The 53,297-nt window shown below is 41.1% G+C and overlaps 3 protein-coding genes across 3 annotated transcripts; 2 read left to right on the forward strand and 1 right to left on the reverse strand.

Moving 5' to 3' along the window:
• Window positions 1-3,355: 3,355 nt before the first annotated feature.
• On the forward strand, window positions 3,356-23,773 carry fam124a (family with sequence similarity 124 member A). The gene is made up of 4 exons (XM_066706385.1): window positions 3,356-3,514; window positions 8,083-8,114; window positions 14,518-15,257; window positions 20,298-23,773. Exons 1-4 carry the CDS (start codon window positions 3,441-3,443, stop codon window positions 21,096-21,098), a joined length of 1,647 nt encoding a protein of 548 aa, XP_066562482.1. The 5' UTR covers window positions 3,356-3,440; the 3' UTR covers window positions 21,099-23,773.
• A 5,408-nt stretch (window positions 23,774-29,181) lies between these two features.
• Window positions 29,182-35,422, forward strand: serpine3 (serpin peptidase inhibitor, clade E (nexin, plasminogen activator inhibitor type 1), member 3). Its single transcript, XM_066707566.1, has 9 exons — window positions 29,182-29,399; window positions 30,451-30,757; window positions 31,763-31,996; window positions 32,456-32,653; window positions 33,384-33,582; window positions 33,748-33,848; window positions 33,939-34,025; window positions 34,676-34,759; window positions 35,221-35,422. Exons 1-9 carry the CDS (start codon window positions 29,283-29,285, stop codon window positions 35,271-35,273), a joined length of 1,380 nt encoding a protein of 459 aa, XP_066563663.1. The 5' UTR covers window positions 29,182-29,282; the 3' UTR covers window positions 35,274-35,422.
• Window positions 35,423-36,037: 615 nt separating this feature from the next.
• Window positions 36,038-50,536, reverse strand: ints6 (integrator complex subunit 6). Its single transcript, XM_066706386.1, has 18 exons — window positions 50,102-50,536; window positions 49,884-49,961; window positions 49,109-49,258; window positions 44,673-44,762; window positions 43,553-43,736; window positions 42,693-42,818; window positions 42,420-42,571; window positions 41,983-42,135; window positions 41,661-41,793; window positions 41,004-41,098; window positions 40,681-40,791; window positions 40,015-40,230; window positions 39,433-39,559; window positions 38,835-38,977; window positions 38,439-38,712; window positions 37,590-37,937; window positions 37,288-37,381; window positions 36,038-37,135 (listed from the first exon to the last, which is right to left on the reverse strand). Exons 1-18 carry the CDS (start codon window positions 50,210-50,212, stop codon window positions 37,030-37,032), a joined length of 2,691 nt encoding a protein of 896 aa, XP_066562483.1. The 5' UTR covers window positions 50,213-50,536; the 3' UTR covers window positions 36,038-37,029.
• Between the last annotated feature and the right edge of the window lie 2,761 nt (window positions 50,537-53,297).

Raw genomic sequence — 53,297 nt, forward strand, 5'->3', positions numbered from 1 at the left:
ACCACTTGATCTGCAGGGAAGAGCTAATTACACTGAGCAGCTATGTCTCAGAGACAAGCCCATAAACACTGACTAATCAGGTAATTCAGAAGGGGCACCACTTGCAAAATAACAAATGCAATGAGGAATAACTGTTAAAATTAAGTCTTAGTCAGTCACCTACTTCAAAGCAGAAAAGTGACGTTGTGAGACAGTTTTGTGCAACTCTTGTTTGCTTATATAACGTTCTTATATCTAAAAAAAAAATGATGTAAATGCTTCCAACCACCAATGGGACACTGAGATCAGAATAAGTTTTGACGATGCAGTGGCACACCGTAATGCTATCAGTGCTGATCTACAGAGAGACTCTCTGTACTCCTCACTTCCAAAAACAAAAAAAAACTTGTTTCTGTGACCCACAGGGGGAGTGTCTTGCCCTGCAGAGGGCAGTGAATAAACAAAGGTCACATTCCAGTACAAATTGCTATCCTAGTGTCAGTTCGTATTTACAGAGATCAGCTTCACTCTTGCTCCCACTGAGTTGGTAGATGTAGTGTGAACCTCATGTCCATTTTTATTAACATTGACCAAGAGAAGGACTAAGAAGATAACAAAAAGGTATACTATACAAAGAGTATATGATGCTAGTGCAAAAATGGGAGTGTGGCACAAGGTGGCACCATAATAAAAGCACAATGCCAGACCTATACAGGTATATCCTGGAAGCAGAGCTGCAGGATGCTTTCCTGGAGGCTTTGTCATTTTATCTAAAAGATTTAAGGAATGACTGACTAGGGATCTGAAACTCTTACATTAAAAACATCCACAATTGGCACCTGATACCAGGACTGCTATTAAGTAGACTAGCACCTAAAACACACTGGATTATAAAGGTAATTGGTCTTTGCATTGAGGGATGTGTTGGAATGAGGGTAAAGACACCTTCCCCATGATTAATCCTTATAACAGCCAGAACTCCAACCTCAGCAAACAAAATCTGAAGTTATTCCCAATCTGCTATTCAATCTGTAGTACTCAGGATCAATTTAAATTTAACCATATGCCCAATGCCACCTATATCAGTATCCATAATAATACCCTATCATAACCTATGTCCATGCTCAAATTCTGTCCAATCCATTGACCACAAACCCTTAAGACTGTACTTTGCTTTCCTTTGCTCAGAACCAATGAATAAATCAATCAAAAGGAAATGGAGCCTATAAAAGCATTGCAAAATGTGCTCAAGCAATTGACTTCTGTTAAAAGTACCCATTAGGACCAGAAGATGGCAGCAGAATCAAATGTAGAACAGTGCTTTTATAATTGTAGTGCACGTACTTAGTGGCAGAAACTCCCATTACCAGGGTGAACAATTAATCTGGCCAGGAAAATCAATATATCATTGTACGGTGGATCTGGAATGGGAAGTGCTGTTAGAGATACCCATGCCTAACAAGCATATTGTATTGGCAGGGTGGAATGGCCAGAGTTTGCGAGCAGTAATGCAGTGTACGGTTTAGTTAATTTAACACACACAATTCCATGTTTATTAAGTGTTCATTCAACTAATTAATACATTTACAGATCTGTACTGCAGCGTGGATGCTAAGACAGCACTGAAGTACAATAACTGAAACCCAATGCAGTCATTTACTTGTATAGAATGAGTGCACAGACAATTGTAAAGAAGTATGGATGTTGAGGAAATTGTAAATAACGAAATTAAAGTAACAAGGATTCAATTAGAGTTCCGATTCCCTGCTGCATTCTGGGAATGGGTTTTGAAGATGTACTGAGGAGGGATTAAGACTATATAGAATAAAGATGGGATTAAAGAGGATAAATTATACAAAACCGATTACTTCAGGAGACAAACCTGATTTAGACAGAGTTAATACTAACACATTAGTTTTCTTATTCTTTATAGAAAAAAGTGTTGTGATATTCATATTTAGGCATTTGAATAAGTCATAAAAGAAAATTATAATTCTGTATACAATATAGGGTCAAATTAACGTTTCCATGCAATAAGGTGAATTACAGTTGCACAAAACTTGTCTCATATAAATCTGTGATTTTCATTGTGTGTGGACTAATGTGTGTTTCTGATACAAAATGTCAAATTAAAAAGATGTCATTTGTAGCATTTAAATGGACACTATATATTATACAAATTGATCAATTAAACTGAATTAATAGATTATGTAGAGTCCTGATTGTGTTAATTCATCACACATGTATGACATTATATTTAAATCTGTTTGTATGCGAATTCTCTTATGCTGATGAAGAACTTGTATACATCAAAATGTTGTACTCTGAATTTGCTTAAATACATATTTGTTTGGAACCTATATGTAAGTGTTTGGGTATTATTTTCTATCTATGAATTGATGTAATTGTTGTAATTCTTATTCTGGAAGCATGCAGATGTATTACTATCCTGACCCTCATTTAAAAAACAAAAACAGCGCAAGTCTGGTTGGGATGAGAACTTTGTGCACCTAGCCTGGTTGTCTGACTCTCTTTTTGACATTGGGCTATTGTTAAGCCCTTCTAATTAACTCTCACAACTCCACTGGTTTGGGTTAATTCTCCTTCTTTTGAAATGATCACCCCTTAGGTCACCCTTGTACCCGTGTCTAGGCGGACCCCTAAGTCTGCTTTTGATGTTCATCGGAGCATTATTATCAAGTGACCTTTTATAATGTTGTAAGTATCTTGAAATCCCCCACAGCTTTAGGAGGTGAAAACCACCACTGAGGTCTTATTAAGCAAATCATCAGTTTCAACAGAAGAAAATGAGAACTGCCCAGAGCAAAAGCCAACCGACTGACACAGGAGTAGTCTGAGAGCAGCGCTGAGAAATCTACCTGAATAGGCACACAAAACACAAAAACAAAAGGCACAGGGATTATACAACTATTTCAGGCCGGTGGAACTTCAAGGCAGTGTTTTGTGTAGCTATTTCTGTATCCTCATTGCCTACCCAGCCACATGTAGTGTATGTATATATATATATATATATATATAAAAAATGCATGTAATGAACAAATACTGTGTCACTATAGATGTTGTACAGAATGTCTTAATTGCATTCATTTGCATGCTGAAATCATGTTTCAAGTGAAAAGTAAGAAGGATGCTTTGGTTAGTTCTAATGTTTGTAGAAGTACTATCAAACATATACATTCCTTTCAAATTAGTTATCTTCGTCACCTCATGTGAGCCCATCGGTGCGCACTTTACGCAGCAGAGGCCGCGCGTATTCAAGGTCAGCGCTGCCGGCGGAGACGATGCGCCCGTCAGAGGCGTCGCCTCTCCTGGATGACGCAGCGCAACAAAGTAGCGGAGACGCCTGTTGAGCGAGCGGGGCTGCCAGCAGGGCGCTGCACAGGCTCACACCGTCCTCCAATCCGGGACAAAGCAGACACGGGAAATAATGCCAACTAAATATGTCGTTATCCTCTGAAATGGAAAAGAACTCCACTGAAGATGATGGTGTGGATTCAGGGGCAGAGACCGGAGGGTGAGTTTGCTGCTGCTACTGTAGCCGAGCTGCAGGACACATTGCACTGACCGCGATTCTTACTATACTATCTCCGCTACATTCCCCCCCACATCCTCCTTCTCCTCTTTAACTCTGTAACCAGATATGGTCAAGATCATTTCTCAGTGTTTGTTTTTAATTCTGCCAAATACGGGTCATTTATTTTGAGCCATTGCACGTTGCTGTACTGTCCAAAATTCCTTCTGTCTTTTCTTTTTCTTTCTTTTTCGTGTGTAAGAAAAGCTATTCAAGTTCTTCAGATGAGGGATAATATCACCCACCTGCTGAGTGCTGTCAAAAAGTGACACCTGGCCAATTACACAGTGACAGCTGTAGCTAGGGATGTAAAAGACATTAATATTGTCATCTGTAACACATATACATAGACGACGTACCTTATTTTTCCAAGATAGTTCATAATAATAATCAAAACAGTGATACAAATGCACTCTATTGATTTTCTCTGATTTTGTGTGTTTATTTATTTATTTTTCCCAACAGTGAATACTAAGCAAAGATGCTTGGGTGTATTCCTGGTTTGCCTTTAGGTATGTTGATTGGATGTATACTGGTGTGTGTGTGTGTGTGTGGTGCAGCTGTTTCTGTGTGTTGGTGTTAGAGAGAGTACAGACAGAGACTCTAGCAGTCGGATAATGATGTGCTGTGATTGTGTGTCGGGTGTGATTAGTTGTCAGTGTCCCCTGAAGAAAAAGAGCACCCTTGGAGAAACAAAAATGTACATACATACATAACAGGTACATTGGGATGAAAGTCAGTTTTGTAAATTAGTTTTTTTAGACTTCTTTTGAGGTTGGGATTTTCTCTCTCTCTCAATTATTATATCTCCAGTAACCATTTTAACACTTGTTGAGATATTGAAAACACTACACATCAATTGCCAGTTAACACACAGCTGCAACCAGAAACGGTTATTATTGGCCCTTGCATTGTCTAAATAATTCCCAGGTTATTGGCTTTCTGTGTCAGATTTCCAGACCTCTTTTCCTTTGAACTCGTAAGAATGCCTTTTCTAATTTTACACTATCATATTTTGCTCTTTTATTGTGATTGAAGATAAGGTGTAAAAGCTGTGAAAGCTGACATATAAAGTTGGAAAGAGCATGCCTCTGACTGGGTCCCACTGCGATCGCTCCAGATGGCATGTGACGGCACATCCTTTTTCTAACAACAAAACACAGATCTGTCTTTTTGTTATCCATGATGTGACTGTGATTATGCAGATTTGGTGCCTAATCCATTGAGAGAATGGCTCTTAGCTCACTGCCAGAGTGAGTCTTGTGTTGTTGGTTTACTATATAGTTCACATGGCCTTATTTCCGCTCGTGATTATTTCTTTACATATATTTGTGTAAAAACAGACTGAGAGATGGTGGGGCAGTTTAGAATTTGATTTTGATAAAAAGTATTTGTTCATAAAATGGTGAGAGGTAAGAAGCAGTACTATAAAAGAGTGCTAGCACTGCAAAGATCAGTCAGGTTTTTAATTATGTGGTGGCCATGACTAATCTTATTTATTGTGGTCCCTTTGTAGGAAAGCACCTTGCGTTGTACCTAGTATGTATTGAAACCAACAAATTTGTGTTTTTCCAGATGTTAACTATTAAAAGTAGAAAAAAAAAACAACCACTCAGCTATTTCCCTCCTCCACCTCCCAGGGCCCCTTGGATGACCTCCCCCTGGCTGCTTGAGTGTTTTGGTGTGTGTGGGTATATGGTTTGGCATGGGCTGCTTTAGAACTGGGAAGGACAGTCTATGATCGCTATGATCCTGAAACCTTTGGGCAGTGGAATACAAAACTGGAATGATTGGCAGCCACAAGACTTTGCCATCATTGCAGTGTTACAACAAGAGAGGCATTTAGAGTAAATTGGTAGATTAGGACAAACACTGTTTTGATAATCCAATTACCCTTTGGGGGAATGGGTGTGTTGGGGAATTAGAATGTTTTGTAATACAGGATAATGGGATGTTAGCCAGCTTATTCACAGAAGCACTCTCAATCCACTTGGGCAACAGGTTTCTGAACATAATTAAGCAAATGAAATGTTTACTTTAATCTGCTTGCACAACTACTCAATGGAGGAAAAGGAGGCATACTGATAAAACAATCAAAACCAATTTAAAAGTTTTGTATTTTGCAGGAGCTGTTGCTTAAAGAAGTATAACAGAAAAAGAGAGAAACAATAAGGAGAGGCCTTTAAGATTGAAAATATTTAAGATGCGTGGATTTCCTCTCTTCAAGAGTGCACTAACATTACTACCTTACAAACGGGCTTGGTCAGCAAACCGAATTAAACGCATGTCTATAATATGATGAAACAAAGTGTTCGTACATTTTGAAAAGCTTGATATATGCTATACCATGACCACTATTTAAGACAAAACTGTAAAATCATACTTTCAGTGTCTCTGAGTGTAATAATAGTGAAACTTCAACCGTCCATTATAGAGAAGGATTTTCGCAAGTAAGGAATGAACTCCGCTTGTACGCTGTGAGAAATGGTAACAGGGATGGCCCATCGCTTCCACAATTGGAGTACAAGGTTTCTTTATGTGGAGGTTTGACTGTGGGGATTACGGACAAAGGAGGGAACACATGAGTTGCTAATCCTTTTGTCCTAAATCTTGCTCCCCATCCTTCTTATTATCATCTGAGACATTGCAGGACACGTCAAGATTCACCACTCTCCCAGAGGTTTGCCCTCCAACAGAATTAAAAAGTGGCGAATTATTTAAGCATTATTTTCTGTTAACTACTGCCTTGAAAGTCTTGTTAGTTTGTTAAAAGAAATTAACGGAACGTAGTCGTGTATATCCTCATAGTTTACATTTGATTACCTTCGGCAAACAACAAATACAAGGGATGATTTTCATAATGTCTGGGCAACCTCCTAAATGGGCTTCGGCTACTAAGAAAACAGTGGGGGAACAGCGTGGAGAATTAGCAAGGCCAACTCTGCTTCTGTTCTGGTCATCAGTACATTAGTCAAGGTTCCTCTTCTGAGCACAGAGTGGAAAGTGCCGTGTAAATAGGAAAGGACAGGAGAAGGTGCACCTCCAACACCAAACATGGGCCTCTGTCCTCGTGTGAGAAAGTGAGTACCACCAACAAAGAGTTGCGTCAGAGACACTAGCAGGACGACAGCCTCCAGAAGTCTGTTCAGAGTTACCACTTTCTGTCAGCCCGGGGGGAAGAGGCCTCAAGCATTTCAGACCTTAGCCAACAACTCACTCACCAGTGCAGAGAGAGCAGGAAACCGCTCGTAATGCACGGTGCTGCTTCCAATTCACCATGACAGTGGAAACAAATTTCCGTGTTCAGGCGGGAAACAGAGACTGCCCCAGATGGTCCTGTATTCTGTTGATTGTTTTGCAGTCTGGAGTCAAACAGCCACCACAGGTCCTGACCTGACCTTAACGCTGCCTCTGTGGTCTTGGATCATACCCTGCTCTACCTGCGGGAAGCTTTCTAAAACTAACAGTGGAACATGGAGATACTTTGGGGCTAAATTAGGCATCAGGAGAGGCAGAGAAGACAGGAACTGTAATTTTGTGTTTTTCTAGAGGTAAGCTGTGATTGGCCAGTGTCATATGCTTCCTGCTACGCATTATAGTAATCTTGGAAAATGGCATAATCATATTCAATTTGATCCAGCAGGATGATAAATCATACACCAAGTGATTGAAAATCTGCATTGTGCATTTTCAAAACAAAACAAACCGAAAAATAATCAACTGTTTCACCGTCTGCCTGTCCCTCGGGGCTCAGTACTGAAGTGAGTGCGTCCTAGCGTGCCCAGTTTCAGGCAGGCTCAGAGACGGCAGTGTCAATCATGCTGTTAAATGATAGGACAGACTCAGTCTCTCTCAACTGAAGGGAAGCTGCTGCTCAGTCGCAGCTTAATGACCGTAAGACAATCATTTCCATGCGAGAAGTCACACCGAGTTGATGGCTCAGGTGGAACCTTAAGTAAAGTGACCGGATTAAAGCGAGGGATGGAGCTATCATGTGCTGAGCTATCAACCCCGTCTTCTGTGCCTTGGCCAGGAACACCTCACTGAGCTTAACTGAACATGACTGATGTCACCAATGTCTGTTACCAGGCTTAAGTGTCTGTATGCGTCTTCACTGCCAGGCTAACACGAGCTCAGCTGCAAAAACCCATTTGGCAATAGTGAATGTCTTCTCCAACAGGTGGGCCTCGAGGAGAAGCTTTCAGAGGCAGTCAGTGAGGGCTGCTTCTTCAGTGAAAGCTTTGCCTAAGCAAGGGGGTTGACATTTATATTGCTTTGATCACTAGCGTTCTTCAACTTTGAGAAACAAACAACATCAATCAGTAAACATTGCACAATGAAGGATAATTGTCTAAATGTCTAGTTTTCTATGGTGTGTACTGTCCCAATGTATACAACGTCTGCTGTCCATATATTTTTTTTTATACTGCTTTGAAATTTGAGGACATATCACTAATTTAATTTACAATATACTCAGAGGCTAAATGCTGAACTTTTCTTCTTCATTGCAGGTCTGACTACAGTCCCATGTCTTCTGCTAGCAGTAAGTATCATTTGATAGCCTCTTTATTTATATTAATTACTTAAATAACTGCAAACTATCTATATTTGAATCTTTAAGGAATAAATATGACCCACTGTGCAGCAAGCTGAAAGGGTCTACCCTCATATATTTGTTTCCAGTAACAGCCTATTTGATTTTTCTGTGTATACAAGAGTGCCACACATACTGTAAAACTACACAGATCTCAATCTTTAGTCATTTTAACAATCAGAGCCTTGGTTTATCTCTACTTTAAAATGCCCACTGTGTTTCCCACATGTGTGTAGTGACCTTCCTGCCGCTGCTGCCAGGTCCAGTGTGGATCACAATGCAGGGATTATGTCCAATATTAGACCATTAATCTCTGCTCTAGGAAATGGCATTAGCCTACGTGAAACACAGGAAGTTGGAGCAACTGACAAAAGGCCAGGACTGATTTTCATGTTTTTCCTGTTAAATCCTGCTTGTCTCCGCACCGCATTGTCTTCTGGCACTGCTACACAGACGACAGTGGGGCCTTCTAGCAGACTGATAGGCCTGCTTTTTCCATCTTGTAAAATGAGCCTGTGGTAAAACTTTGCAAAAAATCTAACAAACTTTGTTTATGGAACAAAAAAACAGGCTGTAAAATCTGGCCTCTTATATTTGTTCAAATCCATTAAGTTCAGTGTCATTAAATTTGATCTGTTACCAAGGCTGAAAACAGTGCAGCTGTATTTGGTGGTTCATTGAGTTTGGCTTTGTTTTGTGTCTATACATTACACATCTAGTTTGTGTTTTTATAATACTTTGTTCCAATTCTGAGGTTTAAAAACCTGGAAACTTCGAAGCATAATGTAGGTCTAAATAGTTTCTGGTGTCTGAAAGATCACACCTCTTTACTGGCATATACTATATTACTATTCTCACTACTTCTTCCCTGTGGCCAGGCTGTCAACTCTCCCAAACGGAAGAGCACTCACAAAATTCTATATTTAACACGCGACTAAAGCAATTTTTAACCCGATTTCTAGTGGAAACCCACCATAAATTACTGGGTTGGTAGTATGTAATTCGATGGGGGGGCAGTAGGGGTGTTGGTGTTTGCTTTAATCTGGAAACGCATTATTCTTTGACTGGTCTGTTGGTTATTACGAGACCTGTTTAATCAAAGAACTCTCTTGTCATCCTGCAGAGCTTCTCCTGCAAAACATTTTAAGCATTTTAAGCATTTACCATGTTTTCCCACTTGTTTAAGTACTAATTTTACAACTGAGCAAGCACTGGGCCGTGCATCTCCCGACCAGTTCTTTGTTTTGTGGCAGTTCTTCATGACTTGGACAGCTGTGCTTTTCTTTAGCATGAATGCCCAAGCACTCATCATCCTGAAGTCACTGACCTTCGCCCAGAGGGGCAGCTGAGCTGTCAATTTATATGGATGTCTGAGCTCTGCAGGTCTATTTGCAGCACTAGGGTTAATCGAAGTAAACACAGACAGTCCCATGCTCTCCACAGTGCTCAGCTTAGCTGGAATCCCAGGGCCTGCTTTCACAGCGAGCGACTGGAAATGTGCTGACAGTCAGATGTATGGTCCATCCTGTCTGCAGAGACACCATTAATCACAGATACGTGTTTATCTGCGAGGGACCAGAAAACAGACAGATCCTGCCTTCTATTCACAAGTTGATCGTGATCCTCCTTTCCCTTCAACAAAGAAAGTATCACGCTTTTTAAGTGATGGGAAACCGCAAACAGTAAACAGACAAAACCTTTTCAAATTTCTGAAATACAACAAATATCACTTATCGGTTAGTGTTACATCATCAATGTTACAATTGCTTTGTAAGTTAATGGGCACCAACAGTGGCCAGTGCTGCATTGCTAAAATATGCTAATCAGCTACACTTAAAGAGATTTATGAGAAAACCCCAGCAGTGGATTTATTGTTCCTATGGTAAATTACATCTATGGTTTAGAATAAACAGTTTGGATGTGGAGAAGTGTGGGTAATTTGATAGCTGTGTCACAAGTGAAAATAGTTTTGTGGAATGTCCCTCTCATTGAGCTGCAACCCCCCACCTCCACCCCAAATAAATTTAAGGTGCATTGTGAAGGAGAGATGTATTTTTTCCTTCTATCACCCTGTGTTGTGAAGAGATAAATAACTTTAGTGTAGTAGCAATGATCAGAGAACCTTCTGCAATAAAGTTAAATTGCAGTGACTGTCTTAAGAGACCATTTGTGTCTAAAATATTTAACCTTGTTTTGATTTGTAATCTGTCTGCTGTGTATTAGACCTGTATATTACGTTTTGTTCCTTGTTTCGGAGACTGACCTAGTTTCATGTACATATGCTTTTGCACTTATTGCCGGATATGTTTGAAAGCCATAGAAAGTGCTGCCAGTTTTTCTTTGTGTGTTTTCCTTCTTCAAGGTCCTGGGGGGGTTACAAAAGATATTTAATGAACTGTTGCACATCAGCCTTTTTAGTCAGAGCTGTGACACTGCAATGCATAGGCCAAAAATATATATATCGCAGTATCCAGGACACTATAATTGTTCAACAGGCAACTGCATGTAACAAAGAACAAGATGTACAGGACTGCACTGTGCAATATATTTCCTCTGCCCCCCAACTTCCATTGTCAATGAAAAATCAAACCCTAATAGCTGTGGTGTCTCATTGTGCTATTACTATCCTGACAGTGCTTGGCTTTATAAAGAACAGATGTGTGTGTTTATTCTGATTATTGAAAGTGTGTAATAGATTACAGACATTTTTAAGAGCTGACTCTAGTTTATATTGAAGAACAAGATTTATTTCTGTATGTGTAGGATTTGCAACATGAGGTTATTACTCAGAGTGCTTAACTTTCGGAGTGCCTTAATGCTCACGCATCAAGACCCACAGAACACCAAAGCAAATTGATGCTTTATCTGCACCTGCTGCCCCATTGTACCTGCTTGTTTTCACTGTGGCAGACACAGATAAGCACTTTGTACAAGTGTTTATATATATAAGGATTCATCAAGCCATCTATAAAATTACATTTTATAAACTGATGGTAGCAGACAGACCTTGGATCATTACAGAAGAATTAATGTGAGCACTACTACAGCCAGTTGACAACAATTCAGCATATTCTTAATGGTATCTGGAGACAAAACCTTATTCTATAGCTGTTACAATAAATCATCTAGTATTGAGAGAAATGTTGAAGAGTTTTAGCATTCATAGCACTCGCATAAACCAAGACTTGTGTCAACAGTTTTTATATGAAATATTGACTATATTGACTCTGAATGAACCTTAGACTTTAATAGATACATTTTCATTGCCGCTTTACAGCATTGTGAAATAGACCTACAGCTGTGATGATGCTAGTTTTCTCTTCCCTTCGTGTTTTAATTTACACAGATTTTGGTGTGATTAACATTATTGAAAGTGAAAATGCATGGCATCATATCAAAACCTCCTCTTTGAGATCCTAATCGATAAACGCCTGTAATCGGCTCCAGTCTCTCAGCTGTTTCTGATTTGATAGTTTTGACAGAAATGTTCTTGCCATGTTATCTTCTTTAATTCGTTCGCACCACAGTACATCAGTACTCTCTCCAGCAAGCTTTTCATGATTCTTAATTAAAAAAGAGAAAGGAAAATTCTTTGCAGATGCACACCTCTATTTGTATTTGTGTGGTTATATTCCGAATAAGATGAGATGAAAAATTTAATCTGCCAGAAACATGTGTGTGAAAGCTGTCTGCTACACTTGGTATAGCAGCTTCAGAGAACCCACTGACACATTGAAACAGTCCTGGCTCGAAGGCATGGCAGGCAGGGATTAGCATTGTAGTGTAGTTTCTGTCTATATAATGTGTCATTGCATCATCTGGCAACAGCAATAGATATGTAATAGATAGAGGAACCCTGCCACAGAATTCCACCTAAACATTGAGAAAGATCATGCAACCCACTAAAACAACAGTGTGCATGTTTGGTAATGCATCATGATTTTATTTTTATTTATTATTTAGATGCCAGCTGTCTTAGCGATGACATCAGGGAACAATGAAAATTATTTCTAATTGTCAACACATGGGAATACAACTTATCCGAGGGGTTCTCTTTCATTGTCTTGGAAACTTTGATTCCATACGATACAATAGGAATCGCTATGAAAAATCACAGTCTGTTCAAGAGCCGAGGTTCCCTTCTTAAATTTCTCCTTCCAGTTGTTTCTCATCACCACTACAGACATGTATAATAAAGACTTGCCTGGCATACAACGTCCGTAATTAAGCTAATCGTAAACAACTGGATGCTGAAACATGAACCATATTACATTTTCTGACATTGTTTCTTCACATTGCATGATGCCAGCATGCTCCTTGCCTGCAATATAAGACAGATATTTTTACCTTGTGCTAAAAAAGCCTATCAGTATATTTAACGCACAGATCAAGAGGACACTGGGAACTCTTAGATCAGGATTAGAAGCTTACTGCCACTCTGCGGAAGGCCTCTGTGCTGGTTATCTGCTGTTTCCTGGTCCCTCCAGGCCAGCCCTTTCCTTTCTAGATTAGCAACGGTGTTAGTATACAATTCTGTACTTCAGCGCAGTTATCCACCCCCCCGGTTGCTGCTCTCTGACAGATGTTTCTGTCAGCAGGCATTGCGTTCACCATCTTGATGACTCTCTGTTGTTCAGAGTCTAAGGAGCCTCGACTGCTGAGGAAACCCATCTCCACCCGTCGTGTTTATGTGTCCATTAATTTACAATCGCTTATCTACCTCAATGAAGCCAGAAAACTCTTCCACTGCCCCCTTCACTCATCCTGTTTATTTATGTACGCATTTATTTCAAGGACACACAATACGTGTGTATATATATATACACACACACATACATATATACCTTTTATCTGATGAAGATGATAAAATAAACTGTGACTACCTTCAGAAAAATTGTCTGATTTTAAGCATTTTGCAGCAGTTGTTGTCATCTTTCAAGCCTGCCTATGAAATGTCCAGTGCCCCTAATGTTTTATGTGTATCAGATTACCTATGGGAAGTGGGTGGAAGCTTTGTTCACAGAGCCCTATGGTGTGGGACGGGGTGTGGAGGGTACAGTAAGCTCCAGTAACTCTGCACAAAGACTGGGGAGAGCCGTGCCAGGCCGGGGTCTGTGTCTGAGAGCTCAGCAGCCTCAGCCTCTGATTTCTCCCCACATAACAAAAGAGGATTTTCTCTGCTGTGCTTGTAACCTTAGATCCTAATAACGGGTTAGTGCAGTGCTCTGGTGGTCCTTGTAGTGACTTGTTATTGCGTGGCTCCCCCATGGTAATCGTCAGAATGGCACTGGAATACTAATGCTTTCTGATGTTCGAGCGCACGCATCGAGCTCTCTGAATCATAGTGCAGTAAAGGGACACTTTTTTTTTTCTCAATTGAAGAAATATGCAGCAAATTGTTGGGGAGATACTATTATAGTAGAGTTGAACTAATGAGCCAATAAAGGAATGTATGACCTAATTTGGCAGCACTCCTGCCCCCTCCTGCTACATATTCGATTCAGAACCAAGGATATACATTTGCAACCTGTCACCCACATATTTGATGAAGACGTTAATTAAATATTATGCATCACCTTAGTTAAAATATCTTGAAATGGCATGTTGGGAGCTAATTAGACATAATTACTATGATTGTTAATTTATTAGAAGACGCCATTATCCAGGGTGACTTACAGTTTACACAAGACAAACATAATAAAATACACAATTCAATCTGGTTGGCCTTACGGAATTCCTGTTCTGTTTTCTGTTTGTTTGTTTTTACATTAAGAGGTTTAATCCATTAAGCAGATTTAATGAATCTGTCATTGTCATGTTTCCTTCAGTTGTCCACAGTTTATGGTCATGGAAACATGCCGTCTCTTAATGCCAGCACAGCACAGGTAGCTACAACAAAGGAGAGTATAGTAACTAATGGGGCAGAATAATTAGGGCTATGATGGCAGGCTTCAGCACTGGATGTCTGCTGAAGGGGTGATACCCAGATCACGATTGGCCTTGGCTCATCATTGGGATTACATGAGGAGTTTGTTGAATAGACTTTGGCAGATGAGCCCAGGCAGATTGTCATTTTGCTTATTGGGCCAATAGTGCAGTGTCATTAGCAGTCAGACATTGATCCATACTTTGCCAGCTCAGGAACAGGGCGGCAGCCAGGCCACTGCTAGTGCAATCCTGTTTTTCTGATTTTGATCAGTCCACCGGTCTCCTTGGTGAAATATTCCAAACACAATAAGGAATATAAAACATTGCAGATTCATTACAATTTAAAATGTAATTATCAGATCAAACGCACATTTGTAATGAATCCCATTATAGTGAATTTGAATTTGTCCTTTCTGTCCTGGAGGTGTGCTGTCAGTGGGTGACCTACACGATCCCTTCCTGGTCAGCGTGCATATCATCACGGACCCGGGGAATGCCAAGACCCTGCAGAAGGCGGTGGATGGCGTGCTCGCCTGGATCCACCCAGAGCTGCAGCTGTTCCGGGTATCAGAGCGGGGGGCCTGGAGGAGAACCAAGAGGCCCAGGTCAGGAGGGCTGAACCAACCCGCGATGGCCGTCATCCTCTTCCTGCAGGAGGAGTACGGCGAGCAGCAGGTCCTGCAGCTGCACCAGGCCCTGCAGCGCCCACCCTGGCAGTACCACCACACCGAGAGGGTGAACGGACGCCTGCTGCCTTACATGCCCGGCAGCCAGGACTTTTTCACTCTGACGCCCGGCACACCACTCTGGGCTGTGCGGCAGGTGCACTACGGCAAGGAGATTGTGCGCTTTACCGTATACTGCACCCATGACAACTACGCCGACATGGTGAAGATGTACCAGCTGGTGCTGAAGAGGGAGCTGGCCCAGAGGAAGGGCGACTTCTGTTTCTTTGTGGTCTACTCCAACCCCGACACCGAGATCCAGCTCTCCCTCAAGAGGCTCCCCAAGGGCCAGAACCCCACCCCAACAGATTCTGCCATTATGGAGTTCCGGATCAAAGACATTGGGCAGCTGGTGCCCCTGCTGCCACATCCCTGTACCCCCATCAGCGAGGTGCGCTGGCAGACTGAGGACTACGATGGCAACAAGATACTCTTGCAGGTCAGTGGGGAACAGTCCTGCAGCTGAAAAATGTCTCTACTGTCGCACTTATCACACCTTGACTGTGTTTTGCATTCTCATACAGTTCATTAGGTAAAAATATAATCAGCGTGTTTTTATGACAAACGAATTTAGCTTCGTTTTTGTTGTAGTTAGTTGTGATCGATCTCTCTCTCTCTTGATATAGATATAGATATTGCCAAATCTGCATGAAGTACCAAATGCTAGTGCATCGTATTCAAATTCAGCCTATTTCTTCAGTTAAAATTTCTAATCCTTGTTCTGAGGACTTAAAAACACATGTTGGGAGTATGCTGTAGGTATGTTTGAGTGAAACACATAAGAGATAAGCCAATGCAGTATGTAGTGTCAAATATTTCAGCACACTTTGGGGAACATGCAGGCCATGGAAAGCAAATAAAACGTTTGGACCTTAGTCTGGAAAATAAAAAAAGTCTGCAGAAAAGCTAAATCCGAGCATAAAACAAATCAATCTCTCAGTGAAATGACATTTCGAACGAAAAATATTTTCTTCACATAGAGCCCCTACAGGTGGCATTTGCATCCTTGTGCAACTGTAAAGATTACAGTGGTTGCTGCCAAGGTCCACACTTTCAAGGCTCTTGGGTGAAATTAGCACACAATACCTGGAAACTGCTAATGTCCACTCCATCGCTTGCCATAAATTGTAATCATTAAAACAAATATTTTCCATACTGAGGCACTGAGGATGTATTAATGCAAAAAGACCTCCCTAGGTTTCAGGGGTAGCGGACAGCCATGGCGTGGGTCTCTCCTGGCAGATCTGCATTCCTTTTCGTCAGCCCTAAATGTACTGTGATGAATAAAAACTCCCTAATCTCCCCGAGCACAGAGAGCCATTGTAAGAGTACCTGCAATAAGGGCTCCCAGACGGAGCTCTCGGGCAATGTCACAACATGACTAACAGGCTATCAGTTACAGCAGGGATTTATATCAGCGCAGAATTAGATAACAGCTTTGGAAATAAACTTGGATTAGTCTTGGAGGGCAACTGGTCCATTATGCAGATTGAAAACTGACTCCCTTTTTCTGTCTTTTTAAAAAGACACCAATGCGGTTGAATTCACTTTTGTTCTGTCTTTAAACTCTCTGATGTTCAAATTTCTGATTACCCGTGTACTAACTTAGTCAGGATCATTGCTTTTAGATGTGAAATCTGACTTGACGTACACTGGGAAGATTAGTGAAGCAAGCACCGCTTAAGCAGCATGCTCTCTGTTATTAATTCGAAGATGTGTGTAAAACTCCTATTCACTTTAAATCATAAACCTACATTTGGGTCATAGTGTATTATGAAAAATAATGGCATAAGAAACCAGAAAAAGAAAGAAAGAAAAAGTATCTTATACAGTGTAGTCTATTCTGTGTTATTATTATAACCAGATATCAGTCGTTGTAATAAAATGAAGTATAGGCACACAACTCCTACTGGTGTGGAAGATTAATTAAATCTAAGCCATTGTTCTGATTGTATTAGTTTAAAGTAAACAGACAAGATAAAGCTAGTGTTTCAGACTCTCTTAAAATGAGGGTTACACAAAGCACTTTCTGAGGAGAATAAACTCGGCTGGCACTGCTTTTCCTCATAAAAAGATTCAGAGGGAGGCAGCAGACAGGACTGGGATATCAAGGCTGCCACTCCTTCTCCGCAGTTTCTAACTGTAAAACAACGGTTTCTTCACTGCTTATAAAAAACAAGTTTTTCAGTCACGCTACATCCCTTTAACCGAGTCCTGCAATTCATAGTTAACAGTTGGTGTGCGCTTATGGCTCATTCCTGCACAGGCCTGGCTAAGCCCTGATAAGACCGGTTTTAGATCATTGTTATGGCAGGAGGCTCATTATCAAGGACCACCTGCTGGTAGGCTGCATATACCTGGATATCCACAGAAAGTAGAAATATCTTCATTACACACACAATGAGATGGAAGGAATCATACCTACTGCACCATTTGTTTCGTCTTTGGTCTATCTTGAATAAACAAACAGCCTGTGTCCTCCTTTGATTGGGCGTCAACTGAAATCACCAATTTCTGGGAAGAACTAGAAATTAACTTATATATAAAAAAACAGTGAATCCAAAATATGGTGGAAATAAAATGGGTGTGCAGTTATTAATAGACTTGTGACCATGTAGATGAACCAGATTCACACAGAGCTTTTTAAAATAATTTCTTATTGAAATATTTATATCTCCTGTATTAGAAAGATATTACACATATTGCTATTCACCTGAACAGAGAGATATCTCATCTCAACCATGCATAAATAGTCCTGAGTAAAACCACATAAATAAAACTACAAAAAAAGAGTGAGCAATTCAGAGTCAAAGCAGGGAAGCCGGCTTAGTATCCAGGGAACTAATAGTTAAAACTCACAACTTAATGTTTAGGCACGTTCTTGATAAGGCCGTGATATTTGAACTGGAACTTTTTCCTACTTGCCTTTGCAGTTTACACTTACCGTTACTTTTTGAATCGCCTTCCCTGTACAGAGTCTGTTTATTTTTAAATGTCACATTTGTAACCAATTTGAACGTGGTGTTGGGTATCTGCTCCACTGATAATTCATTTGTTGAAAGAGAGGTCCGGTTCCACATTGCTTAATGGTGCATGAAGGACTAACGACCAGAACACTGGGCCATTGTCAGCCCAGAGACATTGGATTGCTGCACTGTCAGAGGCGTTTTGTTTCTGGAACAAACATTCGAGATGCCAGGCAGTGCCTAGCAAAGTGAAACAAGGTAGGATAAAGGCATAAGCACATTCAGAGCGCAGCTACCACCTGTGAAGCCCTGATCAGGACCACTTCCATGGAAGTAAAATGCTCGTTCTAAATTAGATCAATTAAAATAAAATCTAAAATATTCAAGGATTGTGTGGTTTAGTGTGTTGTTCTATTCCTCCAAGATCATATTGTCACTTACTGAGTAAGTGAACAGATTGTAATTTAATAAAATCTTGTGTAAAACACATCACATCCTGTACAGAAAGATAAAAAACGAGATCCCAGCTGTGTCAAATAAACCGGAAGAATTCCACCTTGTTTATAACTAGGCCTGAGCATGGCATATGTGGGACATATACCTAATGCACAAATGTGCTTGTGCAGATCTTTCTTTTCCTGTACTCTGCTGTTCATGCACTGTACCATTGGCAAGCGCTTAAAGGCCAATCCTGCATAAAGCTAACTAAGCTTTCTAAGTCTATTCTGAGACCTTCATACCTTCAGCAGTATTCTGCCATTTTATACTATTAATTAACAAAAAAAAACATAGTATTTTATTTGTTTTTTTTGTACTCTTCAGGGAATAAAATGTTAGTTTCATACTTTCATACGGATTGAATGTGTGCTTTTCCCACAGCTATGACAGACGAGCACTGAGTGTAAATCATTGTCATTTTGCCTCACAATCAGGGCTCGTGAGTTGGGGGAACAGCAGAGCGAGCTGCTGTGGAGACTGATGTTAGCGTGGGGTCTGCTTCCTCTCTCACAACCACAGCGGCTCCCAGAATCACAGGTCACGCTTTGAAAGTGATAGGCAGAGCAGAGACGTAGGCGAGTAATGTGAAAAATGTGCTGACGATTCAAGAGTCCACTAAAGAATTAAATGTTCAATACACCATTGTGAGTGTCTTTTCTTAGAAATTCAAATATTCACCCACCAGTACAAAGTGTACATAGTTAAACACACACACACACACACACATACATATATATAGCACTTTTAACTGTAACCTGTTGCTTCTTGTCAACTGCCTTTTGAGAACCTATTCCCTGTCTCCAAGATACACTAAATAAAATCTAGAAGGCTTTGTTGGAAATAATTTCCAGGACCAGTATCGAACCAGAAAGCTGAGATAGGCTTAACTGAAGACAGAAGAGATGCAATAAGTAAAATAATCCTTGTCTTTCATTATTCCACTGGTGTACCCTGGTTACGTGATTGCACTTAAGGTTGCATTCCAGTGAAAATTACAAACAGGCCCATTCAATCGTTCCTCTTGCCAAAAACAAAAGTCATCTGAATAAAACATTACTTTGAAGGAAGACCGTTGTAAAAAGGTCCTTTGTTTATGAATGGCTGCACTTCTGTTAGTTAGCTCAGGATCAGCTATTTTCTGAAGTATACCCTATAAATATACTCTCTGGTGAAGCTAATATTATCTTTTAATTTTGATGCACAACTTTTTTATTTATTTATTGAAATCAAGTGCTTTTAGGCCAAGGCCAAATCAGAACTTTTATCAAAGTAAAAATTGCAAATGACAAACCTACACACACACCATCATGATTTGATTTATAAGCTGTAGAATAGAGCCTCTGACAACAAATTACAGCGCAATAGAGTAGAGGTTCGCACTTTGCCATTCGGGAGAAGGTGAACATTTTTATTTTGGTCTAGCCTAGTCTGTTTACACGGATGTGGTTATTTTGCAGTATTGCTGTGGTAGGGAGTACTGCATGTACCTGCGGATATGTAGTAGGAAATTAGACAAATTGTCTTAATGAAATGCCACGTTTACTTGCCATGCATCTCACGTCCTTTACCAATCAAGTAGTAAACACAAGCACATGTACAGAACTGGAACTGTGAGGGCTTAATTTAAATACAACTAAATATCTGTGATAGTGCATATTGAAATGTATGTTATGTTAATTTGTCATTGTTTTTGCCAAGTGCATTCATATAAAAATTACATTTAAAGTAATGTCACATTATTAATGCACAATCAACATCAAGTAATCCGTGTTCTGCACACTGCACAATTTGTTACTACAACTGTTTAAATAATCTGAAAAAGACTGGAGTCTGTCTCTCTGGTTTCAAATATTGCTTAGGATTTTGGATTCATCAATTATAAAGATGACAATGCACAAAAAGCGCTTTAAATTGGATTCTGTAATTATTTATTTTTTTTCAGCATCAGTTGGCATTTTGCAAGAAAGCCTGTGCTGACCAAGCATTAACCTCTCTGTGCTTGTTTGTGTGTGCAGGTGCACGGCTCCTCCAGACACTCTCGGCGGAGGCACACAGTTGCCCAGTTTGCCCCAGTGCCTGCAGATACTGACCCCGCACCCACCCCCACCCCCCAAGTCCCCTGCATGCACCTGGGACGAGGCCCAGTCTCCTACAGAAACAAACGCTACAACAGATCAACCTCACGGCCCCGGGCCCAGAACCGCCTCTCCCAAAACGACCTGCCGAGTGTCTGCGGGGGGGAGGAGGCGGCGAGCAGGGGCCGTAAGCCGGAGTTGGCGGGGTCCTGGTGGGCCGGCCATCGGACTCGCTCCCTCTTCTGCCTCCCCACAGCCAGCAGCAGCCGCTCTGCCTCCCCCGCGTCCTCGCCACGCTCCTCCCTGGTCCTCGGCTCCCGGCTCAACGTGGACGCACTGGTGGGGGCCGAGGAGACGGACGTGGACACGGGAAACAAGCTCAGCAGCGTGGATATGTCAGTGGTGTCCGCTTACGTGCGGCCCTCCTCCTGCTCCAGCAACAAGAGCATACCCCAACCACCACCACGGCCCAGACCCCTCTCTGCACATAGCAACCCTGTCCCATCTTTCTCCGGGCTGTCCTGTCGCACCCCGCCACCAGCCCTCGTCCACAGCTACCTCCGCTGCCATTCGACTTCCCCCCTACCCTCCATTCTCCGCCCCCCCAGGCCTCACAGCGCCTGCTACCCCCTGTGCAGACTCTCACCCTCGGCTGCGGACAGCGGCCATGGCACCGAGACTGAGAATGGCTCCCCCAGAGAGGGGGCGGCTGACGACGATGAGCAAGAGTTCTACATCTAGACACCCCAACCAAGAGAGCACCACCTTTCGGTACTGAGGCAAAATGAGAATGATGCAGAACTTCACAGCACCCAGGCGGCGCTGGATAAAAGTGCACCGTGCATTTTCCCCACTGCTCTCTCTATCTTAAAACATGCTGACAGAGAATGGGTGTGGAAATCGAAGTCGTTTCCCAGCAATCTCTCCAAGAGAAACAAGAAAAGGAAAGATACACTGGGCTGTTCAAAGCAAGTGTCATTCAAAGTATGCAAGAAACTCATTCAGTATTCTATGAATCAGAATGTTATGTACAATTACCGTTTTTATAGCACTGTTCTAATTCTAAAAACAAAGTTCGTGAAATTTTAAAAAGTAGTAGGCTAATATCTAAAATTCCAAAGGCTATATAAGTTATAAGTAAGAGTAAGTGCAAGATTTTAATAACATGAAGGAATATATATATTTATATATATATTGAGGGGCAAGTGTGCTGAGAGCCAAAGAGGTACTGAAGACTTCATGCAAACAGGTTGACTTGGAAAGCATTCTGCATTAATGAGCGGCAGGGAAAGCCCCAGTTTTGTTCCTGGGGGCTTCCTGTATCTGCCTTTTACTTCCCATACTGAGGGGAGAATGGGGGCTTCAGGGAATAATCATCCCTTCCATTCTGAAATCCTTCAGTACATGGCTCTGGAAGTGTTGTGTCCACTTATCTGTTTATGCTCACAAGGTGAATGAAATGGAATGGGATGAATCCGACGGCATCAATACACTGAGTTCTGCTCGTCTGCATCAATAAACACAATCAGATGGCATGCAAGAAAAGTGCGGAAACAAAGGAGAATTTCTAGTTGTTCTACCCTACAATGTGTAATTTAAAGATCAATAGATAATGTGGTATTGTTTAATTTATACCATTTATTATCTAGAAATAACTTTTTGTACTGGAATATACAGACAAACTACAACATGATATGAAGGCAGCTGAGTTTTTTGTTCTTTATACAACACTGCCCTCCCCCACTTCTGTGAAACTGAGTACTTCATCGTTTGCCTAAAGGAGATCAATTCAAACAATTCCTTTTACAACTATAGCGTGTTAGCGCCCCCTTGTGGAAAATAACAGGAGAGTCAAACCAGATGTTCTTTGTGCATTAACACTGTATATAACTGGACCTTTTAGATATTTAATTTGTTAAAATGTTTTACAATTGAATTTACTTTTAACACTATAGATAAGTGTATTTATTTATATTTATTTTGTTTACAGGAATTTGGATATATTCAATTAATTAAAAAATACAAGAAATATCCTAAACACATTACATGTAAATTGTATAGATTCTGAAGGTTTTTAACAAATTACCCCCCCAGGGTACAGTGACATTATGAAAAGCTATTATACAAACACTGTATAATATTCAATATTCAATTCAAGGTAACTTTGGTATATTAAGGTATGAAAAGGAAGAAACGAAACAAGAAACACATTTAATGACAAAAAGAAGAAATAAAGAGATAGATGTGTGTGAATACATATCTATAACTGACATTGTTGCTCAGTATACAGAATAAATGATTAGCAAAATAAATATATTCAATGCTTTTTTAATTTGCCGATTTAGACTTTAAATTCTAATTTTTATATTGAATTATCGCTCAACTTCCTAATGTAAAGATTATATTTTTATAGCAACGCTTCTAATTTTTATATCTGTACGGAGTGTAAATACTTTTGCTTACTTTCATTGTCTTTTTTTTTTTTAAACATTGTGTGTGGTCATGTAGATTCTACTGAAAAAAAAAAAACTAGAAAACGTCATCATGTTTCAGGTCCTGTTGGCTTTGTATTGGCATTATGTTCTGTATGAAATAATGAAAGGCCAGAGGTATGTGCACATGTTGTTTGCTCACAGCATAAGCGGTGTCAAAATGAGATCAATAAATGTAGACGTCCACTGAATCATGAAAGTAATGAAGCATTGTGTTTTCCATACATAGAAAAATACTAGAGCTGTCACTTGGCAATATTTAAAAAAAAAACAGGCCTTCATTTTCAGTCCTGGTCATCTGAAATGCAATAATATGGAACACAGTTTTATTGAAGAACTCTATAGATAAAAAAAATATATTCATCTGATAAGGAGGGAGGCGATCTTTGGCTTATCATGTCAAAATCATTCTCCGCATTGAGGCGGATATACAATACTGGGTTTTCACAGCACTGCAGAACAAAGCAAGCTTTAGCAGCGAAAACAAGTCAATGTAGCCTAAGTAACAAAGGGTGTCTTTTACACAGATAAAACAAATCAAAAATGCCTTTGTCTCTCAAGGTCGGGAGTCTAGCATCCTTTCAGACACTGCAGTCTCTCCCATGCAGACTTCTTAAACTCTCATCCTTCTTGTTGTAGTTTACTCAGATATCTGCCATGGGAAACTGCCTCCTACAATATGTGTATACAACAGAAAAGCTAAAGTACAGTGGTAGAAAGGGCCTTGTATAGCTGCGGTGTGCTCAAATCTGACCGCTTACTTTCGGTTTACTTATGGAACTCAGCACCTATGAACAAACTATTGTTTTATCAACTGTTTCATGAACTGTAATGAATGTCTCCTTGGTTGACTGTACTGTATGCAAAAATATAAACTGTAAATGTGGTAAATGTGTGCTAATTAAATTAACTTTAATTATTAAACCAAGTGTCTTCCATTAAAAAACAACAAAAACAAACAGTTGGTGCAGCTTTAACAGAGCCTGAAGACATCTAGTCATCATCCCTCACACTAAACCATGTGCTGAGTCCAGCTCACAGAAGCAAGATTGTAGTGAAAGAGGAGAACCCAGACTTAGAGAGGGAAACACACACACACATACAGTCAGAGAGAGGGAAACAAACATGGCTGACTGCTGTGCAGGGAACAATACAGAGAATCATTTCAAAATAGATTTTCACATTTTCATTACTACAGGAGCCCTGCAATTATTCGTGAAGCTGAAAGAGTATCAGAGTCTGAGCGCCTGGAGAAAGGCTCTAATAATCCACAATGTAGCAACAGTGGGCAACAAAGACACACCACTTCAAGTTATTAAAACATGAATTATTCCACTCCACTAGGGGGGATTTTATCCTGAAAACATAATTTCAATGTACTAAAATAGGTTTTTCTTGAAGGGTTTGCATATGTTGCTGTTCTTCAATATGTGGATACTTTGGCTGTGCTACACTTTATGTAAATTAGCACACAACCGCATTTTAACCGCATGTATATCATTTTTATGATACTGTACTGTACTGTTTGCATTAACCCACAATGACATTTTAAATCTTAGTATATATTGGGGAAGATTAGTTAATTTAGGATTTACAGTAGTCACACCAACAATTAGCTAATGTATTTCTCTGAATCTCTGTATGAAATAACTGAGACATTTATGATGAGGAACAAGACAATGGGGCCCCATTCTGTACTGTAGTTTGATTAACAAATTCGTTGTCATGTCTCCAGTGACCACAAGTGATCCATGATCAAAATCTCAAAAATGGTGTAAGCAGGTGCAATGGTAGGGTGTTACACAGAGTTTTGTCAAGGAGTGACCCCAAGAAAGTATGAGCCATTTACTGAGAGATGTTCTCAGTAAAAACAGTGAATAAATGATTAATTAATTCACTAAACTCAATTGTACACATATGCACACTGTACACAGGCCCAGGCTTGCCACATGAGAGACCCCTTTATTTGAGTCAAGTCAGAGAGTTAAATTCCCACCCCAAAATCTTTACGCCTGACCTATAATCCCGGAGCAAAGACAGTGGGTCTCCCTGTGACTGTGGCGTATATCTTATTTCATGCGGGCTGTCGCCGATTGATGCAACGGTTCACGTCTCACACAAACAGCACAAGCGCTGGCCTCTAATCCAGATTGGTTTACCTCCACGTACCTGGCAGCACGCTAATGTGCAACCAGCAAATATCACAACCATTCTCCGTTAATTAGGATCAGAGTAATCCATGCTGACTGCCTTTTTTTCTGTGTAAATAGGGCACGAGAGGTTAGCAAGGATAAATAACTTAAATGCTTCATTGCATAATTTTTTTAAATGCCAGGGTGTATTGAACTTGCAGTATATTTTCAGTGTGTTGTTCTTAGTTTGGTAAGGTATCTTATAGACAACTTGGCTGATAGCAAATGTTGACTTCAGTGCTGGCACCAAAAATACATGGATATCTCTATCAAAAGTCAATTTATAAGGGCGCCCACAGAACAATCACAATAATACAGACTAACAAACAGCCCCCTCACAGCATTCTTGTGCAGTTGAACAGCTACATTCACAGAGGATAAAGAGATAATAATATTTAGGTTTCCCACACTTTATACAAAATACAGATGCATTCTAAGCAAAATAAAATGACATTAAATTCAATTAAAGTACAGTGGACACCAAATGAGCTCCATGGACCAGCAAATACTGGTTTTCAATGATCCATTCTGTTGTTTATGCGACAAATGCTTTCTGTATTGCTGTTAACAGTGATCTTGGCAACCTTGTCTGAGGAACTCTACTATACTACTGAGCAGGTAGGGCACAGAGAGTGGCAGGGGAGCCCAGGCAGACTCACTGGCATTCCCAGAGGGCAAGGGGAGCTGTACAAGCAGCTGTGGGAACCAGGTTAAAAGGGAGGGGCAGGGCTAGAGCTGGGGTAAATCCTTCAGCCTGGGGAGTAAATCCTCCGGAGACAAACGGGCGGCTCATTCTGCAGGATAGGGGACAGGCACTGTAGGGTGATAAGCTTACAGAGCCACTGAGATACCCTCTACTGTGCCAGGAGGCCAGGACCAATGCAGGACAGGTCAACTCTTACTATTGAGAAGCATGGCACACTTTCACACAATGGAAGAATGAAAAAACAAACAAAAACTTAAAGGAATCAGTTGGAAAGATTAATACAAATCTCACACACAAATCCTAACTCAAACACTGACAGCAACCTTACCCTAACTTGCAGCCAAACCTTAAGAAAAAAATCAGTTTCAAGGAAAATACATACAGATATAGACTATAGCTGACACAGCACTGTATTCACTGGGTTACTCATAACATGCGAACAACAAAACAACTAAAAACCCCATCCTGGAAAACATCCAAAAACACTGACGTTCAAAAAGGCATCACTGTGTTGTCAGACTACAGCTCTATTCACGCTACAGACTAAGTCCGGACTGTGATTTCTAACAGTGTTTCCCAATCAGTGTGCCTCGATAAATAAATACTTAAACAAATATTTTGAATTACATCAATAAGTTACCAACTTACCTTAAACCAAAAAATCTTAACTTCATCCAGAAATAGACATTAACAAAGACTAATTAATAGAGATATGGCAAAAGAAGTCTCACACCTACATCATTTTGAGAATCTTTACACTAAACAATACTGCACAGTAGTACAGAAATAAGAGAAATGTCAATATAATCCATTGAACAGCTGCCTGAACCCCAACCACAGCCAACACCATCATTTCAAGCTATAGGCCAATACAAATCTGCACCCATTCCAGTTTAGTCAGAGGGAAAGCAACCCTAACCTTAATGAAAGCCTAAGTTTTATGGGAACTCTAACCCCTACCCTAGCCAAAATGTAATTTTAGCACTTACCGACAATTTATTATAAAATGTTCTGTAACCAGAAAGCAATTCCTAACATCACTGTATCAATATTTTAAGTTCAGCTGGGTAAGCTTTTCCCATTTCCCAGAAGTCGTTGGTGTATTGCTCAAAGATTTATGTGAAGTCTGTCTTAGGCTTGAAATGGTTGGGAAACAAATACAGTACAATACAAATGTTCTGAATGAAGCATTGGACCTACAGTGGAGCTCATGAGTGAGAAAACAGATATTTGTTCTTACCTTGTATCAAAGGGCCCAGTTTAAAGTCTACAAAAAAGGATGAAGAAAGATTAATAATGTTTTTTTATATATATATTAATTAATATTTTCTGTTTATTTAAACACCGTGTTCAACATAAACAGTTATGAAACTTGTAGCAGTGATGTATCCAATTGTCTTTCAGTAAGGCTATGCGAGCATTATGGTTTTAAAGTACTGACTTCATCTTATAAAACATGACAGGCTTTTCAACTGTCAAACAGATATAATTATTAATATTATGATGCTATAAAATATGCTGATTGCTCTAGAGAATTGGACTATAGTATAAGGCTGACTCTAAAGCAGGGGTTCCCAAAGTGTGGCCCGGGGGCCAAATGCTGCCCTTGAGGATGCTTGGTGCGGCCCCCCAAAAGCCAACCTTCAACCACCCCTTTTCTGAACCTTTACTATATTTTTACACTTTCTGAACATTTTCTGTTACAGATTGCACATGTAATTTGGGGGAAAATTAATAAAACAATTCAAGTTCATAAATGTTCCCTAACAGAAAAGTATAGGAAATAAAAAGCTATGATTTTGGACATTTTGTTTTCATCGGTGGTTAAATTTCTACTGTGGCCCCCCGGTCCCATGCAACCTCCGGGAATTGGCCCTCCATCACCAGACATTGGGAACCCACGGTTCTAAACCAATGATGTGTTATGAGAAGTCGCAAACTTAGTCGGCGCTATTATATGCATTTTTATTAGTGTGTGTGTGTGTGTTTTAAGAAACTAATCATTATTTCCCATGCCATACTTTGCAGTAATCTGATTGGCTGGAGTCAGCTATTTGGCTGTATTGTCTAATTGGGTTTATTTTCCGTCCCCTGGTGCGTTAATTGGTCGCACATACTTTACCAGAGTTTCGCCGAGGAATTTGGACTCTAAGGACTTGACTAGATGCAATTGTATGCTAAGTGAACAACAACAATAGTTTGAGTTGCTGTCTGGATAAAAGAGTGCTTTCATATCCAGCGCCTTTTTAACGAGATGAAGTGACTGGAATTAGGAAACTATTTCCTCTCCGGAAAACAGCATGTTCAAGAAAAAAAAAAAGAAAAAAAAACAGGATGTGAAAGAAACACGTCAAGAATTTTAATTGAGAATGTCACGAATAAATAGAACTACACACATCTATAAATGGGCTTCTCTCCTGCATGCAACGTGGACATCGCTTATATAATTGTGTCAACCACAAATACCAAAGGTCAACAACAGTAGCCTACAAAATCAAGGGTATGAAGTGTGCCAGCAAGAAATGAGTCCAAAAATAACTGCTAAACCGACCCCTTGCTGTGGACAAAGGAGCACCGCGGACAGGACTGAGGAGTGTCCACTGACCGCACATCACAGTCCATCAGCCTTACTTCTGATTCAAAATATAATGTCCTTGCGTGAAAAAGTCAAAAATCACTCAAAGGCAAAGTTATGGTGCAATGTGCAACTGCTCAGGAACAGTTGATGGTGTAGACAAAGGTACAGATAATCCACTTCATTCAATTGCACAAGCCTGTCATGCATCAATATGGGTCAATAGATTTGTATGTAACAGCTGTGTCGTACAGTTTTCTTGATCATTTGTAAGCACTGTGTTGTCCGGGTATCGAATCTATTGCAATACAGCAGCATCAAAGAAAATGACCGAATCTTAAAAAGTAATGCATTTTGAAAAACAAGTTTAAAAAGAGTTCAAAGTAAAAAAAAAAAAGTAAAAAATAAATAAATGCATATCTCACAGTTGAAGGACGTCCTGCAAATACGAGAGCATCAAACGTGCTTCACAATAACGCGTCACAAGAATAAGAAACACTAGGTGTAGTATTGTGTCATCTTGTTGTATTTTCATAAATACTGGTTTTAAACAATTATATATAAATATGGATATGAGATATCGTTTAAATGTGTTTATTCCATTTGTGTGCATACAATATACACGTATTAAAGGAATAAATACTGCAGGTCACATTCATTAATTGCATTTTCATATGGGCTAAGAGTTTAGGACATCTGTGGCTTTGAATTTGGCAGATCCAGCCCACAGAGCTCCTGGTGTGCAGTGTGAGTGAGCACGGCTGGATGCCTGCGCTGGCCATGTGTGTGTGTGTGTGTGTGTGTGTGTGGGTTGTCCACCCCGGTGCTGGATTTGCTGGTCAGTGACATGCCTCTCCGCCTGGCTCTATATAGCCCCTGCCTGCAGGAACTGTGCCGGAGTGGTACGGACATCGCCGACAGAGACTGCAAACACTGACCGTCCCCTTTAAACACAGTCTTATGACTTCACACAACTCAATCACCTACACAGGAGTGACACACAGGCACACACAGCTCGCCGTGCAGGGACAGGAGCAGACAGTGGGAGCACCACCGCGCACAACAGGATTGATACCGGTGAGTCACTTGGATATTGGATATTGTACAACTTTATTATACTGCTCTTCCCTTAAAACGTGCTTTTAAACCAACTGGTGTGGAAGCCTTATCTTAGATGCAGAAGATTACATATACATATTTTCAGACATTTAAATAAAAGTAAAGTTTTAAGTCCTTATGAAAAGTGTTTAAACGCTATTTCACTTTTTTTTTTAAGAGGTGTATGTCTTGCACTAAATGATCAGTTTTATCTGTGCTGCATATAAAGTAGAATAGTAACTGTGATATATAAAATTAACACACACACACACATATATATATATATATATATATATATATATATATATATATGCATTCTTCGGAAACGGACATGGTACAGCTACGACTACCTACTTTTTAAAATTACTAATTAACAACAAAGCACTTAATTGGAAAGTAATAATTAATTAGACCTTATTTTTCTGTAGTTTTATGTTTATTGATATTAGCTTAATCTTCATCATTATTATTATGGGAAAAAAGTTTTTCTCATAAGAGCTTGAAGGAGGAAAACAAAATTGAAATTGAAAAATGGGGGAAAGAGCAAAAACCAAGAATCGGATGTAAAAGATATATGCGTTTAATCGAACTCAAATGTGTTCTCCGCGCCCCTGCTGGCCGGAGCGCGAACTGCAGGCGGCGGCGCTGGAATTCAATTCGCCCGGAGCAGCACCGAGTGGCCCCGGCGTGCGTGGCACAGGCAGAGCGGTGCCATGGGTTTGCGTCTCAGTCCACTGTAATGCGCCGCATACACGGGGAGACAGCAAGCACTCACACACTGACTTACAGCGGGATTATTTTGTTGTTGGTTTATACATGCACATTTGCAGGACATACACACCAGAAAACATGTGTTTTTAGTTCCATCACGCAAAAAACGAATGTGGAAAAAAAAAATTCTATTAAAACATGTTCCCACTTATCATAAATAAACATCTGTCAGAAATAATTGTGTTCGTACTCTGACTGTAAAATGTCCCTTCTGAGCTGCGACTGGAATTACCCTTGGTGTCCTGACTCTTGTCCCCAGGGCCGCTGCTCAGTGACAGATCGACCAGGACTGAGTTTGCTGTCAGTCATGTGTAGGGTGATGTTCACCTCGCTCATCCTTTGCCTCTGGCTGGTCAAGAAGGGACAATGTAATCTTCAGGACACCTTGGAGGAGCTTCACGCCGAGTTTGCTGTCAGCTTCTACCAAAACTTAGCAGAAACTGATAACAACTCCAACCTCATAGTGTCACCAGCCAGCGTCTCTGTGTCTTTGGGATTGTTACAGTTTGGAGCCAAAGGAAATACCTTCGCCCAGCTGGAAAATGCCTTGAGATACAATGTAAATGGTAAGCTTTGATGATGCTGGACTCTTTGTACCCAAAGGCAGTCATTACTGTATCAGTTTTTTGTAATGACTTTGCCTATTTCAAACAAGAAGTTGCAAAGTTTATTTAATCATTCACAGTGACCAGTTTGTTTTTATCCTTTGGTGGCCTCCCCTACATTTCCATTTCCACTTTGAACTGTTATTGAGCTTTTTCCTTGACTTATTTGACTCCAGTAGGGGAGGTCACTCAATTAAGTTAATTGAAATTATGAGGTCAATTATTTATAATTATTAGTTATTATATCAGAACACTGAACTGGCACATATTTTGCGGAATTGTTTGCCAGTGTTGTGCATACAGAGACACAGGCAGGAGTGTGTGAGGAATATGCTGCTTGTATCCTGCCTGCTCTCACCCCAGAGATCCTCATTCAGTATTCTTTCATCTCATATGTTAACGACTTTGCTGGGTTTTTAATTAAAGATATGATTGGAACAAAACAATGGATTGGTGTTGGATGTCAGCGCCGGATTTCATACACTGGGTGCTCTACGGTGTCTGGAGTCTTAATGCCCTTTTAATGTAATCTCATTATGTTATGGGTAATGCTGAGTTACTCTGTGGTCAAAGGGTCAAGGTAACACTACACTGGAGGGGGAAAAAAAAAAAAAAAAAAAAAAAAAAAACACTTACTGTGAATGGGTGGTTTGTGTAGATAAAGTCTGGATATTTTTCCTTTTTGAAATTTGCTATACTGGGCTAAGGCCCAATTGAAATCAAACCTTTGGGCCATGCACCAATTGCACATTAAAACACCTGTGGCAACTTTTGTTTCTTGCTTTCTTGCATCTAAAGGAAACCTCCCTTCATATATATTAATGTATAATTTTTTTAATTAATCCTGAATTTCTTGCAATGTCATGATTGATGTGCATGACCTAGTGCTTTATATTGTGGCTGGTACTAAGAAGGTTTGATGCTGCTTTTGCATGATAAAGGATCTCCCTTTTGTCACTGTCCTAGATCTCAAGGTGCAAGACTTTCTGCTCAGGATGCAGAGAGATGCAGCCAACTCCAACCACCATGCCCGGCTCCAGCTGGCCAGTGCGCTGTTTGTGCAGAGTGGACTCCAGTTATCTCCAGCCTTCGCTCAGCATGCTGCCGCTTGGGCCAACAGCACCGTGCAGCAGGCCAACTTCAACCAACCCAACCAGACCCGTGCCCAGATCAACCACTGGGTCAGCACCCACAGTGCAGGTTAGCATCCCTGCCCCCCACCCCCTGGGGCCTCCAATCATTTCCCACCCCAGACAGAAGACATTTGGATTAAGGATTGATTTTACATCAGGTTGTGTTCTTTTCTCTGTACTTTTCTTTGTAATACATTTAGGGAGAATCTATTATTGGCATAATTTCACACTTCCTACATTGGAGAGAGGTGTTGGCTTTAACAAAGTAAAACCATGCTATGATTGTCATTCATGAGTACAATCACTCACAATAATAAAGCCCCATTCAGTACAATACATTTGTCAGCTTAATAAGGTTCTACAGAGTTCCGACCTCTATCAACATAATTCCAGTTTAAAACCAGGAAGCAGAGTAATCTTTTGACAATAGTGGGAAAACACACCTGAGTTTTGAACATCTCTTGAGGGCCAGGGGAGTCGCGTTTCCTGTCCTGATGGTCTGCCGTTTGTGTGTGTCCATCTGCAGGGGAAATCCGTGACCTGCTGTTATGTGACCTGAGTGGGTGGGGTGCTCGGCAGATGGCTCTGGTCAGTACCATGGCCTTCAGGGGTACCTGGAGGAAACAGTTCCTGTTCACCGAGACGCAGAGCCTCCCCTTCACCACTGCAGATGGCTCCACGGTGAAAGTGCCCATGATGTACCAGGCGGCTGAAGTCAACTTCGGTAAGACATTCATCTCAGCAGGGCGACACAGTTTACACTAGAAACATTTCAAAACCTTTCAAAGTGTAGTAATATAATCAATACATAATGCAATACAATCTAGAATGATGAGCTAACAACTAGATATGTGCTGAAGGGAGGGGTAGGCATAGGAGTCTTGGCGAACAAGACAAACATCAAGCTGACAGTGTAGCCCACACATAGTTATAAGACAACCTCTGTAGCACCGGGCATAGCAATTATCAGTAGGACCACCCCGCAGAGAGATGCGGAGAGAAAGGCTCAAACCTTCACACTGATTTTGTTTGGCAACAGTGAGCTTAGGATTTGATTTTTCAGACCTAGGTTGCTTTTAGAATTTGCACAGCCTGTGATTTGAGTCCACTTTGGACCATATGCAGGGCACAGATCAATTGTCATTTCTCCTGACCTATTTTTTGTGCATTTTTAGTCTAAGTAATTGTGAATTGCACTGCAAAGAACAAGATTGCAAAATCATAAATAGCTTATAGAAAAGGACAGTGATTTGTAATTATATTGTATTGTGAAAGCAGTTCTTGAAAAGACCAATTCAAATTACACTGATGGTTGGGAAAGGTTGTCTGCAGAGGAATACAATGATTACAGGGTTTTGTGTTTTTGTTATAGAAGTATTTTAACATCATCTGGACTTGTTCTGTATCAGGCAAGAATCATTGTCACATGTTATCTTGCGGTGTGTGGCCTGCAGGTCAGTTCCAGACTCCACTGGAGCACAGGTACAGTGTGGTGGAGCTCTCTTACCTGGGGAACGCAGTCAGCCTGTTTGTGGTCCTGCCCACCGAGAGGAAAACCTCCCTCTCCCTGATCGAGAGGTACATCAGTGCCCGTGCCATCACGTTGTGGGCAACCAGCCTCAGGAACACCAAGATGGACATCTTCCTGCCCAGGTGAGAGCTCAGCTCGGACATCACATCAAAGTTCAGAACTCAAAATCTGGATATATGACAGATTTGCATGCAACCAAGTACAGTTTTAACTGACATTCATACAACTTGTTCTAGGAACTGCATGAAAATGATACATATGTAATAATATAATTTTGTTTTGTACAGATTTAAAATCCAGAATAAATTCAACCTGAAGACGATCTTACCTCTGCTTGGCGTTTCTGACATATTTGATCCAATGGCAGCTGATTTTGGAGGGATTTCAGGTATAATTAAGACAGCAGTGTGATCACTCAGCGTTTAGCACACAACGAGCAGCTCAGCCCATTTCTGATAATGCGTTCTCCATCTTGCAGAAAAAGAAAGCCTGTATGTTTCCGAAGCCATTCATGAAGCAAAAATTGAAGTGACTGAAGAAGGAACCAAAGCAGGTGCAGCCACAGGTGCGTCTCTGCAAGTTCTCCTATTTTAGATGAGAGTGTGATGCTTATGTGCTATGGTGCATGAAATGTATTGCGCTTTACAGTTTAGGGTGTGAAGTGATAGTGGAAAAGAAGTGAAGTGGATTGGCATTCTGGTAGATGGTCATCTGACATCTTGAAGTCTGCATGCTGCAGGGGAGTTGAAAACTGCAAGGTGGTTTTGTGCAATACTCAAGTGTGAGATATTTTGCTTAAAGTCACTTAATTCGTGTAGCAACTTATCAACACCTGGAATGGTCTTGTCCAAACAGTTAGAATGTTAAAGACACAGAAAATTCCTAGAACTGCACTGAGCAAAACACAGAAGATATCATTAGAAGCCAGACTTTCTAAATGAGTCTTCTACATCTGTTACTTACAAATCGTATCTAAAACCGTGGCATTTACAGTTGGTCATACTTCATCAAACCACAGTATTGCTGTAGCTGTGGTATGTGCATTGCCACACTCCTCCAGTCTACAATCAGTTTCCCAGACCATTCCAGTTAACCCCATAGCAGTTACTGAATAACAACTTAGCTGACCAAGATTCCTGTCCTCCTCTGAGCTGTGTGTGAACAAGTTATCCCTTTCCCTGTGGCTAACAAGTCTCTGTTGGGTCTTGGTTGCAGCCATGGTACTACTGAAGAGATCCAGAGCCCCCGTGTTCAAAGCAGACAGGCCCTTCTTCTTCTTCATACGACAAGCAAGCACAGGTATGCAGCTGCCTATAACATACAAGGCAAATCTATATATACGGCACGCTACAAAAACTGTACAGTTAAATGATTAAGAACAAGAACCACCACCATTTATGAAGTTAGTTGGAACACATAGAATATTCAGGAGAGAAAGATTTTTATATTAATATCAGGGGCACTGAATTCAAGTCCTCATGGTGTTAAACCTGCTACCGATCAAGAGCACTCACCCCAATGCTTTATGTAGTACTGTTGCCATCTCTGCAATCTCCATACCAAATGGGAAAATACTGTTGTAAAAATAAAACCTTGACTTAACAGGATGCACTTACATTGAATCCTTAACTTGATAAATTAACATTGATATAGAAACATTATCAATAATACAAATAATAACAAGATGCATCTTAGGTATTGTAATACAAGTGTAATACAACTAAACCTTGACAAGGGTTGTTTGTGCCCTTTCTATGCAGGAACCATACTGTTCACGGGCAGAGTCCTGAACCCCCTGCAGTTGGCAGCCTGAGCCCAGCACCCTGTCCAGCTCCTTGGCTGGCATAGCGTGCTCTATGCCGATATTTATTGGGGACGTTCTGGAGGATACAAGAGTCTGTACAGCAAGAGGGACAACATTTTGTAAATTTTGTAAATACAATTTGCATACATCTTTTTTCATTCACGGTGTCCTGAGTTCTTTGTTATTAGTCAGAGTACTTATCTTTGTTGGCTCCAAAAAAAAAAAAAAGTATTAAACAGAAATTGCATCACTAGTTTTAATAACAGCCCTACTGCACAAAAGTTGGGAACTCGCACAGTGTACCGAGCATGCTGGCCGTGCTGCCGACTCTCCCTGGGGGATTACATTATCCTGTAATGGCCTATCGGACCAAATGCTCCTCTTGCATATGGGTTAATAAAAAAAGGAATGTACAGAATTATAATTATGTGTTCCACCTAGGAATTAAATTTAAAAAAAAAAATAATAATAATAATAATAATAATAATAATCTAAATCGGTGATAAATAAAGACCAAGCAACATGTTTTAATAATATAAACCACTTAATTGCCTAATTGCCAACTTTTCCCGAGATCCTACAATGACAGTTAGCCTGCTTTCAATATGTCATTGTGATTGAACTGAAGATTTAAGCCTACTTTCTAGATCCAATTATATCTTCACCACACACACACCCTATACAGTGACCCATCCCACATGCTAGGTAATGTCATTTCAAAATCCAATCGGTCACATAATTTCCCAGTCTTCCATTTTTATTTACAAGTCATCCACAGTGTAAAATAGAAACTTTATTAATGGAAATAATTACAAAAGGCTTGTTTGTTGTTTTCTTTAAATAGGTTTCAAAATTTAGTTATTTACATTTGTACATTATAGTCAAAATACTTGGTTTAGTTTTTTTTTTTTTTTGTTTGTTTTTTTACATTTTCATGTTCTCCATAAATTACAAAGTACAACAAGGTGGCAATGACTAGCCCCCACAACTGGGGGAAAAGGGAGTGGGGTCCAGGGGGTTTTCAAATATTTGGCAATGTAGGTAAAACCTGAAGGACAGTCACCTACAGATACCTCCTGGGTCTTCAGCCTCTCCTGTGTAACAGTGCTCCTCTGGCTGCAGGACTCGGGTACATGTGACACTGCAACTAATCGGTCTTCGAACACCCTCTCTAAACTGGAGGGGAGGGCTTTAGTGACACAAACTGTGGGCATCAACCACAGCAGAACAGAACTCAATGAAAGTTAAAATAAATATAAAAAGGTTCACTGTAAGTGTTCAGAGAATAGCCAACTATTTAAAAAACAAAATTCTGTTCAGATGATACGTATGAAGGAAAAAAAAAAAGGGGGGGTTGAAGTCAAGAAAGGACATGGACCAGGAGCACAAATCTGAAATTCTTTCCAAACAGCTTGAGTTTGAAATTATAGATTTTATCTGCATTGCCGATGACAAGGCAATGAAGGCATACAGTATTAGCCCCCTGCACCGAGTATAAAACAGAGTGCTCAGCAAGGCCAAGAACCTGGCCTATGGGTTCAGCAGTGCTTTATGGTCACCTTGTTTTCCTTGGGTAATAAACCAGTCTATCATAAGGAAAAGGCAGAAGACAGTCCATGGAGCCTTTTTCTCTCTCTTCCACCCCTTCCCCAGCCAGTGCAGATCAGCCTCATGTACCACGTGTCGTGTACGTCTGTCAAACTGGTTTGGGGCAGCCACTGAATTCCAGAACTCCCATTCCGAGTTTCACACACCACATATTATTTCAAGCAGAATTTGAAAAGCCATCCATGTGATTCATCTGGTTGGACCGCATATGGATCTCTTCCAAAAAACCCTCTAGCTGTTCAATCAACACCCGCTTCTTAAACCTGCAACAACAAGAGTCACATCTTTAACCAGCAGATCTTCACAACAGTATGAAGAATTGAGGTATCATGGCTCCCCTTGGAGGTCTACAGGTCTACACCGAGGCTAAACATATCTGGTGGGTGAAAAATTATGTAAAATGCACAATACATACCTTGATGCTTCTTTGATAACATTCTGCAGGAATATTAGCCTTGTATTAAAACTCCCTTGGACTTGCTTCAGGAAATAAAAGATTCGTTCATAACCTTGGAAAAGAAAGGAAATGGGTTAAAGAAATATTATATGAAAATACAATTCCCATTGGTGGGAGGATGGAGACATTTAGGGCTAATCTTTAAAAAAAAATTAAATTCATCAGGAATGACAAGACACTTTCACAGTGAACCTATTAAACCAGTGCAATGGTCACAGATCGAGAACGTAAAAGGATGAATCCATCATCTATGTACATACGCCTGCCTGGCTTCCTGATCTCCCTGGTGATGAGCACTCGGAGCTGGGTATTGAGCTCTTGGCTCTGACTCTGCCTCAGCCTCTTCAGCTGGCTCGGTGAGGAGCTGCTCATGGTGTCCTCAGTGCTGGGCTCCCCCTCCTCACTGCCCTCCGAGAGCTCGCTGGGGCTGGAGTGGCCGTCCTCCACGTCACCCACATGGTTCACAGGGGCAGCTTTGCTCTGGAATGGGGACCCGTCCGAGTTCAGGCCGGCATCAGGAACAGGGGCCCTCTCAGGGATGTACTGGTTACCCATGTGGTTCCCAAAAACATCATTATCTGTAAGTACCCTATGGTTTGTTTCGGGAGCTGAAGGGGAAAAGAGGAAAAGTGAAAGTGTTGCGATGCCTGAAATTTACAAAAAATCCTTACAGACAATGAGTGTGTCCAGAATTATGGTCTATACTAGATCTGGTCTGCAGCCCTTTCAGATCCCATATATTGTTATTTCAAATCCCATATATTGTTATTAAGACAGAGGTTCTGGTTATTGATCAAAAACCTAGCACTCAGGGCTAAGAACTGTAACAGTGCCTTTTTCAAATAAACAAAAAAATGCCACAGAACCGAGGAATTACCCAGAGGAAAAAAAGACTACCAACCACTACTTCAAATTTCAGATCACTAATTAAATCGTTCAGACACCTCCACTGATAAGAAAGATTGTTTTTTGCAAACAAAAAAGGAAAGGAATTGGGTTCAGTCTGAAGGTTTATTTAAATCACAGATGCAGCCAAGCATGGCCACACAACCCTGTGCTGTTTGAGCCTGGCTGACAGTGGAATAACCAGTGAAATGACTGAGCTTTACCTTTGAGGATGACCGGCATTGCTTTGGCGAGGCTGATTGGCGGCGGCGGCGGCGGCGGCAGCGGCAGCGGTGGCGCAGGGCTGGGTGGAGAAGGGGGAGCCTTTGCCCCCACGTTGTTGCTGACAACAGAGGGAGCTGGGAGACGGCCGGGCCGCAGCAGTGGGGACATGCACCTCCTCCTCTTGGGCGCGCCCTGAAGGCTGGGGTCCCCCGGGCGCTTGGTCCGGTTCTGAGGGCCGGTGACAAACTCGTCTGCTTCGTCGATCATCATGCCCTGTACAGGGGACAGCAGACAGAAATATTCACAACAAACCAAAATAGTGAGGGCGGCTATGGCAGAAGTAAACAGCTGCGGGTGATGTGTGCAGTGGTGGGGGGGGGGTGAGGAGGCAATACCTTTTTGTCCAGTTTGAAGGGGTTACCGAACGTGTGCAGGCGTTTGGGCTGATCGGGGTCTGCCTCGCGCAGGGGCGAGGGAGAGTGTTTCAGGAAGTCCTGGTAGTTTCCCATCTGGGCAATGGGAATGCTGTGCAGCTGATCTGAGGAGAAAAGTGTACCGGTCAGTGTCTGCCACCCGCCCCTGGGAAGGAATTGTCAGGAACATCTATTACAGATCACAATAGCAAAGGTTTACAGTGTGTAAAGTCACAGGGATGGAAACTCTACATGCTCCTCAACAATATACATACATACATACATACATACATACATACATACATACACTGCAAGCATTTATATGCATCATGATATATGAATAAATCTATATATGTGAATAAATATTGGCTAAATTATAAGCGTTCGTTGAAACAGTCAAGAAATACAGCACAAAGTAAGACTACTAGAGGGCGCCAAACAGGTATGTGGCCCATCGTCACTGGATTCAATTCTTGAATACCCTTCCTTTACTTAGCCATCATTACTGTATCAAGTCACAGCCGTCCCACTGAATTAAGCAAAGCAGCCGAAACCGACGCCAAAAACCTTTCAAAATTACCTTCGTCCTGTCCTCTGAGCCAGCAGCGGGCCGCTTTCAGCAGGTTTCTCCTCATCCGGGTCAGCTGGTCTAGCAGGTGTCGTCTGGGTATGTCGTACGGGTTGCGAAAACTCTGGGGCTTGAAATCCTATAAGGAATGACAAAATATATTGACACGGGGACAAGAGATAGAAGATATTGCATTTAATAACACTGTACAAGTGCGGTGTTTTCTGTTTTGAACACATTTACACATAAGCCTGCAGTTGCTAATCATGTCAGACAAGGTCAAGGAAAACATAGTATGTAACTTTAAAATACCCATGTCAATATCTGAATTTGAATTATATATATAACCATGTCTCCATTGAAGAAATACACAGCCATGGCTAATGAAGAAAAAAAATCTATATATAAAAAAAAGTAATTTGAGGAGTCCTAAGCCTACATGAGTACTGAGCTTAAGCTGGCTCCACAGTGAAATAAGCTGCCAGCCAATTCAATTTGTTTTTTCCAATAAATGTTGGCTCCTTCTGACATATCCAGCCCAAACGTTTGGTCTAAAATTGTACCTAAGGATACAAAAACTGGTTTTAACCTCACCTTATTGAGTACGCTGATGTGGAAGCCAGTGAACTGCTTGGGGTTGAGCTCCAGGGGGCACAGAGGGGCCTCTCCGGTGATGCCCTGCAGGATCTGAGTGAAGTCCCGACGCTGAGCCAGGGACAGGGTGTTGCCGCGGCTCCTCACCTTCACCCCACAGTCCTGCGGTGCCTTCTTACCCACTGACAAGATAACCCGCTCCGACTCCAGCTTAGTCTGTGGGCAGACAGACAGTCAGACAAGAAAAACAACGCACGACAGAGGCAAGAGCAGCACAGGGGACCAAACCCATCCAGGCAGGGGAATCTCTTAATACGACGATCAATACTGTTTTAGCACACCATCCAGTGCAATAAAGGAGCACTGCAGGGTCAAAATGATGCAGACTAGGTGCAAAACAGTCACCGTCTTATGGAGGCCACCTTGAAAATAAAATCTGTGATCTGCTCAATAGAGGGGCCTTTTCCGAGTCTTGATCACATCTGTTCAATGTAAAGAACTGATGTCCAACTGCAATGATCTATCTAACACAAAAATACAGGGCGAAGAAACGCACTATGACAGAATGCAGTGTTCTGGAGTACAATTTAAAGATTTAAATTATACACAATTACATGTTTATTCAATTTAAAAAAAAGTGAAATACAAAAGGTAGAATCTCTTTACCTGCTGACTCAGCTTTTTGAGGTAAGAAACAACACTGTAACTCAGGCCATATTCCATGTTATCAGCGATCAGGTTAGGCGCCCCCATCATCCGCAGGGCTTTCTTCAGAGGCTGCGGGCCAGAGCAGAGATATTAATTGTAGTGCCAGTCTATGGAGTCTGGCCTCTCCTCAGAATTGTATCCTTACAATAGCAGTATTATCTCACTGTGCATTCAAGTCAACATAAAATAAATAAGGGTAAAAAACAGACCCTTGGCTAAAAGCGCACACGCACACGCACATATCTGTTTAGTGTTGGAGGTTGGGAATCACCCCCCCTTACCCCAATATAGTAGGGAGGCATGGTCTTCAGGTAGTTTTCAAATGACTGCTGCCATTTTAAAATTGGCTTCAGCTTGTGCACTTTGAATAAGTCATCTGAAACAACACAATTAATGGTTAAATATGCACCCTATCACACTGAAACTGAAACAGTAGTCACTGGGTTGCTCTGCCTAAGTATTATTTCTGTCAGGAGATGATTCATATTTATTCTTAACAATCTTACAGGGCAAATGGAGAGCAGTTTATACAAACCTATCCCTCAGATTAATTTTGTAAATGGTCTGTTGCTTTCCCTTGCATTTAAACATTTGTGGGTGTTGAGCTTTGGCATCTCTGAAAACACATTGCACACAGTGTACAAAGTACAGATGGCCTTTTCCTGTGGTTATTTAGAGAAATATATTTGCTCCAAAGGAAATTTTGTTTGAATTCTAAATCGATGCTACAGACTCTCGATTCTAAAAGAAACTATGCTGAAATATAAAAGTCCAAAACACCTTTTTAAACCAGCATGGATAGGCTGCTGTCTGGGATTATTATATAAAAACAAACAATCATAAGTGAGAATTATCCAGGTTTTTCTGGGGATCCCCAGGGGTCCCCAGCCCACTGGTCTAAAACTCATTCAATTATAAACGGTTCAGGTCCCACTCACCTAGCAGAGGTAGCAGCACAGGGAAGTTGTAAGGCATGACAAATAGATTCACACAGCTCAGGGCTGTACTGGCTTTCAGGTAGCCGAATGGCTGACCCAGGTCACTGTACTTGGCACTATTGCACACAAACACCTTTGGGAAGAAACAAAAATCAACAGTTAGCCTGGCTTTGCAACTCAAAATCACCTCCCTGTTGAACTACCACTGACAGCAATTACTGTGGCATGAGACCCGCAGGAAGTGTCAGTGTTATTAAGAAGGAGAGAGATGCGCATATAGCTCCGTAATGAAGCATGTCTTTTAACACGAGAGGCTGCCTACCTGCCAGCAGATGTGTGGGGACTTCCTCTCAAGGATGTACTGCGTGAGCGGAGACGGCTCCAGCTCATACTTATCGAAGGGAAGCTTGTCGATGACCATGGGCTCAGAGTCCACACAGGAAAAGCGCACCTGAGGGTGGGCAGTGCGGGGGGGCTGGAGGGAGAGGGAGACTCAGTCACATTACGGTTCTACCTCTGTGCCTCTCAGTGCATCACATTGATCAAATTGTAGCCAGAGGCAGTGCTCTACTGCTCAATAAAATGTGGATAAAAATACAAATCAAGCAAGCTGCATTCCCTGTCAACACACTGTGATCAGCAAAAGCAGAGGACACATACAGGAGTAACTGGGATAATTTTATTATGCATCCCACTTGTGCAAAACAGTTATCCATAGCTTATTCATACTGCTTGATACCGAGTCTAAAACTGACTCACCAAAGTGGGGGAGTTCTGATCGGGCCAGAATGCCTCTGGGATTGGCCAGTGACCGATGGGGACGCCAGTCTTGGGATTGGGTCTGACGTAGATGAGCTTGTGACAGGAATGCCATGGCTGGGGCCCAGGCTTCAGAGCTTCAGGGGGCCCATCTGGGAACAGAAGGGGGAGAAAAAAGTGAAGCACTTCGCCTTCACTGTGAAATGACTGCATGAACTTTCTCAGAAGGACCCTCAAAAGGTTGATATCACAGTCTTGGCTTCCTCCAGTTACCTTCTACAGGGGGAGGATCCGGCCCGGTCTTCTCAAAGTTAATCACCACCCCACTATGAATTTTTTGCACCAACGACTCCAGGCACTGGTTTAACATTCTCTGGGAACAAACGCTATAAGAACGACCTAAGAGAGAAAAATGATGATCAATACACACACCTACGCATATGCATTCAAATACATCAACATCATATTAAAGCTGCTCTGGACAATTTTATCCAGTTATACTGTATCCTCATTTCTTTGGGTTGGGCAGTACTTCATGATAGAGAGGGGGTTTCCTGTGGTTGCATCAGTTTGAAAAGAGGTGTGCTTTCAAAGCTGTCAGAGGGAGGTCCAGTGCTGTCTGACTGCTGCCAAGGGCCATTGTCTGCCACTTTTCATCAGCACTATATCACCGTGCTCGACTGTGGCCCATGCCATTGTCCCTAGCCTTTCAGCAGCTGTAAACTGACAGGCCCCATGCTTGACTTCCCTCAGTTCTATTGTCTTTACTTTGCCATAAGCATTACATTAACAAACACATCGCTTGTCTCTAGCCACAGCAATTTTATCTTGTCTCCCATCAGCACTATTTTCATCTAACTGTAGTCGGCGTCATTGTCCCTAACATCTCATCTGCCCCTAAATTCTCACAACTATTGTACATGGAAGTGCCTGGTAACACAGACAACAGTCACTGGGCAACTACGTGAAAAACAGCTGACCCATCTGGGCCTTCGAAATCAGCACAGGCCTGCAGAGCCAAAAGACTAAATGAACACACTGAGCTCCCCCGGTTTTGTATTGGAAAGGTATTAAAGCCACTGAACCAAGCCAAGGATCCTCCTTCTACACCACTGACACTCCAGGCACCTCACCTCCGGTCACTTCACACATGGGGGTGATGGCCGACTCATCCTGTGGGACACCAGCCACAGGCTCGGGCTCCACTGCCACGTGTCCAGGGATGCGGAGAACCAGGGCAAACAGACGCTGGTCCCAACGGAACGGCTCCTTTGTCAGCTCGCTGCCCGGCAGAGGAGTGTTGAGGGGGAGATGGAGCTGAAAGAGCCACACAGCATGATGAAGATGAAGGTCCTACGCATAAAGCTTCAACACTGTCATTGTTCATAAGATTTGATTTTTCTGGATCTGTTTTGCCATAATTGGATAAAAATCATTTAATTCCCCACTTCATGTGTAACATGCTTTAAGGCAGGGGTGTCAGACTCCAGTCCTGGGGGGCCACAAGTTTATGCTGGGTTTTGTTACAGCCCAGCTCTTGGCTCCTTAATTGGTGTAATTAAACAATTAACTGGATGAATGTAACACTTCTGTCCAGATACTAGAATGTTCTGCGGGTTCAGTGTTTTGAGTCATCAACACATTGCAGGATATTGACTACAAAATAAAATATGAAAGTCTTAGATTAGCCCACCTGAGTAAATCATGACATTAAGTAATTGGAATTTCGTGTTGGAACAAAACCCAGCAGACTGTGGCCCCCCAGGACTGGAGTCTGACGCCCCTGCTATAAGGTATGGTTTTGTTGCATTCTATTGAAGACTATGATCGGCTTCATGAGAAATGTGTTATAAAATCTTCTATTTGTATAAACATCAAAAAAACTAAACAAAAAACAGTAATGAGATCAACTTGGTGCACATGATGTGAATTTGAATTCAGAGCCAGTTATGAACCTGTTCTGGAACAATACACAATGTCCTAAAACAGCCACATGTTTAAAGGGTTTAAACTAACTCATATAACCAGGCAAAACGCTATAATCTGTTCTCTCCAGTTCTTTGCTAAAACTTAAAAGGAATGCTAAAGCAACATCTCACCCACCACTGACTGGATGAGAGAACAATGCGGTTTATTTTGGCAGAACATTCACTACCTATAACTATAAACACTGCCATATTAAATACATATCTTGGCAAACTAAAAGTAACTAATACAGAGTAAAAGCTGCAATACTAATTTCTTTAGTCTGACCTCCTCCTGAACTCCAGTGGTGCTGGTCAGCTTGTTCCCATCAGTGATCGTAACTATTACTGAAGGCTCCAGGAAAAATGGATTCCTACCCTATAAAGAAAGGACGAAATAAGGTCATATATCAGTTATAAGTGCAAATAAAAACAGAGGTTGATTCAAATGTGTATCAGCATTCATCGTACACAGTTGGCATTGATATCTAAAAAGGCAAAATGGTAATAATAACGTTTTTAAAAGCTAATGCCGCAATGCACTTAATTTAGAACGCATCATTAATGTTACTTGGAATAGGGATATTGTACGGAGGTTTTAATAAGCAGGATGTTGGGGAGTTATTAGTAAACCTTTATTCTTTAGGTTGATGAACAAGAGATGCTGCTTGTAAGGTCCTTGTACAAACTTTATTAACCGAATCTCAGAGAATAAACAGGCTCCTTTGACAACCTTTGACATGGTCCTGCACCACTCCTGCAATATCCCAATACGCTCAAATGAAAGAAGGCAAAGAGCAGCCATTTGTAGCTGTACTGTTAGTCATAGCAGCAGACAGCTTCCCTGCCCAGCGCAGAACACAGCCTGATTAGGGTAATGAGGCACAAGGGAACCAGGGAGAGCACACCACACTTCACACCTCACAGAGATAGTCCACAGGGGAAGGGAAGCAGGTTCCTGTAGCAGTGAGAGCACTCAGACCGCTGGCAACACTGCAACCCCACCCAACCCTCACAGCACACAGACACACACAAGTAAAGGTCAGAGGGGTCTACGCTTTTAATAGTTTACTTCTTAATTAGTATAGATTTGGATAAAGAACAAAATTATGGCTCTTGAAACAACCAGGTCCTTAACGCATTGTTTTCTTAATATATACTATAAAGCTTTAACTTCAGGGGGTATTTGTGGTCTTCTAGAAAAAGGAATACATACATGCACTCAAAAACAAGTAGGAGAAGATGGTTGTAGGGAAGCCCAGTCAGAAATTGTGATCGGAGAGAGAAAAACATTGTCGAATGAGACTGCAGTAAGGCGTCATTAATTATTATCCGCACCAACAACTCCCAAACCTTCAGGACTTCTCACTAAAATAAAAATGTTGTCAGTTAAAAGGCTCATTAAGCATATCTATTAATGGTCCCTTGCTCTTTATTCCACACGTTTAAAACAAGGACATACTGAAATGCAAATGTTCAATAGATCTAACCTAACCAATGCAAATGCCTGTAGCTCAAATTCTTAAATTTACTGTGCAAAGAATACCCAAACCAAGTAAACTGCTTTAGGTTTTTGTTCTTACTTTTTCTTGCTACTAGAATAGCATTTTGTGGTCGTCTAAAAACAGACACACACAGACACACACAGACACACACAGACACACACAGACACACACAGACACACACAGACACACACAGACACACACAGACACACACAGACACACACAGACACACACAGACACACACAGACTGTGTGGCACAGTAACCATGGCAACCTCCAAACTTGAAGCACAAAGTGGAGTGTACTGCAGCCGGACCCTGGTTGTGAAGGAGTTTGAGGGTCTCTTGGACACTCTGAATGTGAAGTATGGCACTCGGAAGCTGCTTTAAATGCAGGAAGGGATCTGTATTGTGCAGCGTCAGTCTCAGCCCTGAGAGATATTGACAATGCGATTAGAGCGCAATTAAATCAGTTCTCCGAAGTGGTCTCTTCTGCACTTGCTCGTAAAAACTGAGAAGGCTCAAGACACTTTTAAGCATGTCAATAATACATCACCAAGTGCTGTCCCTCCCCCTCACCCCAATACACATTTGTTTAACAGTTTCACACTGCCTTAACACAAGTTAGAATCCACAAACAACTTATGTGACTTGCACAGCCTGCAAGCAGAAATGTATGCAGATGAACATGTGGTCTCAGACACAAATACAGACTTATTTAATGCTTCACTGCATACAGTGAGGGGCAATTGCTTTGCCCATTTCTTGTGTACCAATCCAATATTTAAGTCTGCCTAATTAATAATGATTGCTTTGTAGAACACATTTTTTCATTTTGTTTTTAAAAGATTTTGTAGTATACCATTAAATGAAACGGGCATGTTTACAGTGAACATATTTGAAGATTTCAACCGAGCAGAAGAGCAAATACACTCCATTGGTCATGTGGTTCCCTTAAATGGTCACACTGGTATTGGCAAAGCAGCTTGAAATGGGCACTTCACAACAAATCATTTTGAACTACTGCAACTAATTTTAAGCTCTGGGAGGAAACTATTATTACTATTTTTATAACCGACCACAAGAATACAGGCAGTACACAGGGTAGTTACTTTTGTTTCTAAGAGAAGGGGGTTGGTAAATTATAATAACCAAGCCATTTTTCTCTCTTCCGTTTTAGTCCAACTTGTGGGAGAGGAGAGGCACTAAGGGATCAGTCAATGTGCCAGTAGACACTATGACAGCTGCTCCTCTCACCCTGGAGGCACATCTGATTTCAGACCTGGACACCCCCTGCCAACCTCACCTGGGCCTGGGCCAACTCAGACTGCTGGAAGGGCTCCATTTTGTAATATCAGCAAAGATGAAACATCAAATCTCACTTGTGACCTAAAGCAGATTAGAATTCAACCACCAGAACAGAGCAGGACGGCCCCAAAGGCAAACCGATTACTGTTCACCTAGCCTTGTGTCCACTTAACAGGTCGAAGTGGGGAAGCAGTGTTAATGATATATAAAAGGACTGCATTGGAGATCAAATCAAAGCAGTTCACTCAACTGTCCGGACATTAAACGGTGGTAAAATAGACCTAAGATATTACAAGCCACAATTACATACACAGACTCCTATTTCACCTGGCACAAAACTATGCGGTTTCATTATCATAATTCAATTAACAAAGGATATATAATAACTCTCAGAGATCAGTACTATGATAGGTATAGCAGATTTCTTCGGCTTTATCTTACAGGAAGAAAGATGATCCTATGAAACACATTCATCTGTTGGTTTGAGGTGACCTTACAGCTGACAAGCACTTATCTGCACGGTCAAAAGGCAGGTCTGTTAAATGCTTTAGTAGGGTGTTTTCCACAGCACTGTACATTGGACTACATTAATCACACAACTTGCTGATCAGCCTACGGTCAACAAAAAAGCAGTATAACCCAAAGCTATGGCCAAACGTGACAGCTATAGTCAAAGCAAGATGTGTAGATATCAAATAACACAATACATTCTGGCAGATGCACCCACTGACACACTAAAATTAGTCCCATTACTCAACATCTATATTTAAAAAAAAATATATATATATATATATATATATATATGTATATATATATTAAGAACAGGACTGAGTCAAAGTAAGGTGATAATGCATAGATGTTGGTAGGACAATAAAAGCCCACAGTGATACACCTGGATATAAAAAACATGGAACATTTTTATAATAAAAAATTACAGGGGGTACTGCCAAATGGCTTTAAAACCATGATAAAACTGTACGCGTCTCTAACACCACCGATTGCTTTATAGACAAACAATGCATCCCAGCCCTGCAGGCAAATGGTTGTTCATCTAGTCCGGGCTTGAATAAATATATATAAAAGGGGGGCTGCCATTCAGGCATTTCTTCTGTCACACTAATTGAAAATGATATTAAATTAACCCCTGAAAGTTTTGTAGTAGTTTACCACCAGATTAAATAAAATACAGAAACACAAATTTATCTGCTGTTAAATTCCCCAAATAAGACAGTCTATTTCACTTAAGCAATGAGTATCTGTTTTTTGGTGGAGATGGATCACATCCCAACTATGGTATAGACTATGAAAACACACTCAGTAGTTCGGGGGGGCAGGCTGCTTGATCATACTCTGGAGCTTTGAAAAGCGGTGGCACAAACACTGCGTGCATTCGGCCCCCAGTCAACACAGGGCACCACGCGTTCGGTTTTGGCACTGCTTTTCAGTGCCCAAGAGGGTCACAAAGGGCTTTGATTACCATTTTCTAATCCATTATACACCAAACAAAATAATGTTAACATACGATTAAATTGTGCAATGTGTTAAATTACAATAGCGAATTATTGCATTTACAAAAAAAAAAAATCTAAAACACATAATAGAAGGGGGGAAAGGTCTGGATCTGATGGGAGAAATACACTGGTCCTAAAAAAACTCACAACAAAATGTAAATATCAGAATACAGTGTAGTTTCAGTAATCTGTTGGATTCTGAGTGAAAGTAAGAAATGCATAATATTTTACTGTGTTGAGTACAGTAGGTTTTCTTAAAGTGTAAAACTGGGGGAGATGGGGGGGCTGTTGCTTGGCAAAGCTGAGAGATGTGTAATGCTTGTAAGACTGTGAGGGGGGGGGTGGAGGGGGCGGGGTGCCTTTCAGGGATATTTCTGTACGTTTACCCTTGTTGTGAACAACATACCTGTCCATAGTTGTCTATTCCAGTAACTAATCTATTGAGATTTAGTAAATCAAAAGCGGTCCTTAATGAATATCCAACAGTTGTGAGTCCGACTGCTTGCAGGTTCTTCAGCTCAGTCATAAACGTTGCATGGTTTTCTTTCCACCCCGCCTAAAAAATTAAAATCAACAATATATTTATATAGATATATAATCAGCCACACACATTTTTCCTACATTAAACATCAGGCATAATTGTTCAAGCCATTAAAATAAACTGAACCACTGTTAAGTTATATAAGGTACATTTTGCAAAACCTGACAAAAACACACACATAATATAGAATACATACTCAGTTATATATTCCACTTCAGGGCTGATGCATATGTCCCTCTAAAGTGTTTTTTCTACTATTCTCTAATTACATTAAACTCCATCATAACGTGCTGGTTCATTTTAGAGTCGAGATTGAGCTCAAACTTAAACAAATAAATAAACATTTGTCAACAAGACCAAAAAAAGCTTAAACTCTCAAATCTCCCTTTAAAGCACACTACACCCCAGCTCCCCCACTCCCTCCCTCCCTCCCTCAACTTGACACTTATCTGTTTGTATAAATATCACCCAGAGTTCATTGCTGCACACTGAAACAAAATGTCGGCCATGTTTTAATAAGGCAACGAACGCTCCCGTCTGGATTTCTTAAATTGAGTGTCATAACTGAAAGTGGACCAGCGAAAGGGCCGACAGAGAAGCGGCTGGAAAAGAGGATTTGATGGGAAATAAACACGTTTACCTTGATCCCATAGGGCGCCTCCTCGAAAGAAACCAACATGTACCTGTCGCCCCTGCTCGCCGGATCTCGGGATCTGAGCTGTTGGGAGACAGAAATGCAAAGAGATGAGGCAGAATCATGTACAGTAACTTTTACACCAGAAAAGCACACATCGGTCGCCCCTGTCTGGAGGGTCGAGCTGCTCGGGGTCGCTGTCCCTCCCAGGGTCGTTACAGTACCTTCATGAAAGTCTCAACAGCGCCTTTGGCTATGTCCAGATAGGTAGTGCCCAGATGGGTGCGCTGGTTCATTGAAGCGGACGTGTCTATCAGGAAAAGTAAAACGGGCATTGTTTTGGTGATGACACGTACTGCATGGACTTAGTGTCAGTAGATCGGCCCAAAAACAAATCAGTCTTTTTCTCCCCTCCTGCTGCTTCAGTAATCATGGATCTCACACATTCTTTGGAAAGTGTAAGAAGAGTGGATGTAGATGCCCTGTATCCTTAATTATTTCAAATAAACCTCAAACCCTGGGGGAAGGTTATTGGTTTACAAGGGATATATATATATTTTTTTCGTTTTGGTTATTATTCTGTAAATTTTACGCAAGTTTCTGGAAAAAAAACCCGAACAGAATAGTCCTCTGACACTTTGCCTCTATCTCTCCCTGTACTAAAGTCTCTCTGTCTCACTCACTGGTTTTAACCCCGGCTAGAGACTTGGCCCCGCCTCCCCAGCGGCGTTCGGGGGGTCATGTGATTCAGGGTTCTGCTTCTGATAGGTCGGTGGGAATTCTCTCATTAACATATCTAAATAAGGCTAGAGCCGAGAGCCTGCTCGTCGCTGTTACGCATGCGTGAGGCCAAGACGACTGGAATGTTAAAAAAGTCGCTGAGTGGCGCATGCGCGCTAGGCTTTGTGCACATTACAAAGGCAAATGCGATGGTTTGTGTGTGCTGAGTTATGTAAAACACGAATATCCCCTTTGCATTGTTTTATATTATTTAATATTTATTCAAATGAAAAAATGAAGCGTGGGGGCAATTTGCTGAGTGCCTGCTAATAACCTTTTGTTTGGCTGGCTTATTTTACATAATGCGAGTTCCGTTTCTTCCGAGATGCAGACATATAGCGCTCGTTTTCACTTAACGAGTAATATGGAGATACACAATCCGACGCAGCAAGTTAATGTTGAGTCTGAACCTGCTGTTAAAATGCCTTCCGTGTTGATAAATCATATGCGTGATCTGGTATAGAGATCTGAACTGTAAAGGAGGCACAGAGCAGACAGGATAAGGGTGCACAAAAATAGACATCATAACAGCAAAGGTGGGTTTATTCTACATCAATTTGGAAAACAAACCCGCTTTTACTTGACCGAAGCTTCGATCAAAGTCTGTATTTGACTTCCAAAGAGAAAGGCCATAAATAACTAGCGAATCCAGCCCAATGGTTTTTGTCTTTAATTCCTAAAATAAAAAAACACTGACATCATACACATCCTGTTCAAACAAGAACAATGAAATATAAGATCTGCCTGATTGTTTTTATCAAGTAAATTAGCCTACCTACATATAACCTGTGATCGAAATACTTGATCTGTATGATTCCATGTACATGTTTAAATTTGATCTGTGTCTTTGTGTATACTATCAATAAACAATACAACCTGATTTGTCTATAGAGTATACTGTAAATAAATTGTGTCTAGCATATCTAGGAATACATTGTTTCACATATCAGTTCCATGTCCCTCTATTGTACTCTATTTAATTTACAGTCAGATGTAACTCATTCAGACACAAGAGTCTTTTCAATAGCATTGCAAGCTGCTCACAAAAATAGCAATACAATCTCTGTCTACACAGACACATACATATTCATATACATATACACAAATGTTCACACCTATAATTCTGTTCTTGAAGTCTCAGGATCCCAGTGGAATCTGTTTAGAGGTGCTTTGTGGTTTATTGTGTTGGGTTGTGTGCATTTATATTATACAAGACATGCCCCACATGGTATGAAGCACTTTTTGTTGCTGCCATAACACACCTAGTTAGGTTCCATGTAGCCATAATAATTTTACCGGGCCAATAATAGTACAAATTAAATCAAACATTGGCTGAGTTTAAACATGTATATTTGTTTTTTATGTAAAAAGTCACAGGACAGTACAGGAGTACATATGGTGTTGTCTGGCTTCTGTGAATTGTCATTTGCAATTGCTTTCAAGATGCTTTCAGGTTTCCATGCACAAGCATGTTAGGATAAATACCTTCTTAAATGTAAATTAAAATGTTATAGTTAATGCTGTCGATCAAGTATGCTACTTGCCGTATTGCCTTATTATCTAATGTTATACACATTATTGAGTAAAAACAAACAGACAGTCACTTCCCACTGAAGCCAAAACAGCAGAGTCCCTGACCACCTGATGCATCTTTTCAGACTCTACTTGTAATTTAATCATTTATTCTCCTGTAAGATTGCACTTACACAACGTTTTGTCATACTCTTGCTTGTGCATTACTTGCACTTGTATTGTTTATTTTGATTCCCCTATGCTCCCTCTCCCTTAGCTCTTAACTTTGACTTAACATCTTGTCTGCACTTATCAGCTTTTACATTCTAGGATGTAAGACCATATACACTCACCTAAAGGATTATTAGGAACACCATACTAATACTGTGTTTGACCCCCTTTCGCCTTCAGAACTGCCTTAATTCTATGTGGCATTGATTCAACAAGGTGCTGAAAGCATTCTTTAGAAATGTTGGCCCATATTGATAGGATAGCATCTTGCAGTTGATGGAGATTTGTGGGATGCACATCCAGGGCACGAAGCTCCCGTTCCACCACATCCCAAAGATGCTCTATTGGGTTGAGATCTGGTGACTGTGGGGGCCAGTTTAGTACAGTGAACTCATTGTCATGTTCAAGAAACCAATTTGAAATGATTCGACCTTTGTGACATGGTGCATTATCCTGCTGGAAGTAGCCATCAGAGGATGGGTACATGGTGGTCATAAAGGGATGGACATGGTCAGAAACAATGCTCAGGTAGGCCGTGGCATTTAAACGATGCCCAATTGGCACTAAGGGGCCTAAAGTGTGCCAAGAAAACATCCCCCACACCATTACACCACCACCAGCAGCCTGCACAGTGGTAACAAGGCATGATGGATCCATGTTCTCATTCTGTTTACGCCAAATTCTGACTCTACCATCTGAATGTCTCAACAGAAATCGAGACTCATCAGACCAGGCAACATTTTTCCAGTCTTCAACTGTCCAATTTTGGTGAGCTTGTGCAAATTGTAGCCTCTTTTTCCTATTTGTAGTGGAGATGAGTGGTACCCGCTGGGGTCTTCTGCTGTTGTAGCCCATCCGCCTCAAGGTTGTACGTGTTGTGGCTTCACAAATGCTTTG

Source organism: Amia ocellicauda, chromosome 6 (assembly GCF_036373705.1).
Source record: "Amia ocellicauda isolate fAmiCal2 chromosome 6, fAmiCal2.hap1, whole genome shotgun sequence".
In the NCBI taxonomy this organism is placed as follows: Eukaryota; Metazoa; Chordata; class Actinopteri; order Amiiformes; family Amiidae; genus Amia; species Amia ocellicauda.

What these genes read in the sequence shown, in the direction of transcription:
- fam124a (XM_066706385.1), top strand. Translation starts at nt 3,441, where the DNA reads ATGTCGTTATCCTCTGAAATGGAAAAGAACTCCACTGAAGATGATGGT. An exon ending in TCAGGGGCAGAGACCGGAGG is followed by an intron (nt 3,515 to 8,082) that starts GTGAGTTTGCTG and finishes TCTTCATTGCAG; the next exon opens with GTCTGACTACAGTCCCATGT. An exon ending in GCAACAAGATACTCTTGCAG is followed by an intron (nt 15,258 to 20,297) that starts GTCAGTGGGGAA and finishes TTGTGTGTGCAG; the next exon opens with GTGCACGGCTCCTCCAGACA.
- ints6 (XM_066706386.1), bottom strand. Translation starts at nt 50,212, where the DNA reads ATGCCCGTTTTACTTTTCCTGATAGACACGTCCGCTTCAATGAACCAG. An exon ending in GAATAGACAACTATGGACAG is followed by an intron (nt 44,763 to 49,108) that starts GTATGTTGTTCA and finishes CTTTCTTTATAG; the next exon opens with GGTAGGAATCCATTTTTCCT. An exon ending in CCCCACACATCTGCTGGCAG is followed by an intron (nt 41,794 to 41,982) that starts GTAGGCAGCCTC and finishes TTCTTCCCAAAG; the next exon opens with GTGTTTGTGTGCAATAGTGC.
- serpine3 (XM_066707566.1), top strand. Translation starts at nt 29,283, where the DNA reads ATGACTTCACACAACTCAATCACCTACACAGGAGTGACACACAGGCAC. An exon ending in GGCGGCTGAAGTCAACTTCG is followed by an intron (nt 32,654 to 33,383) that starts GTAAGACATTCA and finishes TGTGGCCTGCAG; the next exon opens with GTCAGTTCCAGACTCCACTG. An exon ending in CAAAGCAGGTGCAGCCACAG is followed by an intron (nt 34,026 to 34,675) that starts GTGCGTCTCTGC and finishes TCTTGGTTGCAG; the next exon opens with CCATGGTACTACTGAAGAGA.